General features: G+C 41.3%; 1 protein-coding gene and 1 pseudogene across 2 annotated transcripts; both read right to left on the bottom strand.

Moving 5' to 3' along the window:
- Positions 1–1,064: 1,064 nt before the first annotated feature.
- MCUR1 (mitochondrial calcium uniporter regulator 1) lies at positions 1,065–24,036 on the bottom strand. 2 transcript variants are annotated; one of them, XM_053603512.1, is made up of 9 exons: positions 23,488–24,034; positions 16,167–16,286; positions 11,460–11,563; positions 10,852–10,953; positions 9,619–9,660; positions 7,786–7,857; positions 4,702–4,755; positions 2,231–2,345; positions 1,065–1,141 (listed from the first exon to the last, which is right to left on the bottom strand). In XM_053603512.1, the coding sequence occupies exons 1-9, from the start codon at positions 23,906–23,908 to the stop codon at positions 1,086–1,088; spliced, it is 1,086 nt and encodes a 361-aa protein (XP_053459487.1). In that variant the 5' UTR covers positions 23,909–24,034; the 3' UTR covers positions 1,065–1,085. The 2 variants fall into 2 exon arrangements, with proteins under 2 accessions (XP_053459487.1, XP_053459488.1); XM_053603513.1 differs by lacking the exons at positions 1,065–1,141; positions 2,231–2,345 and adding an exon at positions 2,373–2,502 and having other exon boundaries at positions 23,488–24,036.
- An 8,530-nt stretch (positions 24,037–32,566) lies between these two features.
- Positions 32,567–34,035, bottom strand: LOC128594735 (importin subunit alpha-8-like; annotated as a pseudogene).
- Between the last annotated feature and the right edge of the window lie 26,913 nt (positions 34,036–60,948).

Genomic DNA, 60,948 nt, shown 5'->3' with positions numbered 1-60,948 from the left:
TAGATTAGGATGTTGCCTGGCATGACAGCTCTGTAATTCTGAAAGCCTACAATTTGAGCTGGTCATAGAAAAAGGCATATTCGTTAATGACATTAGTCTCATTTATGAATAAAGTGTACACCCAATCTAGATATCCCACAGAAGGAAAGCTGAGTGCCTTCCTTGTATAAAAAGCAGATGAAGACCAAAAGGAAAGTCTGTCCCACAAACTGATGTAGGGTTCCATGCTGATAATCAGCAAGTTTTCTAGGCAGCTACTGCTACAAGTGGGGTATTACTATAGTTCTCAAGTCTTGAGGGAAAAGAAGATAGAAAAGAGACAGGGAGAAGGAGCAATCTAGCCTAGGGTCCCCATTATAGCTGCAGGGCTTCAGGAGGCAACAAAGTTTTCTAGCTGGAAGGTACATGAAAAATAACTTTAACAGTAACTTAGAAATACATGGGAAATCAAAAGAAAAAAAGACCTCCCTCAGGTGAAGAAGTATATCTGTCTTATTAACGTAACAACAACTACAGTGGGGAAAAAGACTCTGATGCAGGGACTGTGTCTAAGTTGCATCACCCTGGATGAAAATGACCTGGTGCAGCGAGTTTAGTTTGAATGATTCTTCAGCAATTACTAGAGCCACGGTGCCCTTTGCATGGAAACTCCAAATCCTCTATAGGACAGAAGATTTGAAATAGTACAGAGTTAGCCGGGCGTTGTGGTGGGCGCCTGTAGTCCCAGCTACTCAGGAGGCTGAGGCAAGAGAATCCCTTAAGCCCAGGAGTTGGAGGTTGCTGTGAGCTGTGTGAGGCCACAGCACTCTACTGAGGGCCATAAAGTGAGACTACAAAAAAAGAAATAGTACAGAGAAGGCTTTCATATGCTGTCCACCAGTACTCAGTTATAAAGTCCACAAAGAAACAGAACTGGTGAGAGGAACAACTGTGGAATTCCTGACTTCTTTAGGGAGTGTTTGTCCATAATTTGCATAAAAATATGACTTGTCAAAATCGGGATAAAATTTGAAACAAGAAAAGTGGAACAACAATCTGGTATTTTTAAGGCAAAACAATAGAAATCTCTTTAAATAGATACTTTATTATACCCACAGGCGATAAAATCCCAGAGCTACTGTTAGGCACGTAAATACAGATCCTGTAAGAAAAAAATAATTGAGAGTACTATTAGTTCTAATAACAGTTACTTGAGGGAACATCTTTTCATTAAGAGCACACACACTCATTCACCTAATCCACCAAGTAAATAAAGAAAACCTAAAAACTTATATTGCTCACTGATATGCCATATTCCACAAGACACCTACCCCTTGAAATCATTATCTTCAAAGTACAAATGTATCCAATACTCAAGAAAACTTTCCTATAAAAGTTTAGAATCACAAAAATTCTGTGGTCACATACTTCAATGTAAGTAGCAAAATTTCATTGTTAAATACTACTGTAACTTTAAAATATTTGAAATAGTGGCTAATTTGGGGGGAGAAAGTACATGAATATTCCTTCTTTCCTTTTTTTTTTTTTTTGAGACAGAGACTCATTTTGTTACCCTCGGGAGAGGGCCAAGGCATCACAGCTCACCTCAAAATCTTGGGCTCAAGCGATTCTCTTGTCTCAGCCTCCCAAGTAGCTGGGACTACAGGTGCTCACCACAATGCCTGTCTCTTTTTTAGAGACAGGATCTCGCACTTGCTCAGGCTGGTCTCTAAAATGCGAGCTCAGGCGATCCACTCACCTTGGCCTCCCATAGTGCTAGGATTACAGACATGAGCCATCGCGCACGGTTTCATAAATTTGCATAAAAGTATGATTTTTTTGATTCAAAAATTCTTTTGATTCAAAATTTGTCAATTTTTTGATTCAAAAATTCCAAAAGCTAAATAACTCCTCAAAAGAAGTGTCACCAATTTTTTTCTCAGCCCTCCCCGATTTTTTATTTTTTTTGAGTGTCACCAAGTGAAGCAAAAAGATTAGAACTCAAACACCTTCCATTTTATCCACAAAATATTCCATCTTGAATTTCACTCAAATCCCAAATAACTATAATTATAATATCTTATCAAATTTAAGATTCTACCATTTTTTTGTAGTTACATCCTCAATTTCAGAGATGTTAAAGTATTAAAAAAAGCATCAGAACCAATGAAACGCAATTATGTGTCACTGAGTTATTTTATAACTTTATTTTTTTTCGGATTGTTTTAAATACTTATATAAAATAGCTTACCTGCTAAATATTTAATATTATCAAGCTTGTGCGACTCGAGCATGGTTTTGAGGCCCGCAACCTCTGTCTCTATCTTCCTGTCTGTCTGGGTGAGGGCCCGATCTTGCTGGGCATGCTTTCAAACAAAGTCACAGCGTTAGACGGTGGTGGGTACTGTGCCCTCTGCTCTCCACCCTCAGGTACCTCCCGACAGGGGGCAGAAACAGGCAAACCTGGGTAAGACTAAGGAGGCCCTTGTGCTACCTGTAATCTCTCTAGGCCTCAGTTTCTTTCTGTTTGAAAAAAAGGAAACAAAAATATCACTGGCTGTGCCTTCACATCACATTGTAATGTGATGATCTACATGAAAAGGCTTTTCCAAGCTATATGGTGCTCTACAAAATAATACAGTGTTATAAAGCCAGTCTGCTCTCAATGACCATGTCTCATCCTAAAGACTCCTTAGTGAAAGGCAAGCAGTAAACTCAAAAATGCTTCCAAGAAATGAACACAGCCTTAGGTAATCTACAAGCAGCAGTGCTGGTCTTGACGCTATTGCTAATCACATTTTTAAATGCTTTCTTCCTTCACACAAACATCAACTATTTCATTAATGTAAGGCTTGGCTATTAAGGGCCAATTTGTGTCCTTCCCCACATATAATACAGTTAAAGTAGGTATGTAATTAATCCCTAAAAGGCAATGAGCTTGGATGATGTTACAAAGGGATTGCATAATGTACTAATGCATAAAAACACTGGGAATGTTTCACTGAAACTTCTAAAGCAGCTCAGTAGTTCCCTGGTAGCCACCAAGGCAGGCAAAGAATAAGGAAATAAAAGCCTGGATGAGGAGAAAAATATTCCAGAGATATTTCTCAGTTTTCCAGCATTCTCTCATGGAAACTTGTTGTGAGTTTCAAAGGTCCCAGTAACATAGTATGGAAAAAAAGTAATGCATGCCATAAACTAAAAATATAATAAGACATCTCCATTCCTTGCTATTCTTCAATTACTAAAATTTAATATTTTTTGTTCATTAGCAAAAATAAGCTTTAAGTTTAAATTTTTCATTAAGATAATCAAGTATATATATATATATATATATTTTTTTTTTTTTTGTAGAGACAGAGTCTCACTGTACCGCCCTCGGTAGAGTGCCGTGGCATCACATGGCTCACAGCAACCTCTAACTCTTGGGCTTACGCGATTCTCTTGCCTCAGCCTCCTGAGCAGCTGGGACTACAGGCGTCCGCCACAACGCCCGGCTATTTTTTTGTTGTTGTTGCAGTTTGACCGGGGCTGGGTTTGAACCCACCACCCTCGGCATATGGGGCCAGGGCCCTACTCACTAAGCCACAGGCGCCGCCCAATCAAGTATATTTTTAAGCATAAAAAAACCCTATGACAGGTCACTTCTTGGTATACCAAAAAACTGAAAGCAAGGATCCCCAGAGATATCTGCACGTCCACGTTCACAGCATCATTAGTCACAAGTGCCAAAAAGTAGAAGGAACCCAAGTGTCCACCGACAGATGAATGAACAATTATGGTGTACACACACAACACAGTACTGTCCAGCCTTAAAAAGGAAGGATGTCTTGTCATTTGCAATGACATGGATACATCTTGAAGACATTATATGAAATAAGCCAGCCACAAAAAGACAAACCCTATATGATTCTATTTATATGAGGTATCTACAGTAGTCAAATTCATACAGACAGACAGAATAGTGGCTGCCAGGGGCTTGGGGAGGAGGCAATGGGGAGTTAAGTGTTTAAGAAAAACAGAGTTGGGCAGCGCCTGTGGCTCAGTGGGTAAGGCGCCGGCCCCATATACAGAGGGTGGCGGGTTCAAACCCGGCCCCGGCTGAACTGCAACCAAAAATTAGCTGGGCGTTGTGGCGGGTGCCTGTAGTCCCAGCTACTCGGGAGGCTGAGGCAAGAGAATTGCTTAAGCCCAGGAGTTGGAGGTTGCTGTGAGCTGTGTGAGGCCACGGCACTCTACCAAGGGCCATGAGGTGAAACTCTGTCTCTACAAAAAAAAAAAAAAAGAAATACAGAGTTAGTGTTTATGAAATACAGAGTTAAGGACAGCGCCTATGGCTCAGTGGAGTAGGGCGCCGGACCCATATGCCAGAGGTGGCGGGTTCAAACCAGCCCCGGCCAAAAACTGCAAAAAAAAAAAAAAAAAAAGAAATACAGAGTTTAAAAAAAAAAGAGAGAGAAAAGAAATACAGAGTATCTTTTTTGCAAAATAGAAGAGTCCTGTGATGGATAGTGGTGATGGTCGTCCCAAAATGTGAACACACTGAACTACATGGTTAACATGATAATTTTTATGCTGTATATATTTTAGTACAATTAAGAAAAATCCCGTAACGCTAATCTTGCATCTACACTTTTTAATACATTGTTACAAGTAACTATACATGGGATGAAGCAAAAACGGGTAAAATGACAAAGAAAAGTCAAAAGTCTCATTTCTTACCAATGCTACTATTTCTGTTCTTAATTCCAGCAGCTTCCTTTCGTTCAATGAATACTGAAACAAACACGTGACACGGGTCAGATCCTGATCTACTGCTCTCCCTTCCCCTTCTCTGGTGCCTTACACATTCTGGTCTTAGCACATCCTAGAATACATAACACCAGAAAATCATCTCTGAGATGCAGCCGCCTCTCCACCTCTTTCCTTTATCTGTTATTTGAGGTTTCTTATTTATACTCACTCATTCCTCCACTATCTGGTTTGCCTTCTGTCATCTGTTACCTCTCTACTGTGCTATACACAGGGCTCTCTTGGAGAGCCATTATTATGGCATTCTCCAAGGCCAATTTAGAAGAATACTGTGTCAGATGATTTTTAGCTTTGAAAGGGTTGAAAATGGTGGAGAGCCAACTCAGTTTAGGAGCTCTCCTATTATAACTACCAGCAAAACAGGTTACTACTTGAGGCTAAGACAAAACGTAAGACAGACATAAAGTTGGAGAAAAATAGCTGCAACGGATACTATTCTATGACAAGACACTGTGTTGTGATTATAAAACACAACTAAATATATAAATATAACACGCTAAATCATCATGTTGTTTTAATAATAATTTTTAAAAAACTACTTGGGCATAGTCACAATTCAGTGTTACTGAAGGACTAACCGATTCTACCCAGAATTAAAATATCTTGCCTTTGGCTATTAATTTCAATGAAAAGATTCAGTGCAGACATATCTCTTTAGTAGTGGCCATTAGTGTATATATGTGTGTATGACAAAGACAGGGTCTCACTCCATAGCCCAGGCTGGAGTATACTGGCATGATTACAGCTCACTGTAACCTTGAACTTCTCGGCTCGAACAATCCTTTCAGCTCAACCTCCCCAGTCCTTAAGACTACAGGCACACATTACCATGCCCAACTAATTTTTAATTTTTTGTGGCGATGGGGTCTTGTTATGTTGCCCAGGCTGGTCATCAACTACTGGCCTCAAGTGATCCTCTCACCTCTCTCTCTCTCAAAGTGCTGGGATTACAGGTGTGAGCCACTGTGCCAACCCAGGCATTAGGATTTAATTGAGCAAACGATAATCTGAAATTGAGATGAAGAATTTTGAATTTTAAGATCTATGTTAACACTGTAATGGGGGGAAGGTTAAAGTATCTAGACATTTTCTAGCTATGAAATGTTCTCCTGGTACTAACATGGGGATAAAGTATAAAAGCAGGATTGCTTAGAAGTAAAAAAAAGAAAAACAAAAACAAAAGAACCCCCAAAGCCCCCAACTAAGGACAGTCACAAAACTAAAGAACAATGCTCTTTAAAATGTCATGGTTTCAGACCAGGAGAGTGCTATGCATCAGATCACCATTAGAGGGCGGCGTTAACCTGGATTTTTCGCACCTTTCCACTATAGTCTTCGTGAATTCAACATTGATTGATTCACCAACAAGAGAAAAATGCCTGAATCTTGACATTGTTGTGATTTGTAAAATAACATCTATGTGGTTCTATCTACCCACACTCCAAGAAAGTTTACATGCCATAATGCTTTTGAAACTGGCTGTAAATAGCACCAGATAATTTAATTGTAACTTTACCAAATAACTCATCAATGCTTGCTACACATATATTAGTGGTGTAATATATTATCACTCTGAGCTCCGGAGTAATCTAAATTTAGGCTTACCAAGGACAACTCCTCAGTTAGGTTAGTAAATCACATAAATTCACAGGCTTTAATCTATGTTCATGTCCTATAATTTCCCAAGCTCCTACATGTATTTCTTCCCGGAATGGTAAGCTACAGGCATAGTCATCTTCCTAAATCAGGTGAATTCAGATTTTTCCTAAGCATATACCCTATAAAGAAAAAGGTAACCAGAAGTAATATGCTCGTGGTCATTAAATATTTTAGTAATCTGAGGTGATTTAATCTTCATTGTTGAAAATTGTTTTATTTATTTATTTTTTTTGTAGAGACAGAGTCTCACTTTATGGCCCTCGGTAGAGTGCCGTGGCCTCACATAGCTCACAGCAACCTCCAACTCCTGGGCTTAAGCAATTCTCTTGCCTCAGCCTCCCGAGTAGCTGGGACTACTACTACTACTACTACTAGTGCCACAACGCCCGGCTATTTTTTGGTTTCAGTTTGGCCAGGGCCAGGTTTGAACCCGCCACCCTCAGTATATGGGGCCGGCGCCTTACCGACTGAGCCACAGGCGCCACCCTGAAAATTGTTTTAAAACTAGAATGAGGAGTAATATGGCCATAATAATTATCTGTGTATGATGAAGCTCAACTTAGTTCTTAAAATCCAGTGGCAGTTCCAAAACACAATCAAGTTACTTGTTTGAGTTACAATATTAGCTTTATTTATCATTATAGCACATTTTAATTAAAAACAAATTGTGAAAAATGTGAAAACAACGAACAGGTATAAGTACTTATTTTCCATTATGTGTATTCAGTTTTGCATTAGAGAAAATGCTCCATCTGCCCAATTTCTCATTAAGAATAAAAATGTATCTAATGTTACCAAATCTGAATAAAGCCTGAGCAAGAAGACAGATGAATATCCACTGGGAGTTAAAAATTAGAGGCAACCCAACACATATCCTTTATTAAAACACTCTACTTCTCATTGTATTTAGAAGACAATACAGAAATATTTAATCTTGAATTTCATTGTAGAATTTCATATTACTTAATTTCATATTCTTTAAGACTGAGATAATCAACTTAACTTTTGCAAGATTAGGGCCTGTGAAGATTTAAGTCAGTTTTAAACAGATCAAGACTAAGTTTAATTTCTTTATTAATGTCTATGTAAAATATAATCTAGTATTTCGGAAACAAAAAATTCAAACTCGATTTGACTAAGATTTAAATGTCACTTTTGAAAGTGTCAAATTTAAGCTCTAATGCAAATTATAATCATCAAAGAAAAAACTGTCTAACACTGATAACTGGCAAATATTTAACAATACCTGTGACTTGTATATAAACTTGGACTTAATGGAGCATTCCATCCTGAAAAGAAATTAATACATAATCTATTTTTAATAAAGGAACATACCAATTCTTTTACTCTGCTCTTTTCTAGATTGAAGTCTAACTTGGTATCTGTTCGGACTTTGATCACTTCATCCTAGTAGGAAGGCAAAAACAACAACAACAACAACAACAAAGAGAAATCCAAAGTGAGAAATGCAAACCCTCTCAGGCTGCTCTCCCACCTCTATCACAGGGGAGCCAGCCAGAGAGGCAGAGCCCATCGCTTCCAGAGACGGGCCTGTCAATATCAGAGACAGACATGGTCAAAGCCACGTCTAGAGTCAGCCCTGTCTTAGGACTGCTCACTTACTGATACAAATAATCCCTTTTTAGGTTTAAGCCAGTCTAGGGTGAGTTACTGTTGCCTTTAACCTCTAGAGTCCCTGTGGAATTTATGAATAAAGTTATTCCTTAGAAAACTTTGAAAAACAAAAATGAACTCAAAGAGTATCTGATTCTAGTTTATTTATTTTTTTTGTAGAGACAGAGTCTCACTGTACCGCCCTCGGGTAGAGTGCCATGGCGTCACACGGCTCACAGCAACCTCCAGCTCTTGGGCTTACGTGATTCTCTTGTCTCAGCCTCCGGAGCAGCTGGGACTACAGGCGCCCGCCACAACGCCCGGCTATTTTTTTTTTTGTTGTTGTTGCAGTTTGGCCGGGGCTGGGTTTGAACCCACCACCCTCAGCATATGGGGCCGGCGCCCTACTCACTGAGCCACAGGTGCCGCCCCTGATTCTAGTTTAAATAAAGCCTTTTCTCTGATACTCATCAAAATCTTTTAATATCAATGTACTGTCTACCAAAAAAAAAAAAATACCAGCTGGCATAGTAAGCATTTAAAAATCATATTAATTCTCTAAAGATGGTCTTTATTTAAAAAGTAAAAAAAAAAAAAAAAAAGATGGAGTTTCACTCTTGCTCAGGCTGGTCTCAAACTCCTAAGCTCAAGGATCTTCATGCCTCAGCCTCCTAGAATGCTAGGATTACAGGCATGAGTTACAGCGCCTGACCTAAAGATGGTCTCTTTTAAGAGAATCCAAGGGATCCTTCAATGTGACTACTTTAGAAAATTTTTGACTTAAAAATTACTTGCTCTTAATACACAATTTTTTAAAATGAATTTAGTTACAAACATTAATAATTCATTCATTGGCTCGGCGCTTGTGGCTCAAGAGGCTAAGGCGCCAGACACATACACCTGAGCTGGCAGATTCGAATCCAGCCCAAGCCCACCAAACAACAATGGCGGCTGCAAACAAAAAAAATAGCCGGTGGTGTGGCGGTCACCTGTAGTCCCAGCTACCTGGGAGGCGGAGGCAGGAGAATCACTTGAGCCCAGGACCTGGAGGTTGCTGTGAGCTATGATGCCACAGCACTCTACCCAAGGTGACAGTTTGAGGCTATGTCTCAAAAAAAAATTGAGTGTGAAATGTTTGTATAATATACCTCAAAAGTACACATTGGAAGATTTAGCTAGGAAGTTAATGAAGGAATTATTTTTTTTTTTTGAGACAAGACCTCAAGCTGTTGCTCTGGGTAGAGTGCCATGGCATCCTAGCTCACAGCAACCTCAAACTTCTGGGCTCAAGCAATTCTCCTGCTTCAGCCTCCCAAGTAGCTGGGACTACAGGTGCCCACCACAACACCCGGCTATTTTTTGGTTGCAACCGTCATTGTTGTTTGGTGGGCCCAGGCTGGATTCGAATCCGCCAGCTCTGGTGTATGTGGCAGGTACTTTAGCTGCTTGAGACACAGGCACTGAGCCTCACACACAATTTTTAAAAACATAATATATATCTGACATATTTATTAAGTTTATATATTACAAACAAGTCAGCAAATAGAACCTTACCGTTACTTGTTGTTTTAACTGATGTAGTTCAAGTTTTATTTTCTGAAAGTATATTAAAAAGAAAAAGTCAATATGTTCAAAGTTAAGAAAATGTAATTTTAAACTTGGTATATAAATAAACTTGGTAATCAACCAATATTACAACATGTATTTATGTACAAGTTCAAGTTCTTTCCTCATTCAATAGAACTTGACTTCATTTAGAACACAGTATCAATTGAATAGTGGTAGTATAATACATGTGTGTATTGTGAAATCCGTTTTATTTCACCTTGAAGATTACATACAATTGGTAACAAAATTAATTTTTTAACATACACATCTGCCTTCAGAGATCCTGCCTTTTTTTTTTTGAGACAGAATCTCACTTTGTCTTCCGCAGCAGAGTCACAGCTCACAGTAACCTCAAATTCTTGGGCTTAAGCAATTCTCTTGCCTCAGTCTCTTAAGTAGCTGGGATTACAGGTGTCCACCACGCCTAGTTTTTTTTTTTTGTTGTTGTAGTTGTCATTGTTTTTTAGCAGGCCCAGGCCAGGTTCGAACTCACTAGCCCCGGTATATGTGGCCTTCGCCCAAGCTGCTGACCTTGCTTTTTTGAGTACTTCCTCTGAGTTTTCTATTAACTAATTTTGTTCTTAAATGACCAACTTCAAGCACAACTTGAACAGTTGTAAACTTTATCATTTTGCTAAAAGGTTTCTCAGGAGGCTAAGATGGACAGGCAGTAAATGGCCTTCCCTTATGGGACTTTGAACAGGACTGAAAATAAAAGGAAGATGCATACGTAAAGCATCCTTATGTAAATACTGATCCCATACATCTCACTTAAAGAATGAAATTAATATTTTGTAGCACTTGTTCATAAAAACCAAAAACTGGAAATAATCCTAGTATACAACACAATAGAATCATGTGGGATATTCATAGAATACTATATAGGCAATGAAAAAAAACGATCTATCGCTGTAAGACACACTGCATGATTCTAGCAAAAGAAGTTCTAGAATAGGCAAAACCAGATAATGGTGCTATCAGCTGACACAGGCTTTCTTCTGTGGGAGGCAGTTACAGGGTTCTGGACACTGGCAGTCTTCTACTTCCTGAGATGGCCAGGCTCGCACACTCCACGAAAATGCACTGAGATGCACACTTAGGTGAACCCTTTGTGTATGTGTGTTATATCTCCAAGGCACAACAGGACAAACTTTCAAGTGTGAGTGGCTCTAATTTTACCTCATTTTCTGCTCTGAGGGCTGAAAATTCACTCTTCTCCAAAATAATCATATCTTTCTTCACATTAGCAATCTGAGACATTATTTGCTGAAGAGTGATCTCCTAGGAAAGGAAAAACAAAACATATAATCTAGTCTATCCCAGGAAGCCCACCTCTTACCATCTCTACCTTCTATCATCTCAGTGAGAAACCAGAGGAATGAAGATGAGTGGGAAGGTTCAGTAAGGTCAATCCTCCAGTTCTAACTGAGAAAAAAGAGAAGAATAAAAACAAACATTTGGTGTCATCACCAAGTGAACCACAGTTAAAAGGGTGGGAGTCTAAGGACTCCAGAACCTGATCCTATAATTCCGGCCATAGCTCCATTTATTACAGGATGTTTACCTGGAATTGTCCGTCTTGAAGCACAGGGAGCTTTTAAGTTTAAAGATTCAATAAGAGTTGACTACATAGCTTTTGGTAAGTAATATCTGCCTCTAAAATCAAGTATAGTTAAAAATTACTGTTTATATTTCAACCAAAGATTGTCTAAAAATTACATTAATGCATTACCACAAACAGGACCCCACATTCAGGTTTCTTAATTTGCTAAACCACCAAAGCTAACCTGCTGCATCTTGGTGACCATGTCTTTGTAGACGATATCCATGTTGGCCTCCATGATCTTGACCAATGCTGACACAATGATTTCTGCTTGCTGAGTAGTAAACCCTGAGCAGGCATACAAACAAAATCAAACATGCTCAGAAGGTATCATGTTTGTAATTAAACAAAGATTCACAGAAATTTTTATTTTCTTCTTTATAGTTCTCTTTGTTGCATAAATTTTCTTTTATTTATTTATTTTATTTTATTTTTTTGGGGGGGCCGGGTCTGGGTTTGAACCCGCCACCTCCAGCATATGGGACCGGCGCCTTACTCCTTGAGTCACAGGCGCCGCCCTGTTGCATAAATTTTCAATAGTGGTTATTATTTCTTTAATTTTAAAATGTTAGAAAATAATTTACTTAAATAGAAGAGGCTCAATTGTTTTATATCCAGCATGAACTGGTCAAATCCTTGACTATATAAATAGATTATTAGTTGACTTAGTTAATATTAAAAGACAAGATCCAAGTTCTTTCATCTTTCCTCCACAGTATTCTTCAGGATGTGGGGTGGAGGGCAAACTGGAAAAAACATAAATTTTGATACTCAATAAAGGATGGTGACTTAAAGTACAGAGATTCAACTAAGCAATGTTGCTGTTTTTAACAACTTAGGATATAACTCCTATTTCACATAAGAAATTCTAATAAAAGCTTCAAACTGAGTGCTTGGAAAGTAATTCTATTAAATGATCTCATTTATAAGAACTTCAGATGATGGTGGGATCACACCTATGGTGCATCTTACAAGGGTACATGTGAAACTTACTAAATGTAGAATATAAATATCTTAACACAATAATTAAGAAAATGCCAGGAAGGCTATGTTAACCAGTGTGATGAAAATATGTCAAATGATATATAAAACCAGTGTATGGTCCCCATGATTGCATTAATGTACACAGCTATGATTTAATTAAAAAAAAAAAAAAAAAACAGAAAAAAGAACTTCAGAAGAATCTACTGATTTGTGTTTAATAGTGTTTTTTTTTTTTTTTTTTTGTAGAGACAGAGTCTCACTGTACCGCCCTCGGGTAGAGTGCTGTGGTGTCATACGGCTCACAGCAACCTCTTAACTCTTGGGCTTACGCGATTCTCTTGCCTCAGCCTCCCGAGCAGCTGGGACTACAGGCGCCCGCCACAACGCCCGGCTAGTGTTTAATAGTGTTTTTAAAAAATAACATAGTAATTAATATAATTTGTTTGGATGAGATGAAGCATGGGACTATAATTAATCAAAAATATATATATATATATTTTTTTTGGCCGGGGCTGGGTTTGAACCCACCACCTCCGGCATATGGGACCAGCACCCTACTCCTTGAGCCACAGGCGCCACCCCAAAAAAATATTTAAAGGAAAAGAAAACAATGTCCAAAGACCTACTCCCATCACTTCATTAAAAATTCTTTAATTTTGGCGGCTCCTGTGGCTCAGTGAGTAGGGTGCCGGCCCCATATACCGAGGGTGGCGGGTTCAAACTCAGCCCCGGCCAAACTGCAACAAAAAAATAGCCAGGCGTTGTGGCGGGCGCCTGTAGTCCCAGCTACTCGGGAGGCTGAGGCAGGAGAATCACCTAGGCCCAGGAGTTGGAGGTTGCTGTGAGCTGTGTGACGCCACGGCACTCTACCGAGGATAAAGCGAAACTCTATCTCTACAAAAAAAAAAAAAAAATCTTTAAGTTTTCGAATCTATCATAGTTTAATTTTGTTTTTGAATGTATAATACACATCAAATTTACTATCATAACCCTTTTTCACTGTACAATTCAATAGCAGTAACTACAGTCAAAAATCCTTTAATCATTCAACATATGTATCATGCCCATCTAGAAAAAAAAAACACCCAAAACATTAACATTGTTTAGCTCTGTAGTTCTGAATTTTTTTTCTTTTCTGGCCTCCTAATTTTTTGAAAATGCACATCTTCTGCAAATTTTAAAACTTTATTAAGAAGAGTTCATGGCAGGCCAGGCTTAGTGGCTCATGCCTTTAATCCTACCTAGCACTCTGGGAGGTCAAGGAAGGTGGAGTGCTTCAGCTCAGGAATTTGAGACCAGCCTGAACAAGAGGCTTGTCTTTAAAAAAAAAAAAAAAAAAATAGCTGGGTGTTATGGTGGAGGCCTATAGTCCCACCTACTCGGGAGGCTGAGGCAAAAGGATGGCTTGGGCCTAGGAGTTTGAGAATGACATCATGGCACTCTACCCAGGGCAACAGAGTGATATTCTGTCTCACAATAAGAAGAAAAAAGATTTAAAGGGTAAACATAATTAGGTTTAGCAATTGTAAGATGACAAACAGAAACTCAAAGAGAAATTATGATAAAATAAACTGCAGAGCCATGTAATTTATAACCACCTTTGAAAGGAGAAAGGAGTAAGAAAATGTTATAAAGTAAAGCCTGAAATCTACAGACTTATGAGATACAAATTATTTTTTTTACATAAATGAGAGAACTGGATTCAAACAGGGTTAGTGAAATTATAAAGATGTAGGAAGTTTCGTTGATCAAGAGTCACAGCTCTGGATAAAGAAAGCGTAGAAAGGTCCTTCCTGGCCTCATGCTGAGCCATCATCTCTGCTACTAATCACTCATCCATGGTGGATGAACAGCCCCTCCCCACGCTCTACTCTTCTGTGGCCAAGAAAGATGAAATCATCCATGGGTCAAGGTTTAAAATCAAGAAAAAGTAGGAAGACTCCTGCTTATCAAGGTAACTTTACATGCCTTCCATCTCACTTCTACTTTGCTCTTTTGAACTCTGAACTGAAAGAAGTTTTTGTGAAAAAGGCCTAATGTTTCAGGTTTGACAAAAAAAGCTGTGAAAATTATTATATAGCATACGACAGTTTTTCCAACGTGCATTCATGCACGTTATTCATTTTAGTATTCAAAAATATCTCTGGAATTCTGATTAGACCCACGAGCAAATGGAAACTGAGAAGGGAAAAGGGTTTCCTAAACTATGTGACCAGAAGTTGGCAGAGCAAGGCTTGAACCCAGAGATGCTGACTCCCCCACTAAGGCACTGATTCACTCCACCACTCTGTCCTAAGCACGAAGGCACGTCTACAGAGGGTAGGTTTTCTGGTAAGAACATGGACAACTGGACCAACAAATATACCATGGAAGTAAAAACACGGGTACATTTATTTCACAGGCATCATCTATGCTAGTTTGAAATTCTGATTTTGAGAATCTATGTGTCACAGTATAGAGAATTATAATTGGTGTGTTTGTCCAAATATGATTAAGTGTAAGAATGTTCCCTACATCGTAATGCACTTTGAATGAATGCCACATACACCAGAGCAATCTTTTACATTAACTCAACAGCAATAAGGGAGAATGTGGGAGGCAGACTGACTGATCTCTGCAGGGCGCCTTGCCTCAATCCAGGGCCAAGTGCCCATACGTGCCATCCTTGGGGGCTCATCAAGACCAAAAATGAAAGGAGCCCACAGGCACCTCAGACAGGGGAAAGTCGATAAGACCATTGAATCAGCAGGCAGGCTGGCTGAGCCCTTTAAACTCTCGACTGGCAGTTAGATTATAGAGAATCTGGCTTGATTGCCTTGCGGAGACCATATTTGTTTTCCCCTCCCCCTTTCCAAATACATTATCCACCACTGTTGACAACTCACTACCCTATGTTCCTGATTACCCAGACTTTTCCTCTTTACCCAATCTTCCTGGGGGCTTGGGATTCTTCTAATCCTATTTTAGAATTTTAGCACCTTTACATTTTGCTTCTATGCTCTGTGTTAGAGATCAATGAAAGGTTTCTGAGAAGCCTCTCTCCAGGCTTCCAGACTTTATGCATTAAGTTGGTGTACAGTCTCATTTCCTCAGCTGGTTTCCCCCTCTTGACTCCCAACCCAGGTCGGGGCCTACAGGGAACCCTGACAGGAGAATGTTAGCATGATTAAAAAAGAGAGAACAGGGCGGCGCCTGTGGCTCAGCGGGTAGGGCACCGGCCCCCTATGCCGAGGGTGGCGGGTTCAAACCCAACCCCAGCCAAACTGCAACAAAAAAAATAGCCGGACGTTGTGGTGGGCACCTGTAGTCCCAGCTACTTGGGAGGCTGAGGCAAGAGAATAGCCTAAGCCCAAGGATTTGGAGGTTGCTGTGAGCTGTGTGACAACCATGGCACTCTACCGCGGGCGATAAGGTGAGATTCTGTCTCTACAAAAAAAAAAAAAAAAGAATAAATCTAAAAATAAAAAAAAAAAAAGGAGAGAACACAGCATGTTGAAATTATCAAGAATTGATACTCAGTAACATTTTAATTTCACAAGACTTTAAAAAAGCATTAAAATGCACAGTACTAAAACTGTCACTTCTGTGCTTCAGACACAGTTATAGAAATCATTCCTCAGCTTTGCTAACTTCTATCTTAATTTTTACCTATCACACTATACTTCCATGGTGATGTTATGAGTACAAAAACTTCACTTGCACAAAATGTATAGGATAAGTCTCCATTGCATTAGTAAGCAAAAATATCCTTAAGCAAAAAATGAGAACCTACAAAATGGAGACTGATCAAAAGACTGCTTTATAAGTCAAAGAGAAATACAAAAAAAATCAAATAAAACCATAAGAGGAGGGACAGTTTGTTTATAGAGTTTTCTAAGGTCCCGAGTGACCAGAGACAGAGGATTACCATTTTCTTCAAGTAGGCACACTAAGGCATGAGTGTCAAAGTAGAGCTTCCGAATCCCAGAAGAGGTGAAGTCTCTCCTTTTGCGCTCTAGCTGCAGGTACCCAGCAGACAAGCTCAGCTCTAGGATGGAAAGGAGAGCGACTTTAAAACAGACAATGCTAAATCAAAGCCACAGACACCATGGGGAAGTAAGCAAACCCTGATATCCCATCTGGTATTACATAACAGCTTCACTCAGACAGAATTCACACAGTGTGCGATTCACTTGTCTGTGGTATGTTTAGAGTTGTACGATTCCACAAGCAACCACAGGCCATTTTCCATCACCCTCAAAACAAACTGTACCCTTCAGCTGTCACCTTCCAATTCCCAGCCCTTCCTTAATTCCTTCACCCTTCTTGTTTCTATTGTTTGCCTACTCTGGAGACTTCATATACATGGAATCAGTATGTGTCCTTCTTTCTCCTAGCATGTTTTTGAGGGTCATCTGTGTTGTGGCATGTGTCAGCACTTTTATATTTCTGAATAACAGTCCACTGTATAGCTATATCAAATTGTTTACCCATTTATCAGTTTGAAGGACACTCGGGATGTTTTTACTTCTTAGCTTTTAGTGGCTGACTGGCCATTTGTATATACTCTTTAGAGAAATGATGGTTTGAATATGTCCCCCAAATTCCTGTGTTGAAAACTTAATCCCAAAGCAACAGTGTTAAAAGGTGGGACCTTTAAGAAGTGATTAGGTCAGGAGGGCTCTACCTCCCCGTGAATGGGTTAACGCTGTTATCTTGGGAATGGAAGTTCTGACAAAAGTATGAGTTTGCTACCTGGCTCAACACCTCCTTCTGCCTTCTGCCATAGAATGATACAGCAAGAAGTCCTTGGCTAGATGCAGTTCCCTCAACCTTTCCAGCTTCAGAACTTTAAGAAAGAAATTTCTTTTTTTTTTTTTTTGTAGAGACAGAGTTTCACTTTATGGCCCTCGGTAGAGTGCCGTGGTGTCACACAGCTCACAGCAACCTCCAACTCCTGGGCTTAGGTGATTCTCTTGCCTCAGCCCCCCGAGTAGCTGGGACTACAGGTGCCTACCACAACGCCCGGCTATTTTTTTGTTGCAGTTTGGCCGGGGCTGGGTTTGAACCCACCACCCTCGGTATATGGGGCGGCGCCCTACTCACTGAGCCACAGGCACCGCCCAAGAAAGAAATTTCTTTATAAATCACAAATTTATGGTATTACACAAAACACAACACAAAACAGACTAAGACAAAGTCCTCTGTCCATTTTTTTTTTTTTGAGACAGAGCCTCAAGCTGTCGCTCTGGGTAGAGTGCTGTGGCATCACAGCTCACAGCAACCTCCAGCTCCTAGGCTCAAGTGATTCTCCTGCCTCTGCCTCCCAAGTAGCTGGGACGACAGGTGCCCGCCACAACACCTGTCTATGTTTTGTTGCAGCCATCATTGTTATTTGGCGGGCCCAGGCTGAATTTGAATCCGCCAGCTCAGGTGTGTGTGGCTGATGCCTTGGCTGCTTGAGCCACAGGCGCCGAGCCCCTCTGTCCATTTTTAACTGGGTTGTCTTTTTATTACTGAGCTTAAGAGTTCTTTATATATTCTAGATACAAGTTCCTTATCAGATTATGATTTGAAAATATTTTCTTCCATTCTGTGGGTTATCTTTTCACTTTTTGATAGCATCCTTTGAAGGACAAAAGTTTAATTTTGATGAAGTTCAACTGATCTGTTTTTTGTTGCTTGTCCTTTTGATAGCATACATTAAGAAACTACTAGCCGGGCGGCGCCTGTGGCTCAGTGAGTAGGGCACCGGCCCCACATGCCGAGGGTGGCGGGTTCAAACCCAGCCCTGGCCAAACTGCAACAAAAAAAATAGCCGGGCGTTGTGGCGGGCACATGTAGTCCCAGCTGCTCGGGAGGCTGAAGCAAGAGAATCGCGTAAGCCCAAGAGTTAGAGGTTGCTGTGAGCCGTGTGACGCCACGGCACTCTACCCGAGGGCGGTACAGTGAGACTCTGTCTCTCCAAAAAAAAAAAAAGAAACCACTAGCTAACATGGTTACATTATGATTTACACCCATGTTTTCTTCTGGGAGTTTTGTAAGTGTTAACTTTGATCCATCTTAATTTTTGTGCGGTAGGTGTGGTAGTGGGTTCAGCTTCATTTTTCTACATGTGGATGTCCAGCAGAGCCGGTTTGCTAATTTTTTAAAGAAATTTTTGATCTTTAATCATAAGAAATATTGGCCTGGAGTATTATTTTTTTGTGATGTCTTTGCAAAGCTAATCTTTAGACAGATGTATTCTAATAATTCTTTTGTTTTGAGACAGAGCCTTAAGCTGTCCCCCTGGGTAGAGTGCCATGACATCACAGCTCACAGCAACCTCCAACTCCTGGGCTCAAGTGATCCTCTTGCCTCAGCCTCCCAAGTAGCTAGGACTACAGTTGCCTGCCACAACGCCCGGCCATTTTTTGGTTGTAGCTGTCATTGTTTGACATGCCCAGGCTGGATTCAAATCTGCCAGCTCTGGTGTATGTGGCTGGCACCTTAGATGCTTGAGCTACAGGCGCTGAGCCTATTCTAATAATCTTTACAGTATCTTTTCTATGAATTTTTGTGCATTTAGCCACAGATTCAATCCTTCTGTAAAATTCTTGTTTCAAGGGATCCATTTGAGAGAGATAGTATATGGTATGTTTTCCTACCTTTTGAATTTTGTAACTACTAAAATTGTTTTTTCTTTTTTTAAATGGGGACAATATTTGGGTTGCCAATTTTCAGTTTTGTCAAGAAAAGATATTTAAACATAGCTGCTTGCTATTACTATTATACTACAAAAAGATATTTTGACATCAGAAAGAAAAAAGTTGGACAATCTAAAGAATCTTCAAATGAATTTAATAAACTTAGCTATAAGAAAATCTTGCTACATATTTGTCATTAATTTTCTAAATTTGCCATAAAATGGCACAGTCTGAGGTCCTGTGTTGTAGAAAAGTTGTAGGAGAGATAAGAGCCATCTATTAACTCAAAGATCAAAGGCTTCCTCAGTAGGCCCCCCAATCCTTCACCCCTCCCTCCTTCCCTTTTTCTTTTTTTTGAGACAGAGCCTCAAGGTGTCCCCCTGAGTAGAGTGCCATGGCATCACAGCTCACGGCAACTTCCAATTCCTGGGCTCAAGTGATTCTCCTGCCTCTGCCTCCCAAGAAGTTGGGACTACAGGCACCCGCCACAACATCAGGCTATTTTTTGGTTGCAGCCGTCATTGTTGTTTGGCGGGCCCAGGCTGGGTTCGAACCCGCCAGCTCAGGTGTATATGGCTGGCACCTTAGCGGCTTGAGCCACAGGCGCTGAGCCCCCCTTTCTCATTTTGAGACAAGGTCTTGCTCTGTTGCTGGGGCTAGAGTGCAGCGGTGACATCATAGTTCACTGTAACCTCCAACTCCTGGGCACAAATGATTCTCCTATCTCAGCCTCCCTAAGTAGCTAGAACCACAGGCACACATCACCAGGCCTCCCTGATTTTTCTATTTGTTTGGTAGAGACAGGGGTCTCACTATGTTGTTCAGGCTGGTCTTGAACTCCTGGCTTCAAGCAATCCTCCCACCTCAGCCAAGTGGTAGGATTATAGGCATGAGCCACTATGCCTGGTTCCTAAACACTTAAAAAGAAAATTGCAGCTAAAAAGCAAAAGTGTAACACTGGAGCTGATGCTTCACTATAGTCTGCAGCACTCATTCTCAACCTATTGGAAGCTTGGGGAGGGAAGTAGTTGTGGTTATGGTAACCATCAAGATAAGCCCAAGAAGGGCGGCACCTGTGGCTCAAGGAGTAGGGCGCCGGTCCCATATGCCGGAGGTGGCGGGTTCAAACCCAGCCCCGGCCCAAAACCACACACACACACAAAAAAAAGATAAGCCCAAGAAATGCAATAATCCATATTTGTATCAAGTACTGTTTGTAGACTGACAGAATATAAAATGTAATGACTCACGTGTCTGTGTGTATGATGGTAAAAATGGGCCCTAAGATGCAAACAACCACTGCTCTATAGAATAAGATCCTTGAGCAGGCATACAAAGCCCTTGCTATTTTAGCCCACATTATCCTTTGAGCTTTCTTTCTGGCCACCTAAGCTATTCTATTTCCTGCACTTGTATCTCTTAAGCATAGTTTGCTCCTATATCCGACTGTTAAACTGTAAGCATCCTGTTTTTTTTTTTTTTTAATCCTTTTTCATTTGACAATTTCCTAACTACACATTATGTTCCAGGCATGCCATTTTATTTACTTTATGGCTCTCTCTGCTACTTACACCCAGGTTAAGGGAGCAATAAAGACTGTTTTCAGCTGTGTTCTCGGCTCAGTACAGACAGCTGTCATAGCATTTATTACATTACTTCCTCATCAGTATCATCTATTTGTTCAAGCTGCCCAACAGAAGATAGCCTTACTCATTTTGCAGGCTAGGAATATTTTTTTAAATTGAACTATAATGACTTCTAAGATCTGGATTATGAGACTGTCTAGAAGAAAAAGTTGGTTATCATCTCCTTTCTCCTCTTCACTTTAGTTCTTTCCTTTTCACATAAATGAGCTCACTTAAATCTGGTACCTCTGTTTTCATCATTTATTTCTAGTTCTGAGATTAGAATTGGCCTACATGGGGAGAGACTCAGAATGTCTGCCCAACACAGAAACAGACCTAGCTTGAGAACAGTGGTGAGTGGCCAGGTGCAGTGGCTAATGCCTGTAATCCTAGCACTCTGGAGGCTGAGGCAGATGGATTGCTCCAGTTTATGAGTTCGAGACCAGCTTGAGCAAAAGTGAGACTCCATCTCTACTAAAAACTAGCCAGACATTGTGGCTGGAGTCTATAATTGCAGCTATTTGGGAGGCTGAGGCAAGAGGATCACTTGAACCCAGGACTTTGCGCTTTCTATGCGCTATGACGCCATGGCTCTCTACCCAGGGCACAGAGTAAGACTCTGTCTCAAAAAAAGAAAAAAAAAAAAAAAGACACGAAACAGTGGTGAGCGAATGTACGAGTGAAAGCATTTCTCAAGGGGTCCTCCTTGACCACCTCACCCTTATTAGAACTCTGCTGGACTGTCCTATGGGACAGGGGGCTTTATAAGCCTTTCTGAATCTGGAAAGGCTTATAAAGAATGACAGGGTTATTCTAGTCCCAAATTCCTTATTTCCAGTAACAAAATAATCATTTATGTCATTTAAAACGAACAACCTCCTCATCCCTACCTGCACTCACACATTTACGAACTAATCACGTGATTACTTTCCTAACTAGGCAAGAGCTAATAATATCAATTTGGATGCTACAGATTTTTTTCCAACATGATTGGAACCAGAAATAGCAAGCTTATTTCGAAGAAATATTGCCTTCTGAAAAGTAGAGAAATGGGTTGGCTGCTTCCCACCAGGCACTCCAACCCCAGCTACTGGAAGGAAATACTATCTTGCCTTCTGTCAAAGGGCAATACCAGAGAATGGAGCAAATTTCCTGAACTCCCACTGACAATCAGGAAACAACTGAGCTAAGAGGTCAGGGCAATTGAGTTCAAGAACTCATCCTAGAAAAAGTGCTACATATCTCACTGCAGAATATCACTACGGTCACCTTTGAAATACTCCTCTTGGGAAGCTACATACCAATCACACCAATGCCAGTATCTAGTCCATCCTTCAAAGCAATTTTTGAGCTCTTTTTCTAGAATAGCCATCAGTGCTGTCCTTGTAGGAAGTCTGACAATTTAAGTTCTTGAACTCATCCTAGACAAAGTGCTACATACCTCGGTGCTGAATGTCACTATGGTCACCAAACGGCCAAGGGAGTACTTCGAAGGAGAGTGTAAGTGATATTGAGTAATGAGGTGTGGTAGTATTTTTTCTAATATGAGTTCAGGAATTTAACTGTCCAAACTTGTAGGTTAACATGCAGTATGCAATTTTCCTTTTGGGGGACCTTCAGCACATCTAAAGTATATTAAAATCCCACAATGACAACAGAAGCACAAAGTTTGCCTTGGACAGATGAGGAAACCAAATACAAATTTCATATTCTTAACTTCCATACTGAATATCTTGCATACCAAACAAACGAATGGCCAAACAGCATACATAACAGTGTTCTTAGGATCTTATGTGTTTTTAACCTTACTTTCTTCATGTTTAGATACACAACTTCTTATCATTGTTCCAACAGGTTTGTAGTCTAGGAGTGATAGACTATATATAATACAGCCTCGGTGTGTAGTAGGCTGTACCATCTAGGTTTGTATAAGTGCACTCTAAGATGTTCACAAAAGAAATCACCTAATGACACATTTCTCAGTAAGCGAATGCCTTAAGAAACTCATGACTATATTTAATTAAATGCTACCTTTTCAGTGAAACCGATTCTGATTACGATTTCAGTTCACAAGTGGGTAAGCTCCTACCTGACAGGTATAATGTAGAGATAAATGGCAAACCTCCTGGGTGGAGGACTCAACTGCAACTGGGATGTTACCTAACAAACCCTTATATTAATCTAAAATTTCAAAATGTAAAAAAATAAAAAAAAGGAAGAAAGAAATGCAATTCCCTCTGAACATAAAAAAATTCACAAGTGGAGGCCCACTCTACTTTGCAACCCTTACCCCATTTTTTCCTCTATCAAATTATGTATATATAATATATATATTTACATATAAATTATACATACACACAGGCGTGTATTGCGTTTCCTATGCTAGAATTCACCTCCAGAGGGAAAAGATCTTGTTGACCAATACACCCACATACGTAGAAAAGTTCAGAGACAGAGTAGGCTCTAGTGCTCCACGAATGAATCAATGAATTTGTTAGAGTTTGCAATCAAATTGTAATACAATCCCTTCCTTTCCTAGAGCTTCGCTCCTCAAATCTGCATGCCTCCTGCACACCCGTGTCACCCCTTCACCTCTGAGTGGCTGACAGGCTGCACAGCTGACGCCCAGGCGGTAGACTCTAAAAATGTGCGTGCACCACCTCACCGGCCACCACGCGCCGCCCTTAAATACTTGGGTCAAGAAATTGCGCCTGGGATTCCCAGGAATTCGGCTCTTCTAGGCAGATGAGACTTGGCTACCGTGGCCCAAAAAGGCGGGCCCAGACCTTCACCCGAAACGCCGCGAGGACGCTGGTGACCTCGGCTGACTCGACCTCCCGGTCGCCCGGTCTGCCCTTTGCGAGGCCACACCTCCCGCCCGGCCCTGCCGACCCTGTCCCGCAGGGCGAGCCCCCTTCTCTCCCCGCCCGGTCCTCACCTCTCCTGCAGAAAGCGAGGGCGGCCGCCGGGCCATGGCAGAGGTGAAGGGCGCCGGCGGTACCTGGGACGAGGACCGGCTGGCACCTCCAGACGCCGCTGCGCCCGCCCGGGGGTGCAGCGGGGCCGAGGCGCGAGCGCTCCCACTCCCGGGGCGGCCGGCGAGGGGCGGCCGCGGCCAGCCGCGGGGAGGGCACGAGCAGGAGGAGGAGCAGCGGAGAGGCACGTGACGCGCCGCCGCGGGCCGCCGGGGCGCGGGGGCGCAGCGCCCCCAGGCCGACCCAGAGCGCGGAGAGACCGCGGCGCGCCGGGGTTCCGCGGCCACTCGCGCTTCCGCTGCGGCCCGCGGGCAGAAAGAACAGGAGCCGCCGGCGGCCGGGCGGGCGCTTCGGCCTCTCGCCTGTGAGCGAGCCGCAGTCCATCCCCGAGCCGGTCACTAGCCCGGGCACACGTTCATGGCGCTGGCGTGCGGCGCCGGTCACGCGCGGGCCGGCCCGAGTCGGACGGCGGGAGCGAGCGTGGGCGGCGGCGCCGGCCCGCCTTTTCCTGCCCGGCGTGCGGGCGGGGCTCCGGGCGCGCGCGCGCGCGCGCTGCGGGGCAGGGCGGGGCTCGCTCGTCTGGGGCGCGCCCAGGGGACCTGGCTCCCGCCGAGCACCGGCGGCGCGCGACCCCGCCCGGCTACTAAGCGACCGCGAGGGACCAGGAGGAGCCTGGGGACACTCCCGGAACTAGAAAGAGCTTGTTGCTGCCTTGATTTATGTATTCATTACTCTGGCATTAATTATCCCGGTGCCCTTGGGAGTCCTGAGAAAAGTCCCTGACCAACAGGCAACCCTAGATTTTACGATTAACTGTCGTCCTAAGTCCTCCAAAGTATGGTTTGGGGGTACATTTTAAGAAATTATTAACAGGGCTGAGAGAACGGCGCTTTCATAGTCAGGACGTTTATTTTTTATTTATTTATGTAGAGACAGAGTCTCACGGGGTCACCCAGAGTAAGAGTGCGGTGGTTCTCATAGCTCCCAGCAACCTCACACACACACTTGGGTTCAAGCTCCTCTTGCCTCCGCAGTAGCTGGGACTGTAGGTGGCAGCGACTACACCTGGATGGTTTTTCTGTTTATGGTAAAGAGGGGGTCTCAGTCTTGCTCAAACTCGGCTCTGAACTTCTGAGCTCAAGGGATACACACCTCGGCCTCCCAGAGTGTTAGGATTACAGATGTGAGCCACCGCAGTCGGACCACAACCAGTGTGTTTAAAGGCTAAACTTTCAGAGCTTTTGTTTCCAGAGCGCGATAGGCACGATAAAGTTTCAGTCTGAGAACTTAAAACGTAGGGCGTGGATGTTAAAATGAGACCTGCTGGTATATTTAAAACTAGGAATATTTAGTGCGACGAACTTCCTGAATGCCTATTACTCCAATCACAATTACTGGTGCTTTATGTAAGCACGGAAGATGTTTGTTGGATGCATAAAACACCGAGCTAGGAGTTACTTAAAAAAAAAAAAAAGGAAAAGAAACCAAACCAAAAATCCAAATTGAGATTGTTCTTGTCCTCCGGAAGTTGTTTTCTTTTAAAGCCATATGGGTACACATATGTGGTGGAAGAAAAATGTGTTATAAGCAATGAGAGAGGTACAACGTGCTGGAAAGAGAGAGGGGAGTGCAGACAGATGTGAAAGATCTGCAAGTGTCTATAAAAATATAAAGAATTAAAAAATAATAAGGTGCGAGTAAGACACTTGTAAAAGGTTAGTAGGAGGATACATTTATAAAATTGGTAGGAAAAGCGGTTTAGTAATATGTATCAACAGCCTTTAACGTTCATAAGTTTTATTCAAGTTACCCAACTCAGAAGACTTAACCAAAGGGAATAGTAATCCAAAATATTAAAAATCTGTTAGGTTGGAGTGTATGAAGTTGTCATTTTTATAGGTAAAGATGTTGGATACTGATAAGTTCATTAATCAAGCTAAAATATGAACAGAGATATTCATTGTGTCATTTGTGACTGTGAAAAAAATAGAAAAAGCTGATGTCCAACATTAGAGAGTTAGGTTGTGCCACACACTTCAATGTTAGTCCTTTATAATTTTTTAAAATTTTGGTATAATTTACACAGTAAAATTTATACTTCTCATGTGTTCATTTTGATGACATTTAGCAGTTGTATACACCACCCAAACAAGAGCTAGAACATTTTTATAGCTCCAGAAAGTTCCTCTGTGCCCCTTTACAGTTTTCCAGACAATCTGCTGCCACCCCAAGAGGCCTCCATTAAGTATTTGTCTATTCTTGAACTTCACATAAATGCAACCCTGCCTTGATTTATGACTAACTTCCTTCTGCTTGATGTCTGACTTCAATGTAATATCTGCGAAATTTACCCTTACTGTTAGTAATTAGTTCTTTTTTTTATTGTTGAGTGGTATGTCATTGTATGGCCGTACCACAATGTGGCTCTCTGTTCTATTGATGGCTGGCTGTTTGGTTTGTTTATAGCTTTTGGTTATTATGATAAGGGTATTATGAGCATTCTTGTATAAGACTTTGTGTGGGCATATGTTTTTATCTCTCTTAGGGAAAATATCTGAGTCAAATTGCTGAATCATATATACTAAATGTAGTTTAACATTATAGACATTGCCAAATTGTTTTCCAAAGTGATCATACCCTTTTATACTCTTATCTGTTGTAGATGAGGGTTTCACTGGTTCCACATCCTTGCCAAATTTTGGTATTTTCAGAGGAGGTCTTCCTCTGTCACCCAGGCTGGAGGGCAGTGGCTTGGTCATGGCTCACTGGAGCCTCCAACTTCTGGGCTCAAACCATCCTCCCACCTCACCCTCCCAAGTAGCTAGGACTATAGGTGTTTGCCATATGCCCAGATTATTTATTTATTTATTTTTGAGACAGAGTCTTAAGCTGTCACCCTGGGTAAAGTGCCATGGCATCCCAGCTCACAGCAACCTCAAACTCTTGGGCTTAAGCGATTCTCATGCCTCAGCCTCCCAATTAGCTGGGACTTCAGGCACCCACCACAATGCCTGGCTATTTCTGTTGTTGTTGCAGTTGTCATTGTTGTTTTAGCTGGCCCAAGCTGAGTTCGAACCCACCAGCCTTGGTGTATGTGGCCGGCACCCTACCCATTGAGCTACGGGTGCTGCCTTTATTTATTTGGTTTCATTTTACCTCCTTTATTTTTTGTGGAGACAAGGTCATGTTGTGTTACCCAGGCTGTTTTCAACTCCTGGCCTCATGTGATCCTCTTGCCTCGACCTCTCAAAGTACTAGGCTTACAGGTGCAAGCCACTGTGCCCAGTTTATTATGATTTTAATGTATGTAGTACATTTCCCTGATGCTTAATAATGTTGAGTAACTTTTCATGTAGTATTATCATTGTCAATACGGAATGCAATGATATACGTAAAGTGCTTAGCCAATGCCTGGCCTATGGTAGGAGCATAATAAATGTCAGTTCTAACTACGGATTGGATAACACCTATTTTTCCTTGGATGTGACACCTGTTATTTTGCTTTCTAAAGCATTCCCTTTCTTTTGGTCTCAGCACCCTAGTTTTCCATAGGGAGACACTTCTTCACTCTCGGTCCATGTAGTTTGGTTGGGCTGATCTCTCTCCAGGCCACAAACATGGACATGTCACCCAATCATAGTCAATGAGCTTCAGTTCTAAAACTTGGGGAAGAACTATTGGGAAAGAGGTAGTGTTAACTTTATTGTGATGTCTAGGTATAGGCTACTTGGAGCCATGAGCTCCTGGGGCTGTCGTGTGGCCTAAGACTAATGCCATTATGAAGAAAAGCAGAGTTGAGAGATGAAGAGGTGGCTTGGCGCCTGTAGCACAGTGTTTATAGTGCCAGCCACATACACCAGGGCTGGCATGTTCAAACCCAGCCCGGGCCAGCTAAAACAACAATGACAACTGCAATAAAAAATGGCCAGGCATTGTGGGAGGTGCCAGCTACTTGGGAGGCTGAGGCAAGAGAACTGCTTAAGCCCAAGAGTTGGAGGTTGCTGTGAACTGTGCCACCGTGGCATTCTACTGATGGCAACATAGTGAGACTGTCTCAAAAAAAAAAAAAAAAAAAACTGAGGCAAGAGAATCACTTGAGCCCAAGACCTGGAGGTTTCTGTGAGCTATGACGCCACAGCACTCAACCCAGAACAACAGCATGAGACTCTGTCTCAAAAAAAAAAAAAATAAAGAGAGAGAGACATGAAGAGATATGTCTTATTTAACCTCCTGGTTCTAGCTTAGCCCGAAATTGGCATTTTTATTTATGTAAACTAATGAAATCTTTTTGCTTAAACCTGCTAGAATAGGGTTTCTGTGTCTTATTCTGAGTGATACAGAAGTCTAATGGACAGAGAGAGACTAGGTATAGGAATCTAATGACCAATGAAAAAGAAGTATCAACTATGGACTTGGTGCCCATAGCTCAGTGGTTAGGGCGCCAGCTACATATGCCAAGACTGGTGGGTTTGAACCCGGCCTGGGCCAGCTAAAACAACAATGACAACTGCAACAACAACAACAACAAAAACAGTCGGGAATTGTGGCAGGCACCTGTAGTCCCAGCTCATTGGGAGGCTGAGGCAAGAGAATTGCTTCAGCTCAAGAATTTGAGGTTTCTGTGAGCTGTGATGCCACTGCACTCTACTGAGGGTGACATAGTGAGACTCTGTCTCCAAAAAAAAAGTATCAAGCAGGAGCAAACAATGCCCAGGGTTCAGGACTTTCTGACACAATTGGATTAGAGAATTTACTTGGACCTCAGGCCAAAGTGGGGCCTCTTCCTCTCTCTCCACATCTATACTTAAGAAACTTTCATGAATAGAGCTGGGTAATAGAGTGGACTGACTTACCCAGTGTCTGTGAGAATTGTAGGTAGCCTGTTATATTCTGGATGTCATCAGGACAGAAGAGAAAAGATGGCTAAAGCTGTCTCTGCAAGAAGCCTGGGCCTGTCCTAGGTGTACTCGACAGGTGGTACCAGAAAGATCAAAGACTTATTGTCTTTGGTGCAAGGGGGTTAAAGAACACAGCTATAAAACCTGGACAGAATGCACATAGCAGCCATTTGAGGATTCTAAAAAGTAAATAATAGCAGTGTGAAGAAGACAAAAATTCTAAGTGCTGCCAAACTGATGTTGTCTACCATTTTTTTCAACCTCTGGTGTTCCCCTAGCCTGAACTATAAGTTGAATTTTTTACCCAGCAAAAAATTTCATTCAGTAATGAAATTGAAATAATGACATTCTTGGCTGAAGAGAATTTTTTTTGTTCATACACTTGCATTTAAAAAAAAGTACTCTACCAATAATGCCAATAATAATAATAATAATAATAATACTAAAGGAAATTCACCATAAAGAAGAGAAGGATACCAAAAGGAAACTTGGAACATCAGGAATGATAGAAGAGTAACAGAAACCATAAATATCTAGGTAAATATAATAGACTATTCTTTTCCTCTTTAGTTCTTTGAAGTATGATGTTTAATGAGGAAAGCACAAAAAGTCTGATGGAGTTTTCATTGCTCATAGATATAATATGCATATAACAACTACAAAATAAAGGTGCAAGGATATACCGAGGGTGGCGGGTTCAAACCCGGCCCCGGCCAAACTGCAACAAAAAAATAGCTGGGTGTTGTGGCAGGCGCCTGTGGTCCCAGCTACTTGGGAGGCTGAGGCAAGAGAATCGTGTAAGCCCAGGAGTTGGAGGTTGCTATCAGCTGTGTGATGTCATGGCACTCTACCTAGGGCTATAAAGTGAAACTCTGTGTCTACAAAAGAAAAAAAAGACCTATATGGTAGTGCGGTTTTCATTATACAGTTGATGTGGTAAAATAGTCATTCTAAGTAGTTTTAGAAAAGTTCAATGTTTATTATAATCCATGGAGCAACCCATGAACATTCTATACAAACAGGTATAGTTGAAGCACATTATAGATAAAGTGCAATACAAAAATATGTTCATATAAAAGGAGACAGGAAAGGAAAAATAGAAGAATAGAGTTAACAAACCGCAAAGTCAAAAAAAATAAAATAGTAAGCCTAAACATAATAATTACATTAAGTGTAAATTATGTAGGTTTCTTTTTTTTTTCCTTAAAGTCACATAGTAAGTATTTTGGCTTTGTGAGCCGCATACAATCTCTGTTACTTATTCTGTTTCAAAAACAGGTGGTGGGCTACATTTGGCCTATGGTCAATAGTTGGTCAAAGTTTGGTCTCAACAAGCCACTTGAAAGACAGAGATTATCAAAATTCATTAGAAAGAGAAAAGAAAATAAAGCATGATATAATTATATTATGTTTATGAGAAACTAACATCTGTTATAATGATATAGGTAGGTTAAAAGTAAAGGATGAGGAAAGAAGGATGCTCCTCAGCACTTCCCCAGGAGGTGAAAGTCTTTATAAAAGTTTCTTCTAATGAGTGCTGGGATGGGAACTTGAGAGAAGTACAAGGGATTCTCCTTACTTTCTCTTCCCTTATATGGAAATTCTGGTAATTTCAGAGTTTAAGAACACAGCCCTGAAACTGGAAGTAAAGAATGCCTCTGAATTCATCAGTAACCTTGACCAAATTTGATCTCTTAGGCCACAGCAAGGCCTTTAGAGGCTATTTACTTTTACTTTACATGTACTGATAACTATATTGGCCTCACCACCAGTGTTGTCAGATGATAAACAGTAAGTTAGAAGGGAGTAAAAATGAGAAACTAATGTGTAGACAGAATGTGTGCGACAGTATCATTACCACAGGACAAATATTATGGCAATTTAGAGGATTCAAGGTAAGGTTAAGATACAACCAGTGTCTTTTGCTTAAGTATTTAATTCTGTAAAAATCTTTTTTTTTTTTTTTTGTAGAGACAGAGTCTCACTGTACTGCCCTCTGGTAGAGGGCCGTGGCGTCACACGGCTCACAGCAACCTCTAACTCTTGGGCTTACGCGATTCTCTTGCCTCAGCCTCCCGAGCAGCTGGGACTACAGGCGCCCGCCACAACGCCCGGCTAAAAATCTTATTTAAAAGTAAAATTTATCTTCAATGTGTAGATTCTATTTTTCTTTTATTTTGAGAATGTTTTCCCTATATTTTTGATAATTTTTCTACTACTTTGTTTCCTTCCTTCCTACCTTCCTTCCTTTCTTTCTGAGACAGAGTCTCACTCTGTTGCCTGGGCTACAGTGCCATGCGTGGCCTCAGCCTTGCTTATAGCAAGGCTCCTAGGCTCAAGCAATGCTCCTGCCTCAGCCTCCTGAGTGGCTGGGACTACAGGCATGTGACCCAACACCTGGATAATTCTTTCTAGTTTTAGTAGAGACAGGGTCTCGCTCTTGCTCAGGCTGGTCTTGAATTCCTGGGCTCAAGTGATCCTCTTGCCTCAGCCTCCTGGAGAGCTAGGGTTATAGGTGAGCCACCGTGGTCGGCCTCTTTGTCCACTTTTCTGTACCCAGAAGCTCTGCATTGAGCAGGAAAGCTAGCTAGAATTGCTGATAGCCTTTCATAGACAGAGTGAGTGCTAATATGTGTTTAAGGTTTCAGTATCTATCTTGCATCAGACTTTGCTTCACAGTGATGGACTGGATGGAGAGGGGGAGTTGATGGAAGAGTAATTATATTCCCATTGGAAAAATAGATTTCCATGGAATATGTATTTCTGCTAGAAAGAGTCAATACTGGCTGCTCAAGCTCCCATTTTACCTGCCTTCCCCCAAAAACAGCTGGAAAAAGACATTTTTTGAAGATTAGCATTACTTATCTTTAGCAAGCCACCTAGCCAAGATGGTTTGAAAAGAAGAAATTGGATTCAGGGAGACCAAAAAGGTAACTATTATGGTAATGCAGGTGAGAAATGAACTAGGTGAAAACATTATGTTTTAAGGGAAAGAATAAATTCTTACCATTTAGAGAAGGAAAACCCCCACCAACTTATGGTGACAGAAGAGACAGAGATAACATAGGATTGGGAAGAGATAACATTTATTTAACCTTGGGGACTGAAATATTGATAATGCTGTCTGCTACGTGCTGAAAACTGTATTGAGTTTTCTGAATGTGTAGAAAAAGATGACCTCAGTTCGGGCCTTCTACAACTTTTTCAAAAACGAAGGAAGCAAAAATACTGTATATATCATATAATCTTAATTTGAAATATATGTTTAAATCAAGAAGCACACGGAGCAACATTCTTACAGCAATATTTCTGAAAGGTGGTTTATGGATAGATTAAATTTTTTCTTTGTACTTTCCTGTATTTTTCAACTTTTCTACAAATGAACATAGAAAACAGAAAAAGGAGTTGGAAAAAAGGGAATTTTCTTTTTTCTTTTTTTTTGGCCAGGGCTGGGTTTGAACCCACCACCTCCGGCATATGGGGCCAGCGCCCTACTCCTTTGAGCCACAGGCGCTGCCCACCCCCCACCACCACCAAAAGGGAGTTTTCTAATAGAAAAAAAGTTCCAAAACAGGTGCATCAAAGTTTTAGTACTATACTTGTAATTTAGGCAGATTACCATGAAAAATTGTTAAACATACTTTTTAAAGACTCCAACCTTAAAGGGTAAGGCTTAGTGTTATTGAGCGTTTCAAATGTGGCTAGTTCAAACTGAGAAGAGATGTAAGTGTAAATTATAAAATGGATTTCAAAGGCTTGGTGTCAAAAAATATATATATAAAATGTCTCATGCATTTCTAAATATTGTTTACATGTTAAAATTATAGTTCTGGAAATATTTGGTTAAATAAAATATGATATTTTCTAAGTCTGTTTCGTGCTGCTATGACAGAATTCCTGAGATTGGGTAATTTATACAGAACAGATTTCTTTTTTTTTTTTAAGTGTTGAATATTTTATTAAGTTTTTTAAAAGCTTAACATTTATGATATACTAAGATGCAAGAGTGCTGTTCACTAAAGAAATTTCGCTAACGAAATTAGCATTTCATTGTTGGTGCAGAAGTTCTGGACCTTGGATATTTCTTTGTTAAGCATTCTATAAATTCACAATCTTAGTCCAGGGTTTGTTTGGTCCAGCAAAATTATGCCCTCATCTTCTTCCTCAAGTGTTTCTTGATGATACTCAGAGCAGTCTGGCCAATCTGATGGTTCTCAGGAAGTTGTAAAGCCTCAATTTTATCGATCCCACCAATTTCTTCTATCAGAAGACACAAATATTCCTTCTCAGTTTCTCTGCTGCCTGGAGAATATAAGCGACGATGTCAAGGATGATGAGAACAATTTTAACATGTGGAACAATGAGCAGATTATCAGTGGCTCTAAGACTCCGGAGTGCACAAACTGGATTAACCTGGTCCATGTTGGCCCTGGTTGTGAAGTTAGCCTGTCCAGACAGCCTCTTTTTGGAAGACTTTAAATTCTCCATTTTTCAGTAGAACCACCAAGGATGGCAGGATGTTGTAAGCAATCGGATGCTGGATGTGCTGGTGGGAACCTGTGGCCACGTTGCTCAGGGCCCAGGTTGCCTCCTCCTGGATGGACAGCTTGGCATGCCGCAGGAACTGGGGCAGCACATTCAACATGCCTGCATGGATAACCATCTGGGTCTGCTGATCTGTCCCCATTGACAGTGTTCCCCCTATGCGGAGAGAGGGGTGAAGACACTGAGTTCCTAGCTGGTCATGAGCTCTACCAGCCTGGGCAGGACTTCAGTGTTGACTACTTCACTGATGAGCTCGTTGCAGCTGTCGGTGAGGTAGGATAGGGCCAAGCAGGTGTCCGAGAGAATCTCACTGTCGTGGTGCCACAGAAAGTGGAAGAGGATTGGCAGCATTTGCCTTACTGCCTTTTTGCAAGGGTATACGTTCTTATTTCTGCACAGGTTGGACAAGGTCCATGTGATGTTCTGCAGAAATGTGATTGGTATGGTTGACCAAATCAGGGCCAGCAGATGTGGGATGGCTTTGCTTGAGCTAGTGAAGTCTCTCAACTTTGGGCCACCACCCGCTATGTAGCCAAGAGCCACACAGCCTGTTTACACGCAGTCATGTGGGTGGAAGACAGGAGCTCAGCTAAAGGCTGGACAACACCCCCTTCCATAACTGTATGGGTCTACTCTGAAGTCCCCGAGGAAATGTTGGTCAGAGCCCAGGCTTCTAACTGCAAGCAGGGATAAAGTGATGACTTCAGAAACTCCACTAGCCTGGGAATGAACCCAGCTTCAACAACCAATTTTAGAAGGGGGTTCCCTTCCTGGGACAGCATTTTCCTGGCTATCTGGGTGGCCTGGAACCTCAGGGCTGGATCTGAGCTATTCATACCTTTGATTATTTCACCCAGAGGGAGGCTGACCGAAATCTCTTTGGACAGATTTTCAGAAGCTGGGTCATGGGAAACTGACAAGATTTCTTCCCTTTACAGTCTGTTCATCTTTCTTGGCCTTCCGGAGCTCCCGGCTGACCACCGTCCGCTGTTGCCACTTCATAGATGCATCTTTGCCTCGGTACTTGAGTTTTCTCAGCCTCTCTTCGGGAGCGTCTAAGTTAGGCATGTTGAGTGGAAGAAGTAAATCACCTGGCAGGGAGCTGCAGCCAAGAACAGATTTATTCCTTAACAGTTCTGCAGGCTGGAGTCCAAGGTCTAGAGGCCATATCTGCTGAGGGCTTTCTTACTGTATCATCACATGGTGGAAGGCACAAGGGCAAGAGAGTGTAGGGGAGAGAAAGAGAGGGCCAAACTTGTCGCCCCCATAATGACATTAACCCAGTCATGAGGGCTCTGCTTAGCTCCACTTCCCAACAGTGTTACATTGCGGCTTAAGTTTTCAACACATGAACCTGGGGTAATACATTCAAACCATAGCAATTATGAAAAGTAATTATGTGTATTTCCTTTCGCATTTTTAAACTATACCTGCCAGGACATATAAAATTAAATGGATGGCCCACATTTGTGCCTATGTTTCTACCGAAGAATGCTTGTCATCCAATTTTCAATAAACCAGTGACCCAAGTGACTTAATCTTTCCCCTAACAGCTTCCTCTGTACCATCTACTACAAAGGCTTTATCCTCCTTCCTAAGTACTAAGGTTTTGCCGACTTTGGTGTATTAGGAAAAAAATACAGAACTAATCCACTGTGAGGTGGATTTGCTGCTGAAATCTGTCATCTCATCTCTGGAACCTCTGTTCATTTTGCTGTTGGTCACTGAGTGTGGATTTTAGAAACTACTTCCCCTTTCACTGTTTCTCCAAAACAATGCTTATACAAGGCTATTTCCATTAACAGACGTTTCTGAAGTTTCAGAGGATAATTAAAGAATAAGCAGAAAACTACTTCAGATTCACTTTCTCTGTGCATTTTCCTGCCCTTCTTCGCTACAGGGAATTTCTCACTCCTTTCAGAAGGTCTGGCCCCTACTGTGTCGCTGGGCTCTTCCTCCTCTCCCTTCTTTCTTCCAGAATCCAATTCCTTCCTCATAGCACTAGCTAACAACTCCAGAATTTCTTGAGATTTATCATGTAGAATATTTTGCCTGAACATTTTCCAGATAGCCTCTGCCTAGTCTACCTTGCATTTCAAAGCCAAATAGACCCCTTTTGTTGTTTAATTACATTTGATATAGTTTTGCTTATAGACAGGTAATGCAAGTCTCATTATGAGCCAAGCTCTCATGTATTGACAGTTCTTAGGTAACAGAAAGGCTTTAGGCATAGAATGTTGTTTGACTTCCAGAAATTAAGATCAAATGGCTACTGTTATTGGAAGAGCAATGCAGTGGTTATGAGCATGAGTTTCGGTTCTGACTTAGTGGGTGACCTTATGTGAGTTTCTCTTACTGGGTGATCTTAGGTGAGTTTCTTCTCTCTCATGCCGAATCATCCCATTCTTAAAGAGAACTCAGTTACAATAATGTGTAGGTAAATGTGTTACAGTCCATTATTTCACTCCCAAGAAGCACAATCAAGAGCATGTTTTCTGATTCCCCTGTGCAAGTTTCAACTTGCTTGGCTTATTGGTGTTGCTGGGAGGGCTTCATTTGTCTATGTCCATGCAGATTTTATGTTTCTTAATTTTTGTGTATCTCAAAACTTTTGTAATGACCCATGTACCATCTCCCTCTTCTGTGAGGATTAAAATGAGGCCATAAGGCTCGACACCTGTAAGCTCAAGTGGCTAGGTTGCCAGCCACATACACTGGAGCTGGCGTGTTCAAATCCAGCCTGGGCCTGCTGAACAACAATGACAACTACAACTTAAAAATAGCCGGGTGTTGTGGTAGGCGTCTGTAGTCCCAGCTACTGGGGAGACTGAGGCAAGAGAATTGCTTAAGCCCGAGAGTTTGAGGTTGCTATGAGCTGTGACACCACGGCACTCTACCCAAGGTGACAGCTTGAGACTCTGTCTCAAAATAAATAAATAAAATAAAAATAAAATGAAGCCATGAATCATCAAAAATTATTACTCTGCTTGGTCTATAGTTTGAGCTCAATAAATAGTACCTATTATGGTTATTAGTTTGTATGTGAACTCAAGGAGTATAATATGAGTAATAAGGACTTTATACTTCCATAGGATGGTGTATCTTTTAGAAATGCTTTTGATTGCAAATAAGAAAACTTGACCTATGATGACTCAAACAGACTTACTTATTTTTATGGAACATGATTGGAAGTTGGCAAGCAAGGCTGATTCAGTGCTCAGCAACATCACGAGAGACTGTGACTCCTTCTGTCATTCTGCTCTGTCCTGCCCTGTGTGTGGTTTTCATTCTCAGGTCAGACCTGTTGGAGTCATGGTCATAGTCACCTCTAGGCCTCACACAACCACATTTCAGGCTGGAAGAAAACAAAAGGGTAAAAGGACCGGATCCTCATGCCAAGACTTTGCCTTTTGTTTCAGGAAGGGATGGCCTCCCCAAGACCTTTACTCACATCTTATTGGGGGACCTATGTTATATAGCCAGCCAAAATGGTGAGAAAGTTTGGAGAGTCAAGTGTTTAGCTTTTCTGCCTCAATAGAAAAGAAAAGCAAGGCAAGAGTAGGGAATCGATATTGATCTAACCTATATCATTGGTTACAAGGGTAGTATAGTTTGGACTGCAAAAGGAGCCAACTTCTTTTTCTATTTTTGAGACAGAGTCTCAGTTTGTCACCCTCAGTAGAGTGCCCTAGTGGAACAGCTCACAGCAACCTCAAACACTCTTGGACTCAGGTGATTCTCTTGCCTCAGCCTCATGAGTAGCTGGGATTATAGGCACTCACCACAATGCTCAGCTAGTTTTAGAGATGGGGTCTCACTCTTGCTCAGGCTGGTCTCCAACTCCTGAGCTCAAGCAATCATCTGCCTCAGTCCCTCAGAGTGCTAGGATTACAGATGTGAGACACCATACCCAGTCCATAAAAAGAGCTAACTTCTAAGACGGTAGCATCATTTCCTTACTGCGGAGACCTAGGGAAAGTAAAGCTGCAGCACATGGGCACTAAGCATTTTATTACTAGCCAGGCTCCTGGGAGAGAAAAAGTCACTCTTCCCCATTTTACTTTTTATTAACACTTGTCAGGTGACTACACAGTTGAATAATATTGCCATTGTCTTCAGTGGTGCAGGGTTTGTCAAACTGTATGCTATGAGGAAAACACAGAAGAGGGAGTGTTTGGCTCAGATTGGGAAATCAGGGAAGGTTGCCCAAAGAAGGTGACACTGGAGCTATGTTTTGAAAGATGACGCAGATTTGGGAAGATAAACTGGGAGTGGAAATGTATTACAGGTAGAAGCAACATGTGCAAAGACCCGGAGCAAATCACACCGATGATTCTAAGAATCCTGAGGAGTGTGTTAGGACCAGAGTTTAGGGTTTATGCCGGCGCTTAATGAGAAGGAGGAATAGAGATGGGCAGGGGCAGGCCCAGGGTGTCTTGTTTGCCAAACCAAGGAATTATCATGGAGCCATTGTAAGACTTCAAGGCAGGGGATAATATGATTAAACTTAGGTTTAACATTGCTTTAGCAGGTAATGTAAAGACAGACCAGAGAAAGGAGAGATAAGATCAGATGCTGAATAAATAGAAGGCAATTGGGAGAATCTGGGAGAAACTATAAGTGTCTGAATCAGTGTGGTGTTGGTGGGCATCACATTTAGAGGAGATTTGGGGGGCACCTAGCAGGTCAAAACAACTGACTGAATCTACATGTTAATGATAATTTAATGACCCCATGTGCCTGCCTCATGATGACAAAGTGAGTACTGAAGAAAAGCAAGGTAATTTTTGAGGGAAGATGATGGGTTTGACTTTTTACAAGCTGCCTTTGAAGTGTCTGTAGAATACTTAGATGAATGTGTCTGGTGGGCATTTTTGAGGCCCAAGTCTAAAGTATGGTCCAGGCAGGAGATACTGATTTGTCATCTATGAATAGACGATGGTGAAGTCTCTGAAATGGGTATGCACTCCCCATCCACAAGGGGAATGTGTCAGAGTTGCCATAGCCCCAGAGTCTGTATCATTAATACACTCATTTATGTATCAGTAAAATAGTCATAAAGTTAGTCAGTATGCACTGTACATGTCAAATTAGAAGAAAACTTAGGTTTTAAATGGAAGTGCTTGGGAAGTGATTAAGTGCCCTGTGCTGTGCTTTCCCACTTTCCAAGAGGGCTGCCTATGTGACAAGTAGAAGATGCCAGATGTGATGGCATGTCACTTGGATCATTGACGCTGGGGCAGCACTGTGGAGAGGCCCACACAGCGAGGAACTGAGGCCTCCCATTACCTATAGCCCTGTTTCACCATTTTGAAAGCAGGCCCTTTAGCTCCAGGCAAGCCTTCAGATGACCACAGCCCCTACCAACTTTTTTTTTTTTTTTTTTTTTTAGATGTGGATCTTTTATTTTTACTTATTTCTTTTTTTGAGACAGGGTCTCACTTTGTCACTCTTGGTAGAGTGCTGTGGCATCATAGTTCACAGCAACTTCCAACTCTTCCTACCAACTTCTGATGAACCTGTTTAGAGACCCAGGACTAGAACCACCCAATTAAGATGCTTCCTGGTTACTGTTTTTTAAAAATATTTATTTATTTTGAGACAGTCTCACTTTGTCATCCTTGGTAGAGTGCTGTTGCATCATAGCTTATAATAATCTCAAACTCTTAGGCTCAAGCGATCCTCTTGCCTCAGCTTCCTAAGTAGCTGGGACTATAGGTGCCTACCACAATGTCCAGCTATATTTAGAGAAGGGGGTCTTTCTCTTGCTCAGGCTGGTCTTGAATTCCTGAGCTCAAGCATTCCCATCTACCTCAGACTCCCAGAGTGTTAGGAATATAAGTGTGAGCCACTGTGCCTGGCCCTATGGAAATGAATTTTTTATGAATATTTTGATGCTTACTTGCTTTAATTTTTCATTTTCTACAGAAATAATTCTAGATTTCACAACCATTTTTTTTACATAGTAGGCCTTAAGTAGGTATTAAATAAATTTTAATTTTGAGAAGCTATATTCCACAGTGAGAAGAAATAATTTAATAGCTCAACATTTTACATTAGAATTTATAGCATTTTAAAGTTATTTATAGTAACAAGCTGCTGAATTTTAATAATAGTTAGAATTTGGTACTTATGACATTTTATAACTAAAACAAATGATTGCTATGAAATAATTAGCCTACAGTTACTTAGTTACTTCTTTTTCTTTCTTTCTTTCTTTTTTTTTTTTTGAGACAGAGGCTCACTATGTTGCCCTCAGTAGAGTGCCAAGGCATCACAGCTCACAACAACCTCAAACTCTTGGGCTTAAGCAAGTTTCTTGCTTCATTCTCCGAAATAGCTGGGACTACAGGTGCCTGCCACAATGCCTGGCTATTTTTTGTTGTAGTTGTCATTGTTGTTTAGCAGGCTTTGGCAAGGTTTGAACCCACCAGCCTCTGTGTATGTGGCTGCCACTATAACCACTGTACTGCTATGGGCGCCAAGCCTACTTAGTCATTTCTAATGTTTTTCTATGTAATATTTTAAATTCTGCGGATTATTAATGGTAAATAACTATTCGTTGTTACTTCATGATTGTGAACTTGGCAATGTCATTCTGGTATTATGTACAATAAAATGAGAAATGCTATGAACTCAATATAAAAGATAACCAGTTCACTAATATCAAAAAGGGTATTATTACTAATTTTATGATAATAACTGATTAGCCCATCCACTTGTGAGAGGAGCAATTCATTCATTTATAAATTCAGGTTATTTTAGTCATTGCTGGGTCAGCAAGGTCTTCATCTTTTTTTTTTTTTTTTGAGGCAGTCTCATTTTGTTGCCCTTGTTGGAGTGCTGCAGCATCATAGCTCACAGCAACCTCAAGCTCTTGGGCTCAAGCGATTCTCTTGCCTCAGCCTCCCCTGTAGGTGGGACTATAGGTGCCTGCCATAGTATGGGCTATTTTTAGAGACTGGGTCTGACTCTTGCTCAGGTTGGTCTTGGACTCATCAGCTCAAGCAATCCACCTGCCTCTGCCTCCCAGAGTGCTAGGATTTCAGGCATGAGCCACTGTGCCCAGCCTCAAGGTCCTCATCCTTAATAAGTTAAAGTGGCATTGTTTATATCTGTCCCATTAGAACAAAAACCTTTACTGCTATTTGCTAGATACATTTTCTGCTGCATGTATACATTTCTATTTTCAGAGGAAAAAAATGTAAAAAGCATTCAAAGATAAATATCAAAGACATGAGGATGTGTCTGGTGTGAATAGTGTGTGATGATCTCACAAAGTTCATAGCCTAAATGCACGTACATGGCAGTCCTGAGTGTGCAGGCTGAGAACAGGTGGACCCCACTGCCTTTTGATCTGAGGGTGGAATAAGAATTACCAGCAGGGTATTGCAGAGTCCTCCTGTGTTGGGGTTTAGAGCATAACTCTGGGGGTTATTTTCCCTCCCTCCCTAAGGCAAAGGACCTGTTAGCCTTGCTTTAACCAAATTCTTGAGTGTCTGCAGTACGAAAACAAGGCAGTGTAGACATCTGTGAGGCTCGGGGTACCCCAGTGAGAAACAGAGCTTTGAGGAGCCCAGCAAAGCACTCTGGGGAGACAGGCTTCGTGTCATCTACAGGGCTTGCTGCAGGCTGGCGTACGTACCACAAGCAGGCCACTCTGCAAGGAAGAACCCTGGTGTGTGGTGTTTGGGTAGGAAGGCAACAGGGGGTCCCTGGGGTAGCCCTGCCAAATGAGTTATCTGGGAAAGCTGCTTCAGTGGATGAGTTCAGAGGTGAAGAGAAGAAGGAGATATTCTGAAGTATAAAGAATAGGCCTTCTCTTCTTTTTGTCTTTTTTCCTTGGGGCATATTCTTGAAAGGAAATTCGCTGGGAAATGGAAATTTAGGTTACAGATTTCATGCAGCCTAAAGTAGAAACATCTTTTCCTAGAAGAAATTATCAGGGCTAGAAGACATTCAGGAGGTGGTTTTCATACAAGTGAAGGTTTGAGTCTGGGGACTGCCGGGCGCGGCATGGAAGAGCTGGGTGGCTGACACCCTCTTAGGATGAGTACGTGTGAGTGGCTCCTCCTTGCCGAAAGCAATTCTAGGGGGAACTTTGTGGGAACACTTCCTGGTCTGGAGAGGGCACGAAATGACGAGATAAATGTGTTAAGTGAATTAGCAACATTCAATACCAAAAAGGAATTAATTAGATGGACACTTGGGATTGGGTTAAGATGGACTGGAACATATTGGGGTCACTTTTACCATTTTCCTACATATCACAACCCTGGGTATGTTAGGTGACTGATGAAACTCATTCATGGATTTAGAGATAGTCTTAATCATGTCCTTTGAAGGTAAGCAATGATGGGAAAATTGGAGGGTAAATCAGATGCTTTTTGAGTGCCACCTCCCTTCTTCTCAGCCTCAACGCTGATTTCAATCATGGCCAGAACAAACGAGCTTTGACTCAGTTCTTGTTGAGAGCATCTCACCTTGAGCAATAACTATATATACTGTTTATTTTCTGCTCGAGGCTCCTCCAATGCAATGGTATGGGATGATAGTGGGCATTTCCTCTGCATTCATAAATGCGAAACCTGCTATTAATAGATGCAAGGAGCCGGACTTCTTGAATCACCATATGGAAGGCTGCCTGCCCAAGGGGGACATTGGTGTGTGTGTTAGCCTACCCTGATCAATCACTGTACCTGTAGGAGTCACTCACATAACTAGGATTTGAATGGTGGCCCTTTAGAGTCACATGGATGGGCCGTGTTCTACATGCCCCTCCAACAGAGAAGCCAGAAACTCATTTTCCCAGGATCCTTTGCAATTAGATATGTGACCCAACCTTTTCCCTGTAGATGTATAGATGTGCCAGAGAGAGACGTTGGTGGGAAGAGAGCAGCGTGGAGGGCAGGCACCACTTTTAGTAGTGATGACGGTAAAGGCATCCAGTTTCAGGGACAGCAGTAATACTGGTGTTGGCATCTCATGCACAGTACCGGATGTGATTTGCAGGGTCTTAGCTGGTGGTGCTCTGTCTACAATTTAGGTCTCAGGTCTGACTCTGACCTTCCCACAAATTCTGTGATCTACCTAAGAGTTTACATTAAGTTAATTATCTGCTTAACTAGCTAAATTGGTGTATCTATATACTTAGGATGTAGGGTCAACATCTAACACAGATGCTCCACAGACAAGGTTGAAGTTTTTTCTTTCATGTATAGAGTTGATATGGTGGCCTCACAGTGTTGGCAAATCTCTTGACTCACCAGTCCTAGACTGTTGCCGTTATCTGCCAACATAGTTCATCAACATTCTGTCATTCTGCCCAGTCAGAAAAAGGGAGGGTACACGTCTTCCCTTTAAGGGAATGACCGCAGTGTTGAACACATCACTTCCCTTCCCTTTCCAGAACATATGGCCAAACCTAACTGCAAAAGAGTCTGGGAAGTGTAGTCTTTATTTTGGGTGGCCATAGCCGAGCTAAAATCTGGGGATTTTATTACTATGGGAGAGAAAGAGAGTAAATCTTGGAGGGAAACCGTTTCTGCTATAAAGTGTGTTCCATTGTTTACAGTTGAGAATCTTTACCAATTAAATTTAAATTTAATTTAAATTTAGGGAGTTTATTAAATTACAGAACTCATCTAAATTTTTAGAATTATTTTTTCCTCTTTTTTAATTGTTATTTTTAGTGATTTGTCATAATCAGAGAAGAACCAGGCTAACTTGGAATACTTTGTTTAGGATTATTAGTTCAGTTACTCTCATTTTCAACCACCCTACTTATTTCTGCCTTACCAAGTATCTTGAATTGTAGCTCTGATGACCTTGCTATCTTCAATGCTCACAAATCTTCATTGGTTTTCTAATCCTTTCAGGAATAGCATATGCAAAAGGTTTCAAGCGGCGATGTCCAACCTGCAGCCTGCAGATTATTTGAGGACTGTTTTGCTTATCTGTGGTGGCAGATGTCATGAAAAGTATGCATGGAACTTTTTTTTGCTCATCAGCTTTTGTTAGTGTTTATGTATTTAATGTGTGGCTCAAGACAACTCTTCTTCTTCCAGTGTGTGGCAGAAAATAAAAAAGATTGGACACCCATGAAGGTAAAAAATAACATGAAAACAGGGAATGGCCTAGTTTTCCATGACTGCAGCCTCTGGTGTTGTGGAGACTGACAGGTGAAAGACGAGGCTAGAGAGGGAGCAGAACCTGCATGCCATGATTAGGAGTTTGGACTTATCGTGGTGACATTTTAAGCAAAGGCAAGACTTGGTTAGAATGTATTTTATAAAGGTCATTGTATTTGCATTTGTCTAGGTTCTTGAAAGAAATAGAAGCTGGCTCTGGCTGATGAGGCAGACAGAGATTTAATTACAATAATAATTGGATCACAGAATTATTAGGGACCCAGCGTGAGGCACAGTCTCCAAGAACAGTGTCCCAAACTACTTGGCAGAAGTGCCTTGCTGAGGAAACTGTCTTTCCACTGTCACTGTCATCCTGGCGCACTAGCTGCTACAGTTTGTACTGTTGCAAGTTGGCGCAACGGAAGCTTCCAGAGACCCAACACTGAAGGCATTTCTGCCCCCAGGAATCCAGGCCTGCAGACTCTGCCATTCCTGCCACCATCAAGGACATTCTGCATGGACCAGTGTCCTCCAGGTATCTGCTGCTGAGCCAGATTCCCACTTAGATATTTGACTGGTGGAACTTAGGCCTGCAAAGCCTGGGAAACCAGTTTTTCAAGCTAACTCCCCAAACATAGAAAAGACATCCCAAAAGTACTGGACAGCCAGAAAGGATGATAAATGTCCACACCAGTAACTTTTAGAAATACACTGGCTTTCTGGAAATACACTCTCTGCTACAGACATTTCTTTTGGACTTAGGAAGAGGGAGAAGGTGGCAATTCATTTTGCCAGAGACAGGTAGGACTTGTCTTTCTAGTACCGCATTTTGGACAGCAACCACATTTTCAACTCTAATTTTATTGCCAAACATTATGCCAGATGCTTTCATCACACCTCTCCTTAACTCTTTGCACACCAGCTCCCCACTATTATACACATGAGCAAACTGAGACTCAGAATATTTGAATGACTTAAGAAGGTCAGGGATTTGGAAGTTATGGAACCAGGATTCTATTCCTGACACTGAGTCTTTCCCAAGGTTACACATGAAGCCCTAGAATTTTCTAAAATTACGAGAAAGTTTTAATAAGTTCTATGAACCTATTTCTTTTATTTTTCTTTTCTTTTTTATTGTTTGGAATTCATTAAGGGTACAAAGAATTAGGTTACACTGATTGAATTTGTTAGGTAAAGTCCCTCTTATAATTGTGTTCCACCCTCAAGAGGTGCCATACACCATGACCCCCATCCCCTCCCTCCTCCCCTCTCCCCACTTGCTCATTCCCCTACCCTCCCCCCTTGTATCAGCTCATCTGCTGCCTTCATATTAGAATTGAGTACATTGGATTCTTGCTTCTCCATTCTTGTGATGCTTTACTAAAAATAATGTGTTCCACTTCCATCCAGGTTAATATAAAAGATGTAAAATCTCCATCTTTTTTAGTGGCTGAATAGTATTCCATGGTATACATGTACCACAGCTTGTTAATACATTCTTGGGTTGGTGGGAATTTAAAGCTGTTTCCACATTTTGTCCATTGTAAATTGAGCTGTGATAAACAGTTTAGTAAAAATGTCCTTATGATTTTTTTTCTTCTGGGCATATGCCTACTAATGAGATTGCGGAATCAAATGGGAGGTCTAATGGTCTAATTTGAGTTCTTTGAAGATTCTCCAGACTTCCTTCCAAAAAGGTTTGGAATTAGTTTGCAGTCACACCAGCAGTATAGAAGTGTCCCCTTCTCTCCACATCCTTCCCTTCTCGCCAGCATCTCCAGCTTTGAGACTGTGACATGGGCCATTCTCACTGGGGTTAGGTGGTAACTCAGGGTGGTTTTGGTTTGCGTTTCTCTGATGATTAGGGATGATGGAATTTTTTCATATGTTTGTTAGGCATTCATCTGTCTTCTTTAGAGAAGGTTCTATTCATCTCTCTCGCCCAGTGATATATGGGATTGTCGGGTCTTTTTTTGTTGATTAATTTGAGTTCTCTCAGATCCTAGTTATCAAGCTTTTATCCGACTCATAATATGCAAATATCTTTTCCCATTCTGAAGGTTGTCTTTTTGCTGTAGTTGTTGTTTCCTTAGCTGTACAGAAACTATTCAGTTTAATTAAGTCCCCTTTATTTATTTTTGTTGTTGTTACAATTGCCAGGGAAGTCTTCTTGATAAAATCTTTCCCCAGGCGGATATCTTCAAGTGTTTTCCCTACACTTTCTTCAAGAAAATTTTTTTTTTTTTAAGAGACAAAGTCTCACCTTGTCTCCCTCGGTAGAGTGCTGTGGCACCACAGCTCACAGCAACCTTCAGCTCTTGGGCTTAGGCTATTCTCTTGCCTCAGCTTCCTGAGTAGGTAGGACTATAGGTACTCGGCAAAAACGCCTGTTGATTCCCACCCCCAACCCCACCCCCCGCAGTTTTTGGCCAGGGCTGGGTTCGAACCCACCACCTCTGGCATACGGGGCTTGCATTCTACTCCTTTGAGCCACAGGTGCCTATAGTCCATTGATTTTTTTTGTTGCAGTTTGGCCAGGGTGGGGTTGGAACCCACCACTCTCAGTGTATGGGGCTGGTGCCCTACTCACTGAGCCACAGGTGCCGCCATCTTCAAGGATTTTTATTGTTTCATGACTTAGATTTAAATCTTTTATCCATCTTGAATCAATTTTTGTAAGTGGTGAGAGGTACAGGTCTGGTTTTAGTCTTTTACATGTGGTTGTCTGGTTTTCCTAGCAGCATTTATTGCATAAAGATTCTTTTCCCCAGTTTGGTTTATCAAAGATCAGGTGGCTGTAAGAGGTTAGTTTCATCTTATGTTTTTTTATTCAGTTCTAAATGTCTCTATTTTTGTGCCAATATCATGCTGTTTTGATCACTATGGCCTTATAGTATAGCCTAAAGTCTGGCAGGGTGATACCCCAGCATTGTTTTTGTTACTAAGAACTGCCTTGGGGTCGGTGCCTGTGGCTCAAGCGGCTAAGGTGCCAGCCACATACACCTGAGCTGGCGGGTTTGAGCCCGGGCCCGCCAAACAACAATGATGGCTGCAACCAAAAAATAGCCAGGCATTGTGGCAGGTGCCTGTAGTCCCAGCTACTTGGGAGGCAGAGGCAGGAGAATTGCTTGAGCCCAGGAGTTTGAGGTTGCTGTGAGCTGTGATGTCACAGCACTCTACACAGGGCAATAGCTTGAAGCTCTGTCTCAGAAAAAAAAAATAAAAAAGAATTGCCTTGGCTACATGGGGTTTCTTCTGGTTCCATACAAAACAAAAAATTATTTTTTGCAAATCTTGAAAGTGTGATGATGGTGTTTTAATGGGGATTGCTTTGAATCTGTAGATTACTTTGGGAAGTATAGACATTTTCACAATGTTGATTATTCCTAGCCGTGAGTATGGTATGTTCTTCCAGATGTTAATATCTTCCACTATTTCTTTTCTTAGGGTTTCATAATTTTCTTTGTAGAGGTCCTTCACCTCTTTTTGTTATGTAGTCTCGGTATTTCATTTTTCTTGAAGCTACTGTGAAGGGATGTGTCCTTGATTAGCTTCTCATCTTGTCTGTTATTGATATATACAAAGTATACTGATTTGTGAACATTGATTTTATATCCTGAGACATTGCTGTATTTTTATATTTTTTTGAGATAGAGTCTCACTTTGTTATCCTTGGTAGAGTGCTGTGGCATCATAGCTCACAGCAACCTCAAACTCCTGGGCTTAAGCAATTCTGTTGCCTCAGCCTCCCAAGTAACTGGGACTACAGGCACCTGCCACAACGCTCGAGTATTTTTAGACACGAGGTCTTGCTCTGGCTCAGGCTGGTCTTGAACCTGTGAGTTCAGGCAATCCACTTGCCTCACCTCCCCAAGTTCTGGAATTACAGGTGTGAGCCACTGCACCTGGCCTGATTGCTGTATTTTTTGATCACTTCCCGGTGTCTTGTGGTTGAGTCTTTGGGGTTCTCTAAGTATAAGATCATATCATCAGCAAAGAGTGAGAGTTTTACCTCTTCTGCACCCATTTAGATGCCCTTTATTTCATTTTCTAGCCTGATTGTACTGGCTAGAACTTCCAGCACTATGTTGAATAGTAGTGGTGATAGAGGACAACCTTGTCTGGTTCCACTTCTAAGTGGAAAAGCTTTCCATTTTACTCAATTCAGTATAATATTAGTTGTGAGTTTGTCATAAATGGCTTTGATCAGATTCAGAAATGTGCCACCTATTCCTATATTCTTCAGTGTTCTAATTACAAAAGGATGCTGAAATTTACTGAATGCTTTTTCTGCATCTAGTGAGAGGATCATATGGTCTTTGTTTTTGCTTCTGTTGATACGGTGAAAAACGTTTATGGACTTGATTATGTTTAGCCAGCCTTGTATCCCTGTAATGAAATCTACTTGATCCTATTTATTTCTTTACTGTTGATAGCTGGGCATTCATGTATTTGGCTTGTAAGAAAATAATGCTTTTCTTTTTTAAGTGATGGCTCATGCCTGTAATCCTAGCACTCTGGAAGGCTGAGGCAGGTGGATCGCCTGAGCAACAGTGGGACCCCCATTTCTAAAAAATAGCCTGATGTCTTGGCAGGCACCTGTAGTCCCAGCTACTTGGGAGGTTGAGGCAAGAGAATTGCTTGAGCCAAGAGTTTGAGGCTGCTGTGAGTTATGATGCCACAGGACTCTATTGGGGGCAAGAAAGCGAGACTTTGTCTCAAAAAAAAAATATTCCATGTGCTCACTTAAAAAAGAAAAACATTCTTTTTTTTTTGAGACAGAGTCTCACTTTGTCACACTCAGTAGAGTGCTGTGCTGTCATAGCTCACAGCAACCTTACATCCTTAAATTCTTGAACTCAAGTGATCCTCTTGCCTCAGCCTCCTAAGTAGCTGGGACTACAGGTGCCTGCCCCAATGCCTGGCTATTCTTTTAGAGACAGGGTCTAACTCTTGCTCAGACTGTTCTTGAACTTGTGAGCTCAAGAGATCTACACACCTTGGCCTACTAGAGTGCTAGGATTACAGGCCTGAGCCACCACACCCGGCCGGAGCACGTGGAGTCTTATACTCATTCTATGAGTTTCTTAGTAATTCCAGGGACCTCTAGGTATGATCTTTTCTTAGAGCAAGTGTAAACCCACCCAGCATCCCTACAGCTGACTAAGCAGAGACTTCCAGGGTTGCTGTGGAATGTAGGCATAGCTCATGTGTTGGTGGTAACTGAACTTTTTGGAAGGCAAAATTGTGAAGGCAAAATGTGCATCTGGTGCCACACACTTTTCCACCTTCAGATATTTACTCAGGTTTGCTTGACACTCATATACTTATGAAAAATTAGTTTGACATAGTAAGTTTTTTATGATTACCTCAACTTACTGATTCTTTATCTTATATTTTGGCATTTCTAATATTTTACTCTTGACTTTTTTTAAAAAGGGAAATCATAGTTATAGCATATGGCATGTCCCTTCACTTAATTTTTGAAATAATTTTGCCTGATTGTGAAATCTGAAAGACTATTTTAAAAATTTGTATATGTTTGCATTATGAGAGAGATTTTTATATTGCCTAAAACACACACACACGGGCGGCGCCTGTGGCTCAGTGAGTAGGGCGCCTGCCCCATATGCCGAGGGTGGCGGGTTCAAACCCGGCTCCGGCCAAAACTGCAACAAAAAAATAGCCGGGCGTTGTGGCGGGCGCCTGTAGTCCCAGCTACTCGGGAGGCTGAGGCAGGAGAATCGCCTAAGCCCAGGAGTTGGAGGTTGCTGTGAGCCGTATGACGCCACGGCACTCTACCGAGGGCAATAAAGTGAAACTCTGTCTCTACAAAAAAAAAAAACCACACACACACACTCACACATACAAACACACACTTGGTTCCTTAGTAATCAATACTACAATCTGTTTGTTTTAATCCTGATAATTTCTCTGAAGTTGAGTCCTGCCTCCAAGTGCTGATGTGTTCCATTTCCAGGCACCTGCCCATTGCTTCACTTCAGATTCAGCCACTTCTCAGCTGGAGCCTGCTCAGAACCTTACTTCTCCAGTGTTACTGCTTTGGTGGTTTGAAGGCTGGAGAAAATGAGCATACAATAATGCATCTTACCAATGTTAAAGTTAATGTGACAAGCACAAAATGCAGACTTTTGACAAAGAGTGCAACCGATGTCAGGCTGGAACACATTTCACAAGCAAGGCTTCTCCAGTCCCTGGTGTCCTTATGGGACAGGCGTGAGGCTGAGTCATACAATCCTGCCAAACCAGGGCTGGATCCTTCAAGTCATGAGAAGCTTGGGTGGAGGGGATTTACCAAGCCCTCTGTCACCCCAATCAAGTAGTCCTCAAAGTCTGGCACTGTCACCTCTTAGGAATGCGAACCATATCTCTTGGATCTAAAATTTAGGTCCCAGGTACTATCTGATGCCACTTTGCTATGTTGTCTCAAAGATTAAATATTGGGAAATTACTAGTCACTGCACACCCTCAGCTACATTTGACTCACTCTACGATGGCTTGTCTGAGACATGGGCAATAATTACCATGCCCATTAGGAAGCCAGCACGGCTGGCTAACCAGGGCAGGCCCCACCCACACTCCTAATTCCTTTTGCAGCTTGACTCATCAACTCCTCTACTATTGGGCTACGACCAGAACAAGGAGTCTGTTTTCCCCATATTATCATTCATTTTGCTGCTGCTCTCTCTGGGTAAGAATAAAGATATCTGCCAAGGGGCGGCGTCTGTGGCACAGTCGGTAGGGCGCCGGCCCCATATACCGAGGGTGGCGGGTTCAAACCCGGCCCCGGCCAAACTGCAACCAAAAAATAGCCGGGCGTTGTGGCGGGCGCCTGTAGTCCCAGCTACTTGGGAGGCTGAGGCGGGAGAATCGCTTAAGCCCAGGAGTTGGAGGTTGCTGTGAGCTGTGTGAGGCCACGGCACTCTACCGAGGGCCATAAAGTGAGACTCTGTCTCTACAAAAAAAAAAAAAAAGATATCTGCCAAGGAAGATGGTGACTGTGTAATGGAACAGATGCAGCTCTGGGAAAATGTAGCATCCTGGTCTTTGGAGAGCTTGGCTGACCCTGTATACAATCTGCTGAATCTAAGGGTGTGTAGGAAAGAGTTAACAAGTAGGCCTAAACGGTTATCCCTGAAAAGGCCTGCCTTGCTAGGCCTGCCCTTGGATAGCATCTGGGAACTTAGATTTCAGGAAGCTCCCTGCTTTTTTTTTGAGACAGAGTCTCACTTTGCTACTCAGAGTAAAGTGCCACACTGTCAGCGTAGCTCACAGCAACCTCAAACTCTTGGGCTCAGTGATCCTCCTGCCTCAACTTCCTGAGTAGCTAGAACTAAAGGCACCCACCACAGTGCTGGGCTAATTTTTCTATTTTTTAGTAGAGATGGAGTCTTACTGTTGCTCAGGCTGGTCTCTAATTCCTAAGCTCAAGTGACCTTCTTGCCTTGGCCTCCCAGAGTGCAAGGATTACAGGCATGAGCAACCGTGCTTGGCTGGGTTCCCACTATTAATAGACAAATGTGGCCCAATGTGCCAAAGCTGTAAAAACAATATGGTTTATACCCAATACTAGAAGTACTGAGTACAAAGAGCAGGTTCTTAGCAGGTGAATTGTGGGAAACTGGATGCTATGAATTTAAACCCTAATTTGACTTCATTTTAGATCATATAGATAAGTGACCCAGATTATGGGACAATATAATAAGTGACCCAGATTATGGGACAATATTTTAGAGTAAGTACCGTATCACACATTGTGCAGCTATCCCCAGCATAGACCTACCTCATATTCATGTTATGAAATGTGATTCCATGTATTTTCATTCACCAATATTTCCCCCTTAGGCTGATTTGCAAGGCATCTCCCCTATATTTCTGTTCTCTTGTAACCTCCTAATATGATCTTAGGGTCTTTACAGATATAATTATTTAAAATGAAGCTAAACTGGGTGAGGACGAACTGTAGTCCATGACTGTTGTCTTGAAAAGATAGAGATGCAGGCAGACACAGAAAGGAGGCCAGGTGAAGGCGCGTAGAGAGAGGAGGCTGTGTGATGACAGAGTCAGAGATTGGAGCGAGGCATCTATAAGCCAAGGAGCTGGAAGGATTACCAGCAACCACCAGAAGCTGGGAGAGAGGCCTGCAACAGATCCTCCCGCAAAGCCTCCGGAAGGAACCAACCCTGTGGCTCCCTTGATTTCAGACTTCTAGCCTCCAACTTCTGTGGTTTTAGGTCACCCAGTTTATGGTACTTTGTGATAATAGGACTAAAAAATTAATACACCTCTTAAATTCTGGAGCCTTTTATATAATGAAGATACTTTTTCCTTCTCCACATCTGGGTAACAGGCAAGTATTTTTGAATCACACTGGTGCAACCTTTACATTTTGTCTGTATGGCTTAACATAATATTTACTTGTAAACACGGGCCTTCGTTCTTTTTTTTGTTTGTTTTGCCTCTCTTCATTTTATTTATTTATTTATTTTTCTTTTTTGAGACAGAGTCTCACTTTGTTACCCTCAGTAGAGTGCTGTGGTGTCATAGCAACCTCAAACTCTTGGGCTCAATTCTCTTGTCTCAGCCTCCGGGAGGCTGGGAGAACAGGTGCCCGCTACTACACCCAGCTATTTTTTAGAGATGGGGTCTCGCTCTTGCTCAGGCTGATCTCGAACTCCTGAGCTCAAAAAATCCACCTGCCTCGGCCTCCCAGAGTGCTGGGATTACACGCGTAAGCCACTGGGCCAGATCTCAGAGGCCTTCATTCTTGCACTTATGCTCTTATCTCTAAATAAACATGTCTAGATGGTTTTCTTCAGCCAACTGAAGAGTTTAGAGATTAAAAAAAAAAAAATTACTCTACCCAAACCAGTTATCTTGTCCAAATTTATCTGTATGGCTATTAGGTATTCTTTTTTTTTTTTTTTGATTTTTGGCCGGGGCTAGGTTTGAACCCGCCACCTCTGGCATATGGGACCGGGGCCCTACGCCTTGAGCCACAGGCGCCGCCCTCTTTTTTTTTTAAAGAGTTCTTCTTTGGAAGAAATAGCATAATACAAAAACCAATAAATATATATTCACCAGCATACATTGTTAAGTATTTTCTCTTTTAGGAAATCCAGGAAGCCATTAGTAGAGGGTGAGAGAAGAATCCCACAAATGCTATCGTAATAAGTGGATCAGAATAAATTTCAATTTGTTAATACTCAGAGGTCCCTGACCAATGTGTGTGCAGGGGAGAAAATAAAAGCATTATTTATTTTTACTCATTAATAAAGAAAAATTTACTCAAGTTACTTAACCAACAAAACTGGTTAATCAAAAAGGTTTATTAAGTGCTTATTCTGTGCTTATGACAAGATAAAGATCACAATTATCATCATGAGATAAAGAAATCCTGTTTCATCAATCCTCTACCTACTCTCCATCTTTCTCATCATTGGGTTGTTTTGAAACAAATCTCAGATTTCATCATTTCATCCATAAGATGAAATTTCACTATTCTCTAAAAGAAAAAGGACTCTAAAAGAGTCCTTTTAGACTATTTTCACTATTTCTAAAAGACTATTTCACTCTTTTGAGGTGCTCCAAATTTCTCACAGTGGACTTTTTTTTTTTTTTGTAGAGACAGAGTCTCACTTTATGGCCCTCGGTAGAGTGCCAGTGGCCTCACACAGCTCCCAGCAACCTCCAACTCCTGGGCTTAAGCGATTCTCCTGCCTCACCCTCCCGAGTAGCTGGGACTACAGGCACCCGCCACAACGCCCGGCTATTTTTTGGTTGCAGTTTGGCCGGGGCGGTGTTTGAACCCGCCACCCTCGGCATATGGGGCCGGGGCTCCACCAACTGAGCTACAGGCGCCGCCCCCACAGTGGACTTTTTAACCATTTGTGTTGAGTAAGAAATATACATATAAGTCAGCAGCTGTGTCTTGTGTATGGTTTAGGGAGTTATTGGATAATATTAAGTTTAATATGCATTTCTGTATTGCCAGCTTATCAAAGAGTGGGCGGGGGGCAATAGTTGTTCCTTATTTCGGTTTACTGACATTTTAGGTTTCATATCTGTGCAGTAGATGTTGCTTTCTTTATTTTTATTTTTATCCTAACCACTACTAGACCATCAGGAATAGATGTTGCTTCCTTAATGGTTAATGCTGTAATTTCTTATTTAAAAAAAATTGATTGGGCGGCGCCTGTGGCTCAGTGAGTAGGGCGCCGGCCCCATATACTGAGGGTGGCGGGTTCAAACCCAGCCCCGGCCAAACTGCAACCAAAAAATAGCCGGGCGTTGTGGCGGGCGCCTGTAGTCCCAGCTGCTCGGGAGGCTGAGGCAAGAGAATCGCGTAAGCCCAAGAGTTAGAGGTTGCTGTGAGCCGTGTGACGCCACGGCACTCTACCCGAGGGCGGTACAGTGAGACTCTGTCTCTACAAAAAAAAAAAAAAAAATTGATTATATTATGTTTCTAGGTAGTATAAACCTTATTAACAATCTGTTATAATTTTTCTTGGTAAAAATCATTGCTATTGCATTAATATTCAATAAGTTTTACAATTAGTATTGTGAATAATTTAAAAATAGGAACTTTGAGTGTTAGCGTTAATCCCACACAGCCCAAGAACTTTTTATTACCTTTCATTAATTCAAAGAGGACTTTTCACAGTGCCTTTATTAGTCTGGAAAATTCAGTTTCATAGCAATTGTAGATATAAAGGGATCACTAATTTGTTCAGAATTTAATTTCTTTAATATAGTGTCTGAGTTACTTGGGATGGAATTTGAGGCAAATCTCAAGAATTGGCACAGTAGATAAAATATTTATTTTGAACAATGCCAAAATAATTAGATACTTCTGGTTTTCGCTTATTGCCTTGTTACCAATGAAATTGAGATTTTGAACCAATTAGTGTGTGCTGTGATTCTCTTATACCTGCTTCTATCCCTGAATATACTTAATTTATTGTGTTTTATACTGCCATAGACCTGCCTATCTACATATATACATATATATGTATATTTTTTTGAGACAGAGTCTTATTCTGTCACCCTGGGTAGAGTGCTGTGGCATCACCGTAGCTCACACCAACCTTAAACTCTTGGGCTTGAGCAATCCTCTTGCGTGAGACTCCCAAGTAGCTGGGACTACAGGCGTATGCCACTATGCCTGGGTAGTTTTTCTAATTTTTTTTTTAGTAGAGACTGGGGTCTCATCTCACTCTTGCTCAGGCTGGCTGTAATTCCTGAGCTCAAGCAATCCACCTACCTCAGCATCTCACAGTGTTAGGATTATAGGCATGAGCCACCACGCTCGGCCTTGCCTATCATATTTTTAAAGCTCTAGGTCACTAAAATCAACAAGTCTGCCAAATTAGTATAATTCCAGAAGTTGAACCATCCTCTTTAATAACAAAATCAAGAAGTGATTTCTTGATATCTGTTTATTTCCTTCTTCAAAAAATTGGATCTTTTGCAATTGAATGTATTTGCATACCAAGTGTAGTTGAACTATTTTGCAAATATTTTAAGTTACCTAAGCAATGAAAATAAAATATGAAAGTTCTTTAATTTCTCCAGTTAATTATTTCTTTTTATTTAATGTTTTTTTATTATTAAATCATAGCTGTGTTACATTAATGCGATCATGGGGCACCATACACTGGTTTTATAGACCGTTTGACACATTTTCATCACACTGGTTAACATAGCGTTCCTGGCATTTTCTTAGTTACTGTGTTAAGACATTTACATTCTACATTTACTAAGTTTCACATATACCCTTGTAAAATGCACTGCAGGTGTAATACCACCAATCACCCTCCCTCCACACACCTCTCCCCTCCTGCCCCTCCATTTCCCTCTTCCCCCTATTCTTAGGTTATAACTGGGTTATACCTTTCATATGAAAGTCATAAATTAGTTTCATAGTAGGGCTGAGTACACTGGATACTTTTTCTTCCATTCTTGAGATACTTTACTAAGAAGAATATGTTCCAGTCCATCCATGTAAACATGAAAGAGGTAGAGTCTCCATCTTTCTTTAAGGCTGCATAATATCCCATGGTGTACATATACCACAATTTATTAATCCATTCATGGATCGAGGGGCACTTGGGCTTTTTCCGTGAATTAGCAATTATGAATTGGGCTGCAATAAACATTCTGGTACAAATATCTTTGTTATAATGTGATTTTTGGTCTTCTGGATATATACCTAGTAGAGGAATTATAGGATTGAATGGCAGACCTATTTTTAGATCTCTGAGTGTTCTCCAAACATCTTTCCAAAAGGAATGTAATAATTTGCATTCCCACCAGCAGTGTACAAGTGTTCCCTTTTCTCCACATCCACGCCAATATCTCTGGTCTTGGGATTTTGTGATGTGGGCTAATCTTACTGCAGTTAGATGATATCTCAAAGTAGTTTTGATTTGCATTTCTCTGATGATTAAAGATAATGAGCATTTTTTCATATGTCTATAGGCCGTGCGCCTGTCTTCTTCAGAGAAGTTTCTCTTCAAGTCCCTTGCCCAGCCTGCGATGGGATCACTTGTTCTTTTCTTGCTTATACGTTTGAGTTCTCTGTGGATTCTGGTTATTAAACCTTTGTCGGAGACATAACCTGCAAATATCTTCTCCCATTCTGAGGGCTGTCTGCTTGCTTTACTTACTTTGTTCTTGGCTGTGCAGAAGCTTTTTAGTTTGATCAGGTCCCAGTAGTGTCTTTTTTGAAGCTGCTTCAATTGCCCGAGGGGTCCTCCTCATAAAATACTCGCCCAGACCGATTTCTTCAAGGGTTTTCCCTGCACTCTCTTCTAGTATTTTTATAGTTTCATGTCTTAAGTTTAAATCTTTAATCCAGTGAGAGTCTATCTTAGTTAATGGTGAAAGGTGTGGGTCCAGTTTCAGTCTTCTACAGGTTGTCAGCCAGTTCACCCAGCACCATTTGTTAAATAGGGAATCTTTTCCCCATTGAATGTTTTTAATTGACTTGTCAAAGATCAAATAACAGTAAGTAGCTGGATTCATCTCTTGGTTCTCTATTCTGTTCCAGACATCTACTTCTCTGTTTTTGTGCCAGTACCATGCTGTTTTGATCACTATCGATTTATAGTATAGTCTGAGGTCTGGTAGCGTGATTCCTCCTGCTTTGTTTTTATTTCTGAGTAATGTCTTGGCTATTCAAGGTTTTTTCTGATTCCATATAAAACAAAGTATTATTTTTTATTTTATTATTATTTTTTTTTATTGTTGGGGATTCATTGAGGGTACAATAAGCCAGTTACACTGATTGCAATTGTTAGGTAAAGTCCCTCTTGCAATCCAAAGTATTATTTTTTCAAGATCTTTAAAGTATGACAGTGGAGCTTTAATATGGATTGCATTAAAATTGTATATTGCTTTGGGTGGTATGAACATTTTAACAATGTTGATTCTTCCCAGCCATGAGCATGGTGTGCTTTTCCATTTGTTAACATTTTCAGTTATTTCTTTTCTTAGAGTTTCATAGTTCTCTTTATAGAGATCTTTCACGTCCTTTGTTAGGTAAACTCCCAAATATTTTATCTTCTTTGGCACTACTGTGAATGGAATAGAGTTCTTAACTTTTTTCAGCTTGACTATTGTTGGTATATATAAAGGCTACCGATTTATGCATTTTGATTTTGTAACCTGAGATGCTGCTATATTCCTTGATCACTTCTAGGAGTTTTGTAGTAGAATCCCTGGTGTTTTCCAGGGATCAGATCATCTGCGAAGAGTGAAAGTTTGATCTCTTCTGACCCTATGTGGATACCCTTGATCACCTTTTCTTCCCCAATTGAGGTGGCCAAAACTTCCATTGCAATGTTAAAGATCAGTGGAGACAGTGGGCAGCCTTGTCTGGTTCCTGATCTGAGTGGAAATGATTTCAATTTAACTCCATTCAATACGATATTGGCTGTGGGTTTGCTGTAGATGGCCTCTACTAGTTTAAGAAATGTCCCTTCTATACCAATTTTCATAAGTGTTCTGATCATTTAGGGATGCTGTATATCATCAAAAGCTTTTTCTGCATCAATTGAGAGAATCATATAGTCTTTGTTTTTTAATTTGTTTATATGCTGAATTATACTTATAGATTTACATATATTAAACCAGCCTTCAGACCCTGGGATAAAACCGACTTGGTCATGATGTATAATTTGTTTGATGTGTTGCTGGATTCTGTTTGTTAGGATCTTGTTGAATATTTTTGCATCTATATTCATTAGTGATATTGGTCTGTAATTTTCTTTTCTTGTTGGGTCATTTCCTGGTTAGGGGATCAGGGTGATGTTTGCTTCATAGAATGTGTTGGGTAGTATTCCTTCTTTTTCTACCTTTTGGAACAGGTTGAGTAATATAGGTACTAATTCCTCTTTCAAGGTTTGGTAGAATTCTGACGTGAAACCATCTGGTCCCGGGCTTTTCTTTTTGGGGAGGTTTTGTATGGTTGATGCTATTTCCGAACTTGATATGGGCCTGTTCAACATTTCCACTTGATTCTGGCTAAGTCTTGGAAGGTGACGTGCTTCCAAGTATTGCTCATTTTTCTTCAGATTTTCATATTTCTGAGAATAAAGTTTCTTATAACATTCATTAAGGATTTTTTGAATTTCTGAGGAGTCTGTTGTTATTTTGTCTTTGTCATTTCTGATTGACGAGATTAGAGATTTTAATCTTTTCTTCCTGGTTAGGTTAGCCAAAGGTTTATTTATTTTATTGACCTTTTCAAGAACCCAACTTTTTGATTTATTGATCCATTGTATAATTATTTTGTTTTCAATTTCATTTAATTCTGCTCTAATTTTGGTTATTTCTTTTCTTCTACTGGGTTTGGGGTTGGAATGTTCTTCCTTTTCCAGTTTCTTCCTTTTCCAGTTGCTTGAGATGTCCCATTAAGTTGTTAACTTCCTCTCTTTCCGTTCTCTTGAGGAAGGCTTGCAGTTCTATAAATTTCCCTCTTAGGACTGCCTTTGCGGTATCCCAGAGGTTTTGATAATTTGTGTCTTCATTGTCATTTTGTTCCAATAATTTGGCAATTTCCTTCTTAATCTCATCTATGACCCAGCTTAATCTCATCTATGACCTTCAGCATAAGGTTATTTAACTTCCATGTTTTTGTGTGAGTATGCAGATTCCTGTTGTTACTGAGTTCAACTTTTATTCCATGGTGGTCCGAGAAGATGCAAGGAATAATTTCTATTCCTTTAAATTTACTGAGGTTAGACTTGTGACCTAAGATGTGATCGATTTTGGAGTAAGTTCTGTGGGCTGATGAGAAGTATGTGTATTCAGTTTTGTTGGGATGAAATGTTCTGTAAATGTCTGCTAAATCCAAATGTTGGATGGCTAGGTTTAAATCTAAAATTTCTTTGCTCAGCTTCTTATTGGAGGATCGATCCAACACTGCCAAAGGAGTGTTGAAATCTCCAACTATTATGGAGCTCGAGGAAATCAAGTTGCTCATGTCTGTTAGAGTTTCTCTTACAAACTGAGGTGCATTCTGGTTGGGTGCATAGATATTAATAATTGAAATCTCATCATATTGAGTATTACCCTTAACAAATATGAAGTGACCATTCTTATCCTTCCTTACTTTTGTTGGTTTAAAACCTATTGTATCTTCAAATAGAATTGCTACACCTGCTTTTTTCTGATTACCATTTACCTGAAATATGGATGACCATCCTTTCACCCTGAGTCTATATTTATCTTGTAAGGTAAAATGTGACTCTTGTATGCAGCAAATATCTGGCCTGAGTTTTTGGATCCAGTCAGCTAACCTGTGCCTCTTTAGAGGACAGTTTAAGCTATTCACATTAATGAAGAATACTGATAAGTCTGGTAAAATTTTGGGTATCGAGTTTTTCAAAAGTCCAGTGGACATTTTTAATCCTTTCGCTACTGTGGATGTTGGAGTTTGATCAAAAGTTTCTGGATGAGTTCACTTTTGTGGTAGTGGATTGGGCTTTTCATTATGGAGGATATGTCTGAAAAGATCCTGAAGAGCTGGTTTGGTTATGGCAAATTTCTTCAACATATGAATGTCATTAAAGTATTCAATTTCTCCATCATAAATGAAACTCAGAGTAGCTGGATACAGGATCCAGGGTTGACAGTTATTTTGCTTTAGGAGATTAAAAGTGGATGACCACCCTCTTCTGGCTTGAAAAGTTTCAGCAGAGAGATCTGCAGTCATTCTAATATTCTTCCCTTTGTTGGTAATGGATTTCTTACATCTGGCTGCTTTCAGAATTTTCTCCTTCATATTAACTTTAGTGAAGTTAATTATGATATGCCTGGGGGATGTCTTATTCGGATTGAGTCATGCTGGGGTTCTGAAACTGTCTGCTGTCTGAATTTCAGAATCTCTTGGCATGTCTGGAAAATTCTGTTTCATAATTTCATGGAGTAGGGCCTCCGTGCCTTGTGAGTCCACTTAGTCACTTTCCAATGAGGCTGATATTAGCCTTCTTCGAATTAGAGTAGATGTGCTGAGAATTAGAGTTTGAAGGTATTTTGATAGTAGAATGTTTGCAGTTGGCTTTGTTTGAGTGGATGATGTGAGAGAAAGAACTCAAGGATGACTCTAACTAAGGTTAGAAAACTAGAATAGAGTTACTTTTTTTTGAGATGGGGCTGACTGTGAGAAGAGCAGATTTGGAAGGAGGGTGGAGATGGTAGTTTTTTTCTAGATATATTGAATTTGGGGTGAAATCAAGTGGAGGTGCTGGGTAGGCAGGCAGATATGAGTTTGTTATTCAAGGGAAACAGGCCTGCACTAACAGCATATATGCCTTTTAAGGTCATGAACTTGGAGGAGAAGACCAAGGGAGTGAGTTCAAATAGAGAAGAGAAGTTTAAGGTTCACCCTGGAGCATCCAGCAGAGATTAGAAGAATCTCCCTGAGGGAGAGAGCTCTGCCCTGAGGCAGATGGAGAACCAGGAGGAAGCAGTGCGCAGGAACCCTAGTGAAGAAAGTTTGTCAAGGAGGGAGAAGTCAACAGGGTCAAATAACGTGGAAAGATAAGTAAGATGAGGACCGGAATTTAAGTTGTATTTAGCAGCATGGACATCATTAGTGAGGTTGACAAGAGCTCCTTTTGGGGGATTGGCAGATGAGTGGGTTTCAAAAGAATGGGCAGCAAAAACTTGGAGGTACCAAAGATTGCAACACTTTCAAAGAGTTTGTTGTTGGGGGCAGAGAAATGAGATGGAAGTTGGAGAGGTAAGTGGGATCAAGAGAAGCCTAGGAAATTGTTCTCTTTTTTTTTGAAAGAGGATCACACTCTGTTGCCCAGGTTAGAATGCCATGGCATCATTATACTCACAGCAACCTCAAACTTCTGGGTTCAAGTGATCCTCCTGAGTAGCTGGGGCTACAGGTGTGCACCACCACACCAGGCTTATTTTTCTATTTTATGTTGAGATGGGGTCTTGCTCTTGCTCAAGCTGGTCTCTAACACCTGGCCACAAGTGATCCTCCTGCCTTGGCCTCTGAAAGTGTTAGGATTATAGGCATGAGCCACCTTACTTGGCCTAAATTTTTTAAATTTATTTTTTATTTCAAATTAATATGAGGGTACACATTTTTAGATTACTTTATTCTCACTTCCAGGATAAAGTTCCATTTGTAAAAGAGCCACTCACCTAGGGGGAGTGTGATGAAAACAGTTTTATTAATGTTTGTATCTTAATGAGAATGATTCTCCTGAAAGAGAAACGGTATAGCTGCAGCAGCAAGAAAGGACAAATGCTGGAATGATAATCTTGAGTAAGGGAGCGGGGCCACCTGGTGTGCAGGAGGAAA

The sequence above is a fragment of the Nycticebus coucang genome, chromosome 9 (genome assembly GCF_027406575.1).
Source record: "Nycticebus coucang isolate mNycCou1 chromosome 9, mNycCou1.pri, whole genome shotgun sequence".
Lineage (NCBI taxonomy): Eukaryota > Metazoa > Chordata > Mammalia > Primates > Lorisidae > Nycticebus > Nycticebus coucang.
This window is presented reverse-complemented; position numbering and strand designations above follow the sequence as displayed.

Coding starts and splice junctions, on each gene's coding strand:
- MCUR1 (XM_053603512.1), bottom strand. CDS start 23,908: ATGGACTGCGGCTCGCTCACAGGCGAGAGGCCGAAGCGCCCGCCCGGC. Junction 16,287..23,487: donor CCTCGCTTTCTGCAGGAGAG/GTGAGGACCGGG, acceptor TTTCCATCCTAG/AGCTGAGCTTGTCTGCTGGG. Junction 2,346..4,701: donor GAACAGAAATAGTAGCATTG/GTAAGAAATGAG, acceptor TTTGTTTGAAAG/CATGCCCAGCAAGATCGGGC.